Below are 72,089 nucleotides of genomic sequence, written 5' to 3' on the forward strand. Positions count from 1 at the left end.
CATCTAGATTGGTTTCATTTAAAAATTCCAACCACACTGGGAGTTATTAACTCAAATTGTAAGGTGGTTAGTAAGGTGATCCATGGGAGATCCCTAAGATTTTCTGATAGACTTACCTAATGTCCATTAATGCTAATTTCTTCAAAACCAGATGATCATAAACCATAGTTGGAATAGAAATTTAATTTTACTTTGCACACTCCATCATTTTTAAATGAGAGAAAGTGAAAGAAATAGTTTATGTCTAAAGAATATTTGTGTTCATCGCCTCATTTTCTATTTCCTTTTATCACAAGCCCAAGTTTGGGATTCAGGGTGTGACAGTGCGATATTCAACTCTAGATTCCAATAACTTAGGACACGTGGTAGAGGTTGGAACATCAAATTAGTTTGGAAGTATAATGTGTCGTATGCTATATTGCTATGTGCTAAGAATATGACTTGATGTGAGAAGGGAAGTATAGGGCCCTGAAAGATTTGGGAGAAATGTATATTTGAAACCTGAGGTTGTGGAGTTATCCTGACCTACACGAATAATTCATACATCTGTTCTATTTGTTACTATGATAAAACTTAAATTGTTTAAGAGACTAAAATTTGAATGGATTCTAACTATTGCCAGGTTGAAAGAGCCTATGACAACTTCAATATGGACAATTAGTGGGGTGATTTTAGTGTGTATTGATGCAATAACGGATGGAAGAGTGAAAGAAGAATTAGTAGGTTGTTATTTTGTGAATCTTAGTTTGAAATGTTGGTCTACTACGCCAAGTAGATTACTTGAATTGAGAACTAAAGGAGATTGGTTATATTTTAGAATTAGAGGTTGAATGGGATGTTACTCAATAATTCAGTAAATTTCGTAGACCTCAATTACTGCATTAATTGTTCTATTTAATTTGCACACTCTAAGGTATAGTTAGTTATTTAGCCATCTATTTCTTACTGGTGCCTAAGTAAGAGAGAAATTAATTACAAATGTCTTATGAGAGAAATTAATTACAAATGTCTTATGAGGACAAACTAGAATGAATGACTTAAGGCTTTTTGATAAGTTGGTGGCTGTATAGAAATATAATCAGGTGCTGCAAAGTATTACATTAATAGATAAAGTAAATGTGTTTTTGTATTCTCTTGAGGTTGAAACTTATTTTATTTGCCTAAGAATATGGAGTGAATATTCAAAGTTCTCTAAAGTAGTCTTGAGGATGGTTTATTTACCCTATGAGTTGAAGATTGTGGATCACCGTTTAGTATTTGATTCCATTATTTTAGACATGCCTGATTTAAATAAACAATTATGATTTTCCTTGTGATTACAAACATCTATAGTTAGGGTTATTTAGTGGTTTTAGATATTGATAGTCCTCTTGTGATGAATGTCTCTGGTAGTTGGAAGCTTACGTCATGACAGATGATGACAGATTATTGTGACTAAAAATTTATTTGCAATTGATGCCATATTTATTGTTATTGATATGGTTTAGCTGCCATATTTATTGTTTTTGACCTTTTGATGGATTTGCTTATGATAGTTATGTTGCTTATGATGCTGATTGGGCTTAATGAATGTCCCGGCAGCATTCATGATATGATGAACAGTACTTTCACACCTTACTTGGATTAATTTGTGGTGGTGTTTGTTAATGATATCTTGGTATACTAGTTGACTGAGGAGGAACTTGAGGATCATTGAGAATTGTGTATCAGATTTTAAGTAAGACCCGACCGTAAGCCAATTACAAGAAGTGTAAGTTCTGGTAATTGGAAGTGAAATTCCCTAGACATATAGTGTTGAGGGATGGAGTAACCATGAATCCCAGGAACATCGAAGTTGTTATGGATTGAGAACGACCAATGAAAATCTCGAGTTCTAGGGAATAAGTGTTACAAGTTAACATTATGCCATTAGTCGAACTAGTTTGGAAACACTAAGGAGTGTACGGACTACATGAGAACTTAGGCAGAAGATGCATTTAAAATGTCCAGAGTTACTGATGTCTTCTCAGTGGTCGCAAAAAACAATGCACAAAACTTTGAGTTTGGAATTTAGTGTCAAGTGGGCACCATAATTTAAATTTATAAACCGCTTAACACCTATACTATGTAGTATGAGTGAGAAGGGATCGTCCCAAGGGATTGAGTTATCGTACTAGCTTGAGGAATCAAAATTAGGGTTAGTAGGTCGAGTGATCAAAATAGTGGTTGGTTGGTTGAATTAAACTAGATGCAAATTAAGCTAAAGTAAGTAATAATGCAACAGAGAGAATAAAAGATAGAGAGAGATCTTGGGGTTTAGAGATCACCACTAAGCATAGCTTTTCTACACCTTCAATGAATGATTAATGAGGGGAAGAATATGTATTGCAATAAAGTGTGTGTGTGTGGTTGTTTCAACAAGCATAGATGACAAATTAAGCATATATTGTCTAAACAATATAGTGGATAGCACAACATATCAAATTAAGCCATTAATCCTTTCTTTAAGCTCACAATCCAAACACATCACAAGGGTAGAGATACATGTTACTTGCTTTTCATAAGTATGGAACATCAACAACAAGCATAGATTGTCCTCCCATTTAACAACTATACTACAACTAAGCTAATGGCATGAAATTAAACTAATTAAACCAAGGGAGATGCACAATCCATCAAGCAATGAGTATGAACCATCAAAGAAACCACAAGAACATGACATTAAGGACTATGTCTTGACAATCTAAACGGTAAAATAAAGTAGATAAAGGTTCTAGAATACTTAAGCTTAAGGGGTTTAAATACACATTTTTCAGCGCTCATCAGTTACCCATCGACAAAGGTACATGTTGAAGGGGACAAAATTTCTAAACGGTGGGGATGATGTGATCACCCGAATTTTATTTATTTATTTAAATTACTAGTTATGCATAGACACGTTTCACTATATTCAATAATTAAGAGTTTTTTGTTAGTTATAGTGACTCTTGCATGGGTTTATCTAGAAATGCCACGAGGGTAATTTTACATTGGGTATATTGAGAAAGGTGTGTCACTGTAATTATCTCGCGGTTTTGGGGAGACCTGGGATTTAAACTGGTATGGTATGAAAAGGTGATGTCATTTTTTTATAATTTAGTGCCAGAAAGGGGATTAGTTACATGACCTACTAATTCTTTTCTTCCATGATTTCACAGGAGCATCCCTTTCTCACTCTACATTCAACCCCTACCTTATCTCTTAATTTTGAAGGCCTTAGGGTGAATTTTGGTTCAAGACCAAGGAGTGAAAGTTGGAGTACTGGTCAAGCTCTATATTCCATACCCTTGGAGTTGTGATTTGGGGTTGTTGAACTTCTAGGGTTTATGATTTATTTATTTATTGAGGTAGGGATTCTCTAACCATATGAGTTATTGGTACTTCTCTTAACATCCAAGTGTACATTCCTTCATAAAAACGTTTGAGTATGTGATGAAGCATGAACTCTTGTTCCTCTTGTTCATGTTTGGTTGTATGTAATTTTTAAAGGAGAGATAAATGAGTTGATCTTTGAAGTTGTCTATGTAAAGTGTTTTATAAAATATTGTGGAAAGAGAAGTTTGGTAAATTGGTAGAATTTTGCATCAAATGACTTTGTTAAATCTCTCTTATTCCAGCTTGGTTTGTTAAACATGGTTTCGGAAGGATTTGGATCACATTAGCATGTGGGATGATTTAATTTTTTTTTTTTTTTTAGTTTCATGAAAAATGTTTATGGAATGGAAGGTTTTGATGATGCATATAAACTTGGTGTTTTGTAATTCAAGGATTGAGATGTAAAGAATAAGTGGACATTGTAATTTAAGCATTGAGATGACTTGTTAAGTGTGTTAAAACATTATCCTTGCTTCTATTATTCATGTTGGGTTGTGTATGTTGCTTGAATGGAGAACATGTGTTGAATCTTAAGGTTCTGCATGAAAGTTGTTTGATAAAATGTCTTGAAAGGAGAAATGCTATAAATGGGTAGGATTTTTCAGAAAATTGTCTTGTTAAGTTTTTCTTACCCTAGCTTGGTTTGTTAATCATGGTTTTGGTGGGGTTTAGGTTATATTAGCTAGTGGTTTTATTATTCTTAGCTTTATGTAAGGAGTTTCAAGGAAATGATAGATTAGGATAGTTTTTGGACATCAACACAAACTTGAAGTCTTGTATTATAGAGATTGCTGAGTAAACATTCTTTGAAATGTTGGTATGCATGTGTAGGTGTACTTGGAATAATATATGGAGATTAATGGGTAATCTTGTTTGGATAGTTAGTAAATGTTAATACAATAGGGGATTGATTCATGGATATATGTGTTGTCAAATAGAAGCTAAATGTTAATTAAGAAGTTTATGTACACTTGGTGTTTGACTAAATGTCTCAAAGAAAATTTTACAAATCAATGAGGTTTTACATTTAAAAATTTCATTGAACCTTTTCATACTTAACTTTCGTATTGAACATGATTTTGGGGGTTTGAATTATTTTCTTAAGTGGTCTAATTTGTCGTTATTTTTATACAAAAAGGTTGAGGCAAGAAAATCTTGGTGGTTCCACAAACATGACAGAAAGTTGTTGAAAAATTTAGATGATTTGAGAAAAGAATACTAGATGGTAAAATTGATTGACCTTTTAGTTGTGAAAATTCCATGACATGGAAAGGATTATTTTGGGTTGGGCATATGTTAAATGGGCATATGTTATATATTCAAATGGGCATATGTTACATATTCAAATGGGCATATGTTATATATAATTTGAAATTATTATGGTATCTGCTGAATGCAAGATAAGGTAGGGGTGTACTAACCTTCTTAACCCTTGATTTGTGATTTGCCCTTTTTCCTTGTGTTTTATGTACATGAGCATGCTTTAAATGAATTGAATATTCTATGTTTACTGTTTAGGTGCTAGAGGTGTAGTGTAATTGAGATCATCTTGTTCAAACTGTGATACTTTTTGTTCTAATGCATTAACTGATGGGAATAAATATACATGTTAATTATATCATGCTTGTAAATTTTGCACCCACATGGTGTTTGACAAAAATGTTGAGATGAGAATTCAGTCATTCATGATGGGAATAAATTGCTGTTGAGAAAGAGATGATTGGTTTATTGATGGTGCGAAAAGTTTGGTTGATGGGGTTGTGCCGGCACCGGAGCCCTAGGGTGAGAGACCTTAAACTTGGCCATGTGATGCTTGATTTCATTGGGTTAGTAGCCTGTAAAACAAGAGCTTGGAGCCCTTGTGTTATGTGGCTTGCTATGAGCAAGTGAACGGAAATAATGACCGAAATTGTTTCAACGAAATGTGATTCATGTTTGGAAATGTTTGATTGAAATGGGATTCATACTTCACAGATGATTATATGGAACATGATTCATGTCCTTTTAAAGATTGGAACTGATAATTGAATAGCATGACATTTAACACGTGTGTGCATAAATACATGTGGCATTATTACATCTACTTGTGGCATTTTGCATAAATATCATGCATCGCATGCTTATTTGATAACTGATAGTGTTGGTAAATGTATGTTTAACGTCTACCTACTGGGCTATGATGCTCCCTCCTACCATTTTGAAGACAAAAATCTGGAAGAATAGCCATCAAGGGACATGGAGATGTTGGGTGTTAATACTTGTAGTAACCCATTTGTCTGAGAAAGATGATGACCCTTTACATGAATAAGTTATTTGAAATATGTATAAGTTCAATTATTTCGGTAGTTCATGTATGAACATGTTAACCTGGGTCATAACAGTTGTTAGATTAATTATTTGTACCCACTTGAATTGTTAAGCTTGTTTTTAGCCTTTTAGAAAGACCTCCTGTAGTACAGTCCAGTTGTGAGCCTCATAACTCCCTTTATATTTTGAATAATTTTTTGAGACTTAAATGATTAGAAAGTTATTTGTCTTAGCTTTAGTTTAATATATCAGTGGTCTAGGCTGGACATAAATTGAATGAGTTATTCAGTTTTTACTCCAGGTGTGCAGAATCTGACCCATGTGTCTTAATTGTATCAAAACTTGAGTTGTACATTCAGTTTTTGGATGTTTCTAGTGGGGTTTGAAAGTAGATTCATGGTAGAACTGATCTGGAAAGTTTCATAGTAAATGCTTTGAGAGAATTTGAATTTCGAACAGGGCTCTGATCTGCAGTCTGAAAGTGCTGCTAATTTAGCAACACTGATCCAACTTTTTACTTGCTCATTTTATATTGAAATTGGGTGAAATTTGAATTCAATTGAATCCTCAATTGTAGTTAATAACTTTGAAGATAAGGTGGTCAGGAAAGGGATCCATGAGAGATCCCTAAGATTTTTTTGACAGAATTGCCTAATGCTCGTGAATGCCAATTTCTTCAATGTTAATAAACCATCGTTGGAATATAATTGAATTTTATTTTTCATGCTCCATTTTTAAATGAGAGAAAAGGAGAGAAATAGTTTATGTCTAAAGAATATTTGTGTTCATACCCTTCATTTTCTCTTTCCTTTTATCACAGAGTCCGGGGTTGGGATTCTGTGCATGACATGTACGAGTCATATCACGTTGGTATATGTTGAGTGAGGTGGTATATCTTCTCAACATTACCTTGAGAGTTGTGGATCGAATTGAGAAGTTTACCAGTGACTTTTAGAGACTAGTGTTCTTTAATTGTTTGGATTGTTGGTTGTTGTGTATGACCTTAGAGGGAGGTCCTAGTTGGTATTAAGGGTCAGAGTTAGCCCTAGTGAAGGACATTTTAGTTTTAATTATGTTTTGAGCATGCATTTAGAGTTAATTAATCTCTCTTATTTTTACATGTTATTGTTAAATTCATTGCTAGTTAATTAATGAATTACACAATTTAATAATATTACTTTAATACTTACTGATTTTCCTAGCTCCCCACTTCCTTTTCCCACATTTCAGGTGTTTGAGACTGTTGCTTGGTAGCATTGTGGAAGCCGACTATACGTGGTGCACGTGCTCATAGTTTGTTACCATTCTATCTAAAGAGACCTTCTATATAAAGAGACCTTAGATAATTTATGGTTGGATTTTATTTAGTTTCTGAATATCAGTTGGTTTGCACAAAAAAAAAAAAAAAAAAAAAAAAAATCGGTTGGTTTATGTTATGTGGACATGGGAATTATGGTTGTTGTCATCATTTTCTGTTATATAGGAAAAATTGTGACTACAGATTATTATTATTCGTCATTGTTCAGTTAATTTTATTGTGTCTTAGTGAAGAAAATTGGCCTACATTTAAATTGAGATGAAACTGGAAAGTGATGGAAATGAATTAACTTTATTTAAATTGTCCTGTGCAATTTTTATTGCTCTTTTGATTTCTTCAGATACTGGTTCGTTCAAACCCACTTTCTAATGATCTAGTTTGGCACTGTTGCTGTAATGTTTGCGTAATTTCTTGATGAAGTACATAGTTACTCATTTTTCAAAAGTCTTGTTCATATTGTTTTTGTATAAACCATATTGAATCATGAAATAAAGATAAATATAGGGAATGGTTTAAATGTTCTGTATTCTTTTTATAGGCTTCGCTGCTTGGCCATGGTTTTTTGAGGCTGCAGCGCTTCCTTATGGGAGGTAATGCTGGTTAGGTTGGTGCCTCGCAAATATTTTTATTGTCTTCAACAATCGTGTATAGTGAAGGATTCAGGTTTATAAATACTAACTTAATTGAAAACAGCTCAGGAACATTGTAGGAAGATTTGTGCCTGCAAAAATAAGTCAGGTTTCTCTTTTGGGGTGGGGATGGTTTATTGTTTTTGACGATGGAAGATTATATCTTCTAGACGAAAGATACCAGTATGCTATCGTGCTATTGCCACTTTTGTAACTACATCATGATGTTATATTATTGTCACATATAATAAGGTCAAATTTATTAGCTGTTCTGTTTATTGTCCTATTGTTTTTGACGATGCAAGATTATATCTTCTAGACAAATAGAAGGTGCCAGTATGCTATTTTAATGATCCGAACCTAGAGGTTCGAACCGTTAATTGGGTCCTTACTCAAACCCGAGGCACCTAAATCTATCCACATCACTTCTAGTGTCAAAGCGTCACCATTACACCTGAATTATACCTTTAGAAGATTTTGAACAACATCCCAAGGCTTAGAGTAACAATTGCCGAAGAATAGAACAAGAATGGAACCAGGCAGCACAGTTCGGTCGACTGAAGTGGAGCTTCGGTCGGCCAAAGCTAGTACTCCCAAACCGGTCGGCCGAAGTGACCAACCGGTCGACCGGTTGTGCTCCCCAATAGTAGCTGAGGCTATTGGAAGAAGCGGTCGGCCGAAGTGCTCATTTCGGTCGAAGTGACCAACCGGTCGACCGGCTGTGCTCCCCAACAGTAGCTGAGGCTATTGGAAGAAGCGGTCGGCCGAAGTGCTCATTTCGGTCGACCGAAATGGTTCTTTGAGCTGTGGTTCAACTGCTGAAATGCTGTGAACCTGAAAATGAATGGTAGCCTATGGGAAATTTTGCAATCTGCATCAAACTTGTTCTAAAAACACTTTAAATGATAGAATTACTTAATATGGTCATGGTCATCAACATTTTTAATATGATACAACATCAACGAAACCATTCCAATGAAGAAATTATGCATAATTTTTACATTTAGATCAATTTATATCGAAATAGAGCTAAGGCTCATAGTTGAATTACAAGGCCATGCTAGCAAGTTTAAATACATTCCAAATTGAGCTTTTACCAAAGAATGGCTTAAAGATACAAAAGATAACAAAAATGGACTTTTAGTACCCCATCATGCTTGTGGTGGATTGTCATCCGCCACCTCCTTCCCATGACCTAAAAAATGTTAAATATAAGGGGTAAGCAAATTGCTCAGTAGGTGGTACCTAAGACACATCTCTTGTGACTCCGTAAATCTAAACAATGAATAAAGTAATAGAGAATGAGATCATGCTAAACTGGGAGAAATACAACATCAATTTCAAATCCAAATGAACAATATGGTGCTATGCAATGCAATGCGATGCTATGTCGCTTCCCATTTTCAAAATCATCCATCAATTTTCAAACTGTTAATATAACCTGTCCATTGGTGACTCCGCAATAACATGAGAGAAGGATTGGTTACTGTCCCTAACCCTTGGTACCTCCGCGGTGTCATTTGGGGCCCAAATAGCTCAACCACACTAGGGTGATTTCCCTAATTCCCTCTAGGTTATATTAACTCCACGGACCTTCGGTACCTCCTCGGCGTCCGGGTTTTCTCAAAACCACTTTATCCAAAACTTTTCCCAAAATTCCTTTTTCATCTGTTTCAAATCATTTCCCTTCATTCATACCCAATGATATGCATGTATGTCTCATGCTTTAAATGCTATGACAATAAAGGTTTTCATATTTCATAAATAAGCATGCTTCTATCTAACAAGTTATAGCAAGTTAATAAACACATTAGGCATAGAAAATTAATACTTAGGCTTGCTTTTCATACAAATCAACTTATATACATAGTCATGAACTTCATATACAATAATTAAGTCATTTTAGAGGCAATCAACTCAAATCAAGCATGCTTGACAACAATTATAATAGAAAAATTCACAAAGGTGCAAGAGAGTGGGAATTAGAAACCCCTACCTTAATTTTGTAGAAAACCCTCAAATGGGTTCAAATTTTCGAAATTCCTAGAGTGGTCAAAAGTTGAAATTGCTTACATCAACTTGAAGATCTCACCGAGCTCTTCGATTTGCCGCAAACGACACCCAAAAATTCCAACAATTAAAGGAGAAATCTAAGGTTGAAATTTACTTTGAGAAAGAAAAAGAAAAATGAAGAAATGCGAGGGAGAGAGGGATATAACGGGGAGAGAGAAAAGAATGAGGCCACATGGCCTCTTGGCCACTAATTTAATTAGTGGAAAGTGAGTCCCACTAAAAAAATCACTTTTCACTTTTCTTTTGCACCATAAAAGTATATATATGCACACAACTATTTAAAATATCACATAAAACACATAAAATAAAATTTATAAGATGCAAATATACCCAACTAAAATTCCCGTGCACAACCATTTCGGTGGCGGGTCCCACACGGGACCGTCCGACTTGAAAAACGAAAAAGTGCAAAAATAACAACCCTTGCATTTCAAAGAGTCTTGAACTCAATGAAATGCCCTAGTCAACTCTCGGACACAACCGGCACACTCCACAGTGTCCGGTACGCAAAACGGAAAAAGACGAAAATGCCAACAAAAATTTTGAAAAAATGAAAAAATGGTGAAAAATGGAAATATTACAGCTATCATGCTAGTGTCAAATTTATAAGTATATGCTAGAAATTTAAATTCAAGTTCAAGCAATTTAAATTTGGCCTAGAAATCATTCTGCCTTACTTGAACCAATTCCCACTTTCTTAAACCAGTTCAAGTCTTCATCACTGGCCTCGAAATTTATTCTGCCATACTTGAACCGGTTCCCACATTCCTGAACTAGTTCAAGTGTCCTGACAGCTTATGGAAAGTTTAGTTTCCTGTTTCAGATTTCTTTCCTAGTTAGTCTAGAATTATACCAAGTCCTATGCATGAATTTTTCCATATTTTCAGAGGGATTAGGACATTCTAAACTCTATATAAACCTTGTCATACACATAGGTTTATATATGACTTTAAGGAACATCAATTCTATATTTTGAGAAAGCCTTTAAAAAGATATTTTTAGACACGGCTTTTGAATATTAAATTCAGATCTATTAGAGAGCTATCTTTGAGAGATATTTTTATTCAGAAAATCAATCTGATTTTTCTGATTTTATTTTTTAGAGCACACACATAAACACAAGAGTAATTTAGTAGTGTTGTTCTCTATCTCAGCGAGATTAAAGTATAATTGAAGATTCAGAAATTCCGAAAAGCAGAATTCATTTGTTCTTCGTCAAATTCAGATCTAGAAGAAAAGGAGTGAAGCGATCACACTTTGAAAGGGTCAGAGCATTTGTGGAGTGTTGTCTGATCTACTTGCAACTCTTCTACAGAGATCGAGGGTAAGCCTGAGGTCAAGAGCTGTTGGATAAGAGAGTCGCAAAGCCATGGATTCTCAGCAATTGATATTTGGTAGAACAATAGAGTGTGAAACTAAGTCAAAGTTCAGTATACTTTGATTCAAATATAGTGGATCATTTATCTCAGGACTGTAAAGTCTAACGAGGTTTTTCCTGTTACAATTGGTCTATTCTACCAATTAGGATTTCCTCGCTAAAATCCTGGTGTCATCTCTCAAACTCTATTTACTCTACTTACACTTTATTTTTGCTTTGTAGTTTGATTTTAGTTTTATTTTGGTAAAATTAAAATAAGTAAAAAAAGAATAAAAAAGCAAGTTAAATTTATTGACTATCCTCTCCAGGTTATCTATCCATATTATTCCTCAACTATTCTGCTGCGCACAAACTCCCAACAGAAGGTGCCAATATGCTATCATGCTGGTGTCAAATTTATAAGTATATGCTATTTTATTATCACCACATATAATAAGGTCAAATTCATTAGCTATTCTGTTAATTGTCCTAAGCTCCATCTCTCAATAAATTAGAAAGTATTCTCAAAGGTTTTGTTCCATAATCTTGAAAATTTGCTGAAAAACTTATTTCAAAATGTTGAAATTGTAAAGGTGGAATTTATTATTTTATTTTATTTTAATATATTTTTAATGATAATTTCTAAAATCACTTTTCACTTGGTGTGTTCTGATGATCTAAAATTACACCACATTTAAAAAAGTCTCAACGTGAATAATATTCCAATATCTAACACCCCTAATAAAAAATGCTAAATTTTAGTCCTTAATTTGTATATTAGATGAGTACGGCAAAAGAATATGTCATATAAAATGAGTTAACAAGATGCTGAAATTACCGTTATACTTTTCAGCTATTAAGCACAGAATAAAATGAATTCTGAACAAAGGCTATCAAGAGCAAGGAGATGGACAAGGTTGAGAGGCATTTTGTGTTGGTTCATGGAGCTTGTCATGGAGCATGGTGTAGGTACAAATTGGCAACGCTGCTAAGATCAGCAGGTCACGGGGTCTCTGCTCTGGACATGGCTGCTTCTGGAGTTCACCCTAAGCGGCTGGATGAGGTCTGCTCGTTGTTGGACTACTGTGAGCCGTTGATGGAATTCATGAATCATCTGCCGGTGGATGATAGAGTGGTTCTGGTGGGTCACAGCAGGGGCGGGTGTTGGGATTTATATGCCCTGGCATAGCAAATTCCTGTTTAAATTAAAGTGACATATGTTCCTGACGTTTCTGAAATATTTATGTTTTATACAATTAGTGAATTCAATGTATTATATTTCGATTCATTATAGAATTGATAGTGTCCATTTGATTACAAGAGATATTTATATATATGTATGTGATGACAATCAATGCATGATATATAAATAGTAATCATAAATGGTTCATAGTCACTAATTATGAATGGACTCATAATTAATTAAGATTTGAACTGGATCCGCGTTAGGTTGAGATATATTGCGAGAGCCGTCATATGCAATTGCTCCCTATCACCGTCATGGCATTTGACTCTTAAGCATGAGAAAATTATAGACTCTTTTATTAATTAATAATTACTTTGATTTGTTCGGCGGATTCTTCGGGATCCTTAGACCGACACTTTGGGTAGTTATGTAATTAATAATTAGAGGGTTATATTTTCAATATTTGCATTATTGCTACTTGTATTTATTTTGTATTGATTATGGTTGATCACAAAGTAAATTCGAAGGCCTTTGTGTGTTTTTAGACAAAATGATTTATTATATATTTATTTATTTAAATTATTATTTTTGTCAAACAAATGTTTTATTGTGATCAAGTCAGAAATAATCAATGGTACCAAAATAAATATATTAATTAAGTAGTTGGATTGATGACTTTATTTATCCGATAACTAATTAAGTATAGAGGGGTCAAAGTGCAATATTGACTTAGAGGTTATTTATTATTTAATTGGAGTTCAATTAATTTCTTTTAGTGGAGTAGAAATTAATTTATGAATTAATTGAATTGGGTCCATGGACTGGGCCAATTATTAATTCATTGTAGCCAATAAAATAATAGGCCCAATGGATTCTCACTCATAGCCCAACTTGATATTGGAATTATATTAGATTTGAGACATATGAATTAGAGCTTGAGAAGGATTTATTGTTTCCTTTTCTTTATTTTTATGTTGCCTATAAATATACATGGTCTATGTATATTTTGGTATGATTTTTATGAGAAGGAAAAAGGAATAAATTTTCTCTCTCTAGAAAATTAGGGTTTATGTTCTCATCTAATGGAGGCTCTCACAAGCCTAGTTTTCCAAGGTCATTCATGGAGGCTTATGAGTGATTCCTAAAGGCAAAACAATTACCAAGAAGATGGAGATCCAAGGAGAAGACATCTTGCTAAGGGATCTACAATAAGTGAGAACATTCACTTTAGAGGAAAGATTTAAAGGTTTACTCAGACCTTTGATGTAAGTATTCAATCCATTAATTGAATGATACATCATATTTTTATTTTTGCATAAAACTTGTCTCTATGTGATGCATCAAGATCTATGAATCAAAATCCCTCGAAAAGGTTTTAAAACTTGCACGTTTCCCAACAGTGGTATCAGAGCATGGTTTGATTCATTACTAGAGATTATGATTTTATGAAAATCATCATTCATGGATCCAAATTTATATATGCATATGTATATATTTTTATATGATCATGATGTATGTATATTTGTGATTGGATGAATGTTGATGAATGGTTGGGCCATGGATGAAGCTTATAGGTTATTGGATTGTAATTTTATTTTTGGATGAATGTAATTAAGGCTTTGATTTAGCCGTTTGAAAGTTCAATGATGTAATTTAATTTTTTCCATTGTATTTCAAATTGTAAATTTATTTAAAGCCATGTAATATTCATCAAAGGGTGCTATGAAGCTTCAAGAAGGTCTAAAAGGGTTAAATTAGGCTTTATGAATTTTCTGAAATTTTTCCGACATTTTTCGGAATTTTTCTGGAATTTTTTTGGCTTAATTTATATTTTCTGGAATTTTTTAAATATTTTCTGGAATTTTCGGCGTTTTTCCGGCGACCGAAAAATTGCCGGCGGCGAGGTATTGGCCGGAGATAGGAGGACTGATGATCACATACTTCGCGGTACACAAGAATTTGGTGCAACCGCTATCAGGACCCTTGGATCAAAGTCAGCCCTAGAGTTGATAAGGTGCAGCGCACCTACATGGAGGATGGTATGCAGCCTCACAAGAAGCGCGCGTGAAGATCACGCGCCGTCATAGCTGAAAAAAAAAACAAGGCGCGTGGAGCTCACGCGCTGACCAAGTCAGCACCTCAGGCGCGTGGAGCTCACGCACTGACTATGTCAGCCAAAGCTACACTCCTCCACGCGCGTGCAGGCGTGTGGAGGTGCGTCCCACGCGCCTCTGGCGCATGCCAGCTCGTGGGGGCGCGTCCCAGGCGCGTGCCAGCGCGTGGGAGCGCGTGCGGGCTCGTGTGTTGTCCTTCTGCTTGCTCCAGGCGCGTGTGAGCGCGTGTGGGGTCCTCGGTGTTCGTTTCAAGCAGTATTTTACTTCTCCTAACGCGTACAAGCTTCCTATGGATGTTTACAGACTATTGAAGGACGCCCGCACAGCAAGAATAGGTTTTAGATGTTAAAAGCTGATTCCATTAGCCGTTTTTTATTTGCTTGATCATTTATGTGATGTATGAAATGCATGGAATAAATAATTATTAATTATTATTGTTCATGCATTGGATCCATGATATTTAATTAAATGACTTGATTTATATTAATTAAATTATGAAAATTAAGTGGATCTGATTACTAATTAATTTGAGGGCACTTATTGGGAAACGCAAAATTATTTTTTTGTAAACTATTTTTTAAAGTGTGCTTCAAATTAAATATTAGTGAATCATTTAAAGTCCAAATATTTTCTAAATTTAATTGGATTAAAATCAAGATGTTTTGCATGCATTATATCATGTAAATGAATAAAATGAAAACCCTAATTATGAATGATTAAAAATTGAGTGGGAGCGGGGATTTTATACATTGCCCCATGGCCTTTGTTATTAACACCATTGTAATTAGGTCTTCAAAAATAAGGCCCCACGCATGATTTGAAGAGTCTAAATATTACAAGAATGGTTATCTCATGAAAATAATAATATTAAATGTTCATTGTAATTAGATTTTTAAAAATAAGGCCCTACGCATGATTTAAAGAGTCTAGATTATAATGACAAGATATTTAATATTTTATTTTTCATTAGAGCATTAATAACGTTATACACTCAATCTAAAATCAATAGTGTTAGCTCCCCAACGGAGTGGTCTATACTAGATGATTTTAGAAAGGCTAAACATAATCGGGAATCATTTCATATAGATAGACAAGGCATTGTCTTAAGAGATATGGAAATGATGGGATTTGCCCACCAATAACAATAATGAACTTCGCCAACCGAATAAGTTATTGGCGTATTGGTTATTCGATTTTTCATGCAGTGGTTAAGGGACCCACATACTATTTTAATGGAAGTGCTCGCCTAATAGTAAATGAATCTCAACAATAGTAATAATGAACTCCTCCAACAGGATAAGTTATTGACATATTGATTGGTTGATTTATTATGCTACAGAGTTGAGGGACCCGCATTAATTAAAAGGGATTATTCACCAATAATGATAATGATCTCTTATTCGATTGAGATTTATTATATTATGTGGTTAACAAACTCATTTTAATTTTAAATATGTATGACAGTATTAATAATTCACCTTGCATGTTGTATGAATGCATTTATATTCAGATGAATTATGTCTAATCCATTTTATCTGCTTGCTTACATATTCTATGATATTGGACCTTATTTATAATGACTGGAAAATGAACTTAGATATTTTATTTACAACGTAAGGGTACAAAATGTGTTTATTACTCCTATACCTATCTCTTTTACTTTGAGATACCAAATTTGACATTAATGCTTTTAATAAATTAGATAAGGCAAATGATATGACTTGGTGCAATATTCTAGAGTTTAGCTCGAATATACTCCAAAGCTAACATTTGTATTATTTTATTTTCTTCAAGCATCATATTAAATGTCAATGAGATATTTTGGTGAGATTAGATAGAGCATATGCCTAAGTACTGTGTCAAATTTAAATACCATCAAGATAGCCTCATGAACTCCAGTTTGAAATCAAATTTTGGAAAATGATTGTTTATTATTTAAAATTAGCTGGAGATCAAAAGGGCTGACTTGGGTGGTAAGTTTCAAGTTGACATGATTATTGCCTTGTTACCAAACTCGTTCGACTCTGTTAGAGTGAACTAAATAAGGAATCAGTTTGAGTTCACACTCGCTGATATTCTTATAGAATTGGTAACATATGAAGGGATAATTAAAAGTATAGGCGTTCCTATCAATCTAACCTAGTCTATACCATCTTCTTTTAGGCCCAAGTGGACGGGCAAAAGATGATAATAGGACTAGGCTAGCACAAAATATGGATATCCAAAAGGTTAAAGGGAATAAGGCAGTGTATGTTGAGGGCAAAGAAAACTGTTTCTTTTGTCGCTAACTAAGACACTAAAGGACAAACTATCTAAGCAATGACGTGGCATAGGAAAATATATATATTTAATCATTGAGCCATGTTATGTGGTTGTATCTATTAATTTCTGATGAATAGATTCTGGAGCCACTAAACATGTTTGCAATTCATTGTACGGATTTCAGGAATCCAGAAGCCTCGATGATATGGAATATATTTGTACTTGACCTGATGTCAAGGTTGTAGCTAAATCAGTGGGAGTATTACATCTGAAATTAGAGAGTATGAGGATATTAGTATTAGAGAATTATCTTTATGCACAGAGGTTAGACGCTATCTAATTTTTGTTTCACTTGTAGCTTATAAAAACTAGATCGTTATTTTGTAAAACTGGTTTTATAAAATTGAATAGATATGCGATTGCTTCTGGTGCATTGAAAGATGGTTAATATACTATAATCACAAACTCTTAAGATTTGCAGGATGTAGAAACTAATGTTGCATCTCTAGATTGAAGGTTAAGAGAAAATTTGTTATTTCTGACTCATTGTATTTTTAATGTCTATTTTTGGGTTGTTATCAATCAAAATGAGATTCAAAGATTGGTCAAAGAAGGTTTATAACCTAGTGAGGCAGAGGAGCCTAAACCAAACTTGTGAATCCTGTTTTGAAGGATAGATAACTCTAAGGGCTTAATCAGCCAAATGAAATAGACATAAAGGACAATTGGAGTCGGTACACACAAACACGTGTGGTCTTGTGAACATCCAAGCAAGATTACTCACGTTTTGGATAAATTTACCTGTTGCGACACAAGTCTTATACTTTTGGTATATTCCGAGAGGGTCAAGACTGATGTGGAGCACAGATTAGGTAAACTTATCAAGACACTTCGATCTGATCGAAGATATGAGTATTTCTTGGGATAGTGTAAAGATTATATGGAAAATGAGGGTGTTGTGTACCAGTTTTCCGCAATTGACGCTAAATGCATTTAGGTGTCAAATAGGAATAACAGAATTCCGCTTAACATGGTTAGATATATGATCAGTTATGCAACATTATCTCTTTTATTTAAGAGTTTAGCGTTAATGACATCGATGCGCATTATGAACTGCATTCCATCTTAGTCTGTCTCAAGGATACCGTTGAGCTGTGTTTTTGACTAAATCTTAGTTTGAATCACATGCACATATAGGGTAGTCTTGCATATGTGCGCTTGATATGGACAAGTACGTTGGAAACAGATTATACGCATGATAGATTTGATAGCTACTCTAAAGGTCACTAGGATGGATTATTTTATGATCTCAATGATAAAAGTTGATTGTTTACACTCACTGTTTATCTATAGGAGAATCATATTATGAATCATATACCTAGTAGCATAGTGTTAGAGAATATGGAATGAGTACCAGATGTACCACATATGAACACACTTATTATAATAGAGATTGAGAATAATAAATGAATTCCCTATTGATGCGTAAGCATCATCTAGTACACAGATTCCTGCATCGGTCCATTAATTTAGTGGGAGGATTATTATCCAATCAGACAGAATCATGGTTTTAGGTGAGACCATTATGGACATCCCTGTTAAACATGAGTTGGACCCAGTAAGTTACACGGAAGCGTGAACCGATATGGATACAGATCGTTTTGGCGAGTTACTATGAAATCAGAGTTGGAATCTATGTATTCTAATAAATTCTGGGATCTTGTAGAACTTTCTAGTAGGGTGATTCCTATGGAAGGCAAGTTAATCTACAAAAAGATACCAGAAGATTTTTTAGTGAATAAATCATGGGTGTACAAGGGAATGTCATTATTTTTTTTTTGATTCTATATTTATATATGACATCCTACTCATTTAGAATGATGTGGAAGTTTTGTCATCGATAAAGAGGTAGTTGTTCAATTACTTTTAAATAAAGGATTTTCAAGATGTAAGCTATATTCCTAGGATCAAGCTTTTGCAAGATCAGGTTAAAAGGAAAATAGGCTTATCTTAATAATCCTACATTGGAAAAGTTTTGACCAGGTTTGGTATGCATAACTCAAAGAATGAGTTCTTGCTTTATTGATATGGATTGCTCTCTCTAGTAAGTAGTTTTCCAAGACTAGCAGAGGAGATTGAGCAAATGAGGCTGGAACTATATGTTTTGGCATATGGGAGTCTCATACATGCCATGGTCTATACCGAACAGGACATCCGCTACATTGTAGGGATAGTCAGATGATATCAGTTCAATCCTGGGCTTGATAAGTGGTCTGTTGTGAAAAATATCATTAAGTACCTAAGGAGAATCAATGATATCATACTCATTTATGGATGTGATGATATGGTCCTAGTCAAGTATGCTAGCTTTGATTTTCAATCAGAAGTAGATACTATGAAGTTCATGACTTTGTGTATGTTCACTTAATGGAAAGGAAATCAGTTGGTAGATTGTTAAGCAGATTTCAACTGCTGACTCAAACCTACAGGTGGAATATATTGCAGCCTTAAAGGCGGCAAAGGAAGCCTATTGGTTTGATCTCACTGTTTTAGAGGTTGTGGAGTATACTAGCTTGCCTATTGAGCTATGTTGTGACAATAGTACAGAAGTAGTCCAAACCAATGACCCAAGTTTCTATAGAGGAACAAGATACACTGAGAAGAAGTATCATGTTCTACATGATATTGTCCGGCAAGAAAATGTACTTGTAGCTAAAACATTGCATTGGAACACAACTTTGTTGATCCATTATCAAAGGTGTCATTGATCAATAATTTTGATCATCATTTGGATAACATTGGAGTTAAGTGCAATTTGAATTGGCTATGAGGGCAAGTGGGAGCTGTTGGGATTTATATGCCCTGGCATAGCAAATTCCTGTTTAAATTAAAGTGACATATGTTCCTGACGTTTCTGAAATATTTATGTTTTATACAATTAGTGAATTCAATGTATTATATTTCGATTCATTATAGAATTGATAGTGTCCATTTGATTACAAGAGATATTTATATATATGTATGTGATGGCAATCAATGCATGATATATAAATAGTAATTATAAATGGTTCATAGTCGCTAATTATGGATGGACTCATAATTAATTAAGATTTGAACTGGATCCGCGTTAGGTTGAGATATATTGCGAGAGCCGTCATATGCAATTGCTCCCTATCACCGTCATGGCATTTGACTCTTAAGCATGAGAAAATTATAGACTCTTTTATTAATTAATAATTACTTTGATTTGTTCGGCGGATTCTTCGGGATCCTTAGACCGACACTTTGGGTAGTTATGTAATTAATAATTAGAGGGTTATATTTTCAATATTTGTATCATTGCTACTTTTATTTATTTTGTATTGATTATGGTTGATCACAAAGTAAATTAGAAGGCCTTCGTGTGTTTTTAGACAAAATGATTTATTATATATTTATTTATTTAAATTATTATTTTTGTCAAACAAATGTTTTATTGTGATCAAGTCAGAAATAATCAATGGTACCAAAATAAATATATTAATTAAGTAGTCGGATTGATGACTTTATTTATCCGATAACTAATTAAGCATAGAGGGGTCAAAGTGCAATATTGACTTAGAGGTTATTTATTATTTAATTGGAGTTCAATTAATTTCTTTTAGTGGAGTAGAAATTAATTTATGAATTAATTGAATTGGGTCCATGGACTGGGCCAATTATTAATTCATTGTAGCCAATAAAATAATAGGCCCAGTGGATTCTCACTCATAGCCCAACTTGATATTGGAATCATATTAGATTTGAGACATATGAATTAGAGATTGAGAAGGATTTGTTGTTTCCTTTTCTTTATTTTTATGTTGCTTATAAATATACATGGTCTATGTATATTTTGGTATGATTTTTATGAGAAGGAAAAAGGAATAAATTTTCTCTCTCTAGAAAATTAGGGTTTATGTTCTCATCTAATGGAGGCTCCCACAAGCCTAGTTTTCCAAGGTCATTCATGGAGGCTTATGAGTGATTCCTAAAGGCAAAACAATTACCAAGAAGATGGAGATCCAAGGAGAAGGCATCTTGCTAAGGGATCTACAATAAGTGAGAACATTCACTTTAGAGGAAAGATTTAAAGGTTTACTCAGACCTTTGATGTAAGTATTCAATCCATTAATTGAATGATACATCATATTTTTATTTTTGCATAAAACTTGTCTCTATGTGATGTATCAAGATCTATGAATCAAAATCCCTCAAAAATATTTTAAAACTTGCACGTTTCCCAACAGCGGGATCTTCTTATCTATGGCCATGGAGAGGTATCCTGAAAAAATATCTATTGTTGTTTTTATCACTGCTTTCATGCCCGGTCCCAACTTAGATTTTCCTACTATCGATCAAGAGGTACTCTCTCTCTCTCTATCTACGATCTATCTCATATTAACATAGTTATAGATTGTAGAATGATTTTACTAGAGTATCTTCTGTTACGTCCCTAATTTGAGTATAATTATATACTAAATAGGAGGAACACAAGATTTATATGCATATATTTATTTAATTTTCCATGAAAGGATGACTTCTTTTAAATCTTTAAATCATTTCAAGAAAATAATTGTGTCATTTAACTAGGTACAATCATTAAACTTCATATTAAACTGCATATTATTGTTGAAAGGAAATCAAATAATTACATTGGCTGGTTGGCTGGTTAGTTATGTTCTGAGAAGTCAAACTATAAACTTTATAATCTATGCAAAAATCTAAATTTGAATTTTGCCTTCGCTCTTCACCTAGTTATCAATTAATAAGTCGCAATAAAGAGAACATAAAAATGGGAAAAAAAATAAAATGAAAGAAATATCTAAAAGTGTATGGAGCAGATGAGCAGTCTTTCTTTGCATGTACTGTGCGAGAAAGAGTCGATACGGAGTCCTTTTTAGTGAAGTGCATTATTAAACTGCATTAGTTAATGTTTGAAATAAATATAGAGGAGAAACGGTTTCCATAGCAAGAAAAAGAGGAAAAGGGCAAATAACGATGTGTTTGTCTTTTCAACTCAATTACAAAAAAAAAGTCGAGTCATTGTTTAATACCCCTAAACTTTTTTGATCTTGTTTGCAAAAGGATTGAATTGCCCCATGGCTTGGGACAGTTGGGGTTTATTATTGGGGTTGTTTAGGTTTCATTGGGTCATGCCCAGGTCCCCAAGAGCTGTGGTGGAGGTTTGGAGGGTGCATAGTGAGGGCCCAAGCTTGTGATTATTGGAGGGTTGCGTCCTCATGCCTTTGGTGGTGCTTATGGTTATAGAGAAATAAGAGATCTTTTGAAGGAATCGAGAATTTTATTGGGACTCTTAAGTTTTCTATTATTAGAGGAAATTGTTGATATTTTGGGTTGTGAGTGTTTAGAGGCCTTATTTGGCCTCACGTAGTTTTTGATAAATGCGTTCCCCTTCTGATTACTTTTACACAATCTTACTTCGGAAAAAAAAAAAAAAAAAAAAAACTACTGTTCACTAGAGATCTTGGCATGGAAATATGCATCGGAGGTCTACAAAATTATACCTCTGCAATTCCATGGGTATAAATTTTGAGAATTGCTAAAGTTTTTTGAATGCTATTTAGGACTCTTTTGGATAATATACATGAAAGGGTTTGGTGCAATAATAAGGTTACTCCCCATTATGACACAGAAGGTTTCGATTTCTAAATGGGAAATAGCATTAGTATGGAGAAGCAAGGCTGTGTACATAATGACTCCCCTGTAGACTTCGCAATAACTGAAGCCTCGTGCCCTGAGTTAAGGCCGTTTTTAACAAGGGTTAATTTTACCTACACCCCCTGTCAGTAACCACCCACTAACGAAAATGTGTGATTTTACGATTTTACCCTTGAATTATATATTAAAATTTATAACTCAATGAAAAAAAATTAAATTTCTCTCTCCCCTCTCTCTCTCACACACACACACACACATATATATATATATTTCTTTTTTTTTTTTCCCTTTCTTCTTCATTGTTGCCGGCGAGGCCACCGGACTGAACTGGCCTTCACCGGACTTGGGATCGCCGGACTGAACTGGGTCGAGGTAGCTGTGAACTTTGCCGCCGTTGCCTTTGATTCGGCTTACCTCGTTCTTGTCCAGCGTTACGACGGTGAGTACACTGCCGTAGATTCGACGGCGTTGAAGTCCGGCGTTTGGACTTAACTAAGGATTCCTCCTTTTTCAGTCTGGCGAGCAGCAATTTGGTTATGCGAAACCCAATTCAGCGATTCAGTCGTTCTCAAAGCTAGAACGAACTAAGTTCGACCAAACCCAGTTCAGTCCGGCGAGCAGAGATTCCTCAGCCCACCACGGTGAAACCCAATTCAAAACGGCCATAGACACGCCAGAGCTCTGTAGAAGAATTCGGCCTAGCTCTGGAACTTTGTCACCATCCGAACCATCACCATCACAACCCCAAGAATCTGATTCCATTCTTGTGTAGAAAAACGAAGTCAGATGTCGGCTCCTCCGCCTCCACCACTGCCGAATGGACGTCGATGCCGAAGAATCGAAGGCGAAGTCGATTGCGGAAGACGACGCTAAAGACCAAGTTGATGTCGGCGGCAGGTGTCGGATTACAACCTCTACGGTATCGCAATCAATGTCTCTCAGCGGCGGGACGTCGGATTACAGGCTCGATGGCATCGTAATCGGCGGCGAAAATCAGCGTCTTGTGCTCCGACGGGAGACCGGACCCAGCCTTTACAGCGTCTCCAACATTGCTCTGTTGATCAACATCGTCGGCGCCGGAACCCTCGACCGTGACTTTCTGGTATATATATATATCTATATATAATGGTATATAACATCACCCACATGGTGGCATGCACATTGCACAATTATTCAGGGGACAAAAAGTATCTTAAGTGGAGGTAGCCCAGTTTATGCTTAGATTTTCTCTCTCTATTTAATCATTCTTTGGTTGGATGCATGCATATACAATGTGTGGATAATAACTGTAGCGTAATAATCTTTTATTCATAAAGTGACTAAGAAATTCAACTACAGTTATATTAAATGATCATTATTCATGGATGAAATTTTTATTCATTGATGATTAACAGGACTATTATATAAGCCTCGACCCTTGGCCAAATTGAAAATTTTAATTTAATTAAAAATTTAAAAAGAAATTAAAATAAAATAAAATTTTATTTTTTAATTAAATTAATGGCTCTATGTGTGAAAGGAAGAAGATTATATATATATATATATATTGAAGTGAAAGGTAGGGTATTCCTTGAGTTAACTAAGGGTAGTTTTGTAATTGCGTATTGGTGAACTGAGATTAAAGATATCATTTTAGACAGTAAAAGGGTAAAATTGACTTTTTAACAATTTGATGATGCTGACATCAGCATACACCTTGAGTTGCTTAACCGCAGGGGATAATTTGCTACACAAACCAAAACTTTAAAAACGGTCGGTGAAATATTGAAATATAAAAAGAGTGTAAGTGGAATATGGACAAATATAAAGCCGTATAGGTAGAATTAACCCTTTTAACAATTATTTGAATGGTTGTTAATGCATCCTATCTGTTGTTAATGGTGTTGGTCCGGCAGTGAGGACCATCTCATCTGACATACCTTTAATATACCTTCTTTGAATTTCTAGATAACTATAAAAGAAAGAGTACATTTAACAATGACACTACTTTTATATGTTTTTTGCCACATAAGTTTGACTATTTTAATTAATATGTAACAAAAGTTATTTTCATGTAGACTTATAAATTATATAAATACTAGACTCATCCAAAGAAGCTGAATTTTATGATACATTTAGTTAAGTGAATGAAGTTGCAATGAAGAAATATGAGATTTAAATGAAATATTGGTTTTTGAAGTTGGATCCAGATGTCCAAAGGATGTTAGAATAGAAATATAAGTGATTTATTTTTTCAAAATCTTTGTATAAGTAGCATCTTGTCAGTAGGATGTCAAATGCATCGTTACATATCTTATCTGATTTCCCCACGCCTATTTATTGAAGTTGGATTTGAAATTTCACTCCTTAAATGATTGAATAATTTTAAATTTCAAATCCAAATTGAACTTTGATATCTTTTGTTTGGTATTGAGTGGAATGATTCCATCCGGAACAGGACAAATTCATTGCCATATTGCTTTGTTTATGGAAATTATGGACCACAACATTCCATGGCCGTCATATTGACACACAAAGCTCTGTGCCAAACTGCTTTCTTTATGAAAATTATGGACCACATTCCACTGCTTTCATATTGACACACAAGGTTTTTTTTTTCCCTGGAAAATTACTCTGAAGTACTAGAAGGAAAACTTGAATCCTCCACCTTTTATTCTTAAATAAGACGAGATACAACTAGGTCACATGATTTTGTGATAGATTCAACGTTGCCTATTCTACAAGTTACTATCAGCAGACAAGTGTGGACAATTTGTCAATGACTTTGCTTTGTTGTATGAATTGACACAATGAAACAACTTATTCAGTTCAACACACACACACAGAGGGAGAGAATAGTAAAAAGAGATGAAACACTAATTTGCCTTTAATTTGGATATCTATTCAGTTTCAAATACCCTTTACATATTTTCTGTTTTTAATACCAGATACATATTTGGATGGTAAAAGAGTAATCATACATTTTCTTTGGTAATTTATACAGTTCAATCAAGTATTGGACTCTTATATGGACAGCCAATATAAGTTCGATCAAGGGCTGGACAAATCTCCAACCTCGATCCTCTTTGGCCCCAACTTCTTATCTTCCAAGTTGTATCAACTATCCCCACCCGAGGTAATTCTATTTGATGCTCCATGATCATCTATATACGTGTATATATACATACATACATATATACATATATATATATATAGCTATATTTGTAGTCCCTACAACATTTTGATCTCAATACAGTTCCCTTTTGACATAAGATTTTTGAAGATCAAATGGTGTGAGCTAATGTTATATCTTTTGACCATGGTTGAAATGAAACACGATTTTACTTTGGCAAGCTTGTTGGTGAGACCAGTTGCTCCATTTAACGATGCTGAAGTGTTGAAGGAAATTTCTCATACTAAGGAGAAATATGGATTGGTCCGTCGAGTTTATGTGATTAAGGAGGATTTACAGAGGTGGATGATAGAGAATAATCCAACGGACGAGGTGAAGGTGATCTCCGGTTCAGATCACATGGTGATGTTCTCCAAGCCTCAGGAGCTCTGCACCTGCCTGCAGGAGATTGCTGTGAAAATTATTGCTGATTCATTGTCACTCCTACCTAAGAATCGAACTTTGAACGTCCGAGTTTACGGCTCGCCCTCAGGAGACTCTTTGTCCCCGTAAATATTAATCATTTGACATACAAATGTGAAGATAATAGATAGTATCCGGTTTTAGTTGGATAAACATTGTGCCATAAATCCCAGATTTAGGCAGAGCTTACAGAAACTGAATATTTCTCAGCAATCTCTTGGATACAGAGGCAAAGCTCTTTGGGTTTGGATAGCATTACCATATGGCCAGCTTCAGCTATCAACTTCACTTCTTTAGCAGGACTGTTCTGAATCATCCATCTCTGGAATTCCTCTTTCAACAGTTGATCTTCTCCACACACTACAAAAACCCGATTCACCGACCCGAATTTCTCCTCGGTTAGCAGAGATTCCTTGCCCAAGTCTTCCTTGAACAACCCACTTGGCCTCACCAACATTTTGGCTAATTCCAGGTCCTGCAATAATCCGTTGTACCAGTCATATTACTAGATTTTGCATTGGACTTTCCTATTAATTCAGGTAAAATTTTGCTTGTGGCACACTCACCTCCGATTGGCAATGTTGATATAGGAAACTTGACATGTAATCTGGACCAAAAATGGCCGAGGTTGCCGGGTTCTCCTGCCCGTGATCAAACGAAAACTGGAGGCCCGATAAGGATTCCATTGGGGTCCTGCTGAAAAACTAGTTTCTCCATTGGGGTAAGAAAAATATTTTCCTTATAATTTAATTCTAGTTATTCCAAACATAAAAATGAGATTTAATTACAAATCCAATCCCATTTCTTTTTTCTTTTTCAATTCCAAATTCCCAAAAAAAAAAAAAAAAAAAAAAAAGGTGATTCCAAACAAAGTGGAAAATAGCAAATAGATGACTTCTAGTGAATCCTACTAGCAAAAGATTTGGTTCGGTTTGGTTCTGAGATGAATCAAAACCAAACCAGTCACATAATTATCAGAATCAAATCAAACTGTTAGAATCAATAAAATTGAACCGTAGATGAACATTTGGTTCTACCATATGTATATGCACAACGAGGAATATATATATATATATATATATATATAATTTGACATAAGGCTTAACCAAGATGCTTACTTCTTGAACTAAAGTTGCTGGTGGGGATGTGTAATTTGGCATGAAGGCTGTGACATAAACTGCTAACAATATGTTGCTTGGAAAACTTTCCATGGCTAGAGAAATGACAAAGCCACCAAAACTGTGACCAACCAAGACCACCTTCTCATCATGAGGCAGAGAGGCCATGAAGTCCATCAATGGTTGCAGGTAGTCGGAGATGGAAGCAATCTCATCATTCCGCTTACTGTTGACGCCGCTAGCACCGAGGTCCAAGGCGGTGACGCGGTGGCCGGCCAATTTGAGCAGAGTGACAACCTTGTACCAGGACCAAGCTCCATGGCACATGCCATGGACTAGAACAAAGTGCTTCTCGCTCTCCATTAATTATCAGTTTCAATTTCTTATCATTAGTTTTTATAGGGCGTGTTAGGCAACACCTAATCAAAATGCATCATCATTCAAGTTTATTGCTAACAGTTTTTATAAATAGGTGAACGAGACAAATTTCCTTAAATGATGCATTTTAACTAGATGAGCATACTATTTATATAGTCCTATTTAGTTCTCAAAAATTTTCTAGTTAGTCATCTTAGTGGTTGCCGAGTGGAGTAATGCTGCGTGAGAATAGACGTGTCAGTTGTGTTATATATATGTATTTTACCTTGGCAAACAGAAAGATTTTATAAAAATTTTATAAACATCAAAGCAACAAGTACATGAGAAGGAGCACAGGTAAGGCAGAGGGACGAGTACATAAATCTGTGCGTGTTACCTTCCTAATCAACTCCACCATCGGAAAACTTGGAGCTTTCACATTACGAAAACAGACGAAAGAAAATGGCATAATGTTACTAACAACCTCCAGATCCAGAAGGCACACGATATTCGCAACCGCAGTATATAGCACCAAGCAGACGTATTAGTACTTCCCAACAGCACTCCAAGATCCAAAACCATGGCAGTCCACCAATCCGTATAAACATGACTCCCGGAAAGCTGGACAACAGCATTAATCACCTCGTGCCTCTTATCTATAAACAGAGGATACCCATACCAAGGGGAGAACCCGTAGCACCATACAAATATCAAAGGGACACAAAAGAAACACAATCAATAAACACCATAATGCATCCTTGTAACGACATAGCACCACCACCAAGTGACCGGCAAGAACACCATTCAAAACAAATTCCATAGAACATATAAAAACTTTTCCATTGCCTCCAAAGTACATGGGACGTGAAGAAGAGACATTCTTAATATGCTTTTAACTCCAATAAATCGGGAGAATTCTAACCTAAATCCAATGATTGGCAATTGTAGAGAACCAAAGAACCCACAACAAAATATAGAGAACCATAAGGTCCGTTTGGAAAATAAGCCAGCAAGTAGGCACCGCCACAAAAGGTCATTATCTTTACGTTTCCCTCACCAAAGAGAGTAAAAATGGAAAATAATGTACCTGTGGGCCCAGGTGATAGACAATAGTTGAATGATAGTTTTATTTTTTATTTCCTTGGCAAACAAAGACTACCAAAATCAACACAAACAACCTTTGACTGCCAAATCCAGAATATCAAGCGGAAGATGATAATTTAAAATGACCAGAAATTTAGAAAAACTGAAGTGTTGTACAATATCACGCAACTCTAGAGACGTCGTAGAAACAAACCTCACAAACCCCAAACACTTACCAAGACTGACGACAGAATAAAGAGCCATTGAGTACACCAATGGTCCACACAATAAAGCATTGATATAATAAAAACTGTAATGTCTACCTGGCTCACAGATTGAACGCCTGTGTGTTATATATGAAAGGATATATATAATGGTTGGTTAGGTTAGCTGGAGCCTGACAATTAGGAATGACAAAGTTTGACATGACTCGTCAACACGATTCGAATACGATACGAGTTAAACGAATTTGAATTAATCTTAAACGGGTTCAGGTCATAAACAGGTCAACATAATTAACTCGTTTAGTTAATCGTATCGTATTTAGGTTGAGAAGTTCAACCCGTTTAACTACACATATCATAAGCAAATTTCTATTTAAGTTTCAAAATAACTATTTAAAATTGTATCTTATAATTTATTCTTTTGTAAATTAGAGACTATTTAGTAATTTGGTTGGATTGAAACTTATATTTTTCTAGTATTTAATGTTTGATCGAGTATTATTAACAATTTAAGTAATAAAATATTTAATTTTATTAAACAGGTCATTAAACGAGTTACACGTGTAACCCGTTTAATAATCGTGTTAGGAGTTGGGTTGAACTGTTTAGTAAAATACCCTTAAATCGACACGGCACGATTATGACCCACGAACACGAATTGTCATCCCTATTGACAATGGTTGATGGATTAATTGACAAAATTACTAGGGTTAGCACAGAATCCTCGATCTACTACAAATTCAAATTCATAATATTCAAGTCATAATGAAGCAATCTTATTGTTCCGACAAAATCCATCTTGATTAATTGACAATATAATATTTTCTTCATGTACATATTTCATGAAAAAATATATCTTATGAATTACTAATTCTTATTAATCTTTTGGGATAATTCCATAAAACTGGGATTTTGTGGGTCAAAGGACAAAAGAATGGAGTCAAAATCAAGTTTTCAAATTAATGGAATTTTATGTAAGTCTGACGTGGACATGGAAAATTACTATACATTATCTTTTTATTCCCATAATAACCTTCTCTTATTGTTATGAAATTATGCTACTAACCCTCTCAAATCTATAGAGAGAAGAGAAACACATTTATGCCAATCCTCTCAAACTCTCCTTCACCAGCAGCTCCTCTGTAAAAAGAATGAAGTCAAAATCCACTTTTTTGTTCATTTTCTTTATAAATCATTAGTTCTCAATGTAATTTCCTTTCTAACTTTGATTTTTTTCTCTATTTTACTTATTTATTTTTAATTTCCTTTCTAAGACTCAATGTAATTTCCTTTCTAACTTTGATTTCCCCCTCTATTTATTTCTATTTTACTTATTTATTTTAATGTAATTTTTTTTATTAAAATAATGAAGTTTCACAATTATTAAAATAAATTTACTAAACAAATAAAATTGCCATTTAAACCGACACTAATTAATATTACAATCTTTGATTCTCTCTCACAACCACTACCAAATTCAAGATCTTCAGAGTATATAGATATATAAAAATAAATAAGTAAAATAGAGGGGGAAATCAAAGTTAGAAAGGAAATTACATTGAGAACTGATGATTTATAAAGAAAATGAACAGAAAAGTGAATTTTGACTTTATTCTTTTTACAGTGATTTTGACAGTGTGTTTCGAGAGTTTGAGAAAAGAGGAGCAGATGGATAAGGAGAATTTGAGAGGATTGGTATAAATGTGTTTCTCTTCCCTCTCTAAATATGAGAGGGGTAGTAACATAATTAAATAACAATAATAGAAGGGTATTTTGGGAATAAAAAAGATGATGTATAATAATTTTTCATGTCAACGTTAGACTTTCATAAAATTCCATTAATTTGGAAAATTAGATTTTGACTTCATTCTTTTGTCTTTTGACCCCAAAACTCCATTTTTATGGAATTATCTCTAATCTTTTCTCCCTGACACTCCACGAATGCAGGTAACTTTCCCTATGGAAAGAAATTACAGCTTCAGTGTAAATCAAAGGAAATAATGATGCATTATATTATTAATTTCAACTTCATGACAGCATTGTGGGGTGACCACAAATGTACCTTAATTGAAATTACAAAGCAAACAGTAACAGATTAATTATTAACAGCTTCACAATTGACAACAAAAAGGTTGGTGAAGAACCCTGTTTTTCTTTCAATTGTATTCACCTGCAATCTCTAGGAAACACTTGCATACTTGGTCTGGCTTTGAAAACATTGGCATTTGGTCTGCACCTTCAATCTCCTTCACCTCTTTCACCGGGTTGTTTTCGATCATCCTGGAATTCCACCGGTGTCGTTTTATCTTTAGTGCATACAACATAAACTCGCGAAACTGATCCGAATCCTTTAATCGTGAACTTATCCAACTTATGTAAATCTTCCATGAATAATGATCCTGGCCTTACCAACAATGTTCCCGATGTATAATCTTGTTGAAAAAAAAAATACAAATAATTAAAACCGATGTCCCCAACAACTTGCCCCTAACAAGATTCAAACACTTAAACTTCCCGTTTATTGAGAGATCTCATATCATCTGAACTAATTCCGATTTGGTTCCAAATTTGTTGTAACATGTACACGTGTTTACTTTGTGTGTGTGTGTGTGTGAAGAGAGAGAGATTAGGGGCTTACCTCAATGGAGCAAGATGATAGAGGGTGGAATTCATGAATTTGGGGCCTACAGCCAATGATATTAGAGGTTCATTGGGGTCACCAAATGCTGCAAACTGTGTGTCCATCCAGGCTTCGTGGAGTCCCTCCAGCATACTTTTTAGAGGAAAATATATATATATAAAATTGGGAATCAAAATTGACAACAAAAATTTCCTAATCATAGGATATAACGTTGATATACTTTTTAACAATGGGTCCTTACTTGATTAATTTTATTCAAATAATGATAAATATTAAATCAGAATCTATTCTAAATCCCATATTGATCCATTGTATATATTTACGTGTGCTGAGGCAAATGAGTAATAAGAAAAGAAATTAATAAGACGCCGTCATATATAGACCTCACATGAATGTATAATGTGATCATCTTATTTTTTCTGTCTGTAAATCATGAATATGATACTTATCGAGAACATAGGATGGCCCATTTGTGCTATCAGACATGATGGCATTGAGGAAGACGGCTACAGAGATCTTCTCAGGGTACTTCTCCATAGCAAGAGCAGCACTCATGCCACCACCGCTATGTCCCACTAGTATCACCTTTTCACCTTGAGGAATCACCTCCAGGACCTCCAACAACGGTAATGTGTAGTCGTGGAGTGACCGGACATCGTCTAGTTGCTTCGGATTGATGCCGGAAGCCGCAAGGTTCACCGCTGTGAACCAGTGGCCGGCCACCTCGGTCTGCGGTTTAACCTTGTACCATACCCAAGCTCCTTGGCATGCACCATGTGTTAGTACAAAATGCTTTTGTTGCTTGCCCACTTCCATTTTTTCTTGTTTAATTAAGCAGGGTACGTTGTTCCTATCTTCAATATAGATGCATATATATATATGATGATGAACTAGGAAATGTTCTATTGTCTAAGCAAATGTGTCCTAAGAGCTACGTTGGCTAGTTGAAATTTAAAAATTGTGAATTATACACTAAATAATAAATTAATAAAGTTAGGTCATAATTCAATTGTCTTATATTTGGTTTGTCTAACATGCATTATTGTTTGATTGGATATTGTATTTTAATTTCCACGAGTTCTGTACAAAATTTTATATCATAATCGATTTGTTGGGACTGTTCACTAATAAAATGATAAATGATCTTTGTATCCTATAAATTGCGGGGGAAGTTTTGATAGATATATAGTATGAAATATATAAATTGCTCACAATACATTATTTATTTATTTAAGTTCTTTTAAGGGGGTAAAATTACATAACTTCCCCTGCTGTCATTTTCATGTTAAAAAACTCCGACTAAAATTAAACACCTTCCTTAATTACAAAACATTATCACATTGCCTCTATTTCCGTTAAATTGTCGTCCAAAGGTAGCGCATATCTGGCACTTGTTCTCTTTAATCATTTTATGCCAAAAATGGACCTCAGACCAACACGTGATTGGCACAAGCACTTGGTTACCCTCTTCATGCCGAAAAGACCCTTATATCTTTCTTTTCCCTGCTCTATATCCTCACTACAAATTCAAGACAGCCACCACCCAAAGCCACAATCACCCTCTACAACCCAATTGGTGTGTTGTCGAGTACCACCCAATTAAGTGTGTAGTGTAGCCAAATTTAAATTTATAGAACACCACTACCACTACTAACTATTAATGTAGCTAGAATGAGTAGGGATCGTCCCAAGACAAATGAATGCTATTTTTGTGGAAATAATGTTGGATTAGTAGGTTGATTTATCAAAAGATGATTTGTTGGTTGAAATATACTACAATTTAAACTAAAGAAATACAATGTAAAACAACTAAAATAAATAAAGTATAGAGAATATAATAGAGGAGTCTTGGGTCATAGAGTTCACCATTAAGCATTACCTTTCTAGACATTCAATATTTGATAGATTAGGGGGATTGTATGTTGTAAATGAAAGTGTGTGCCATTAATTGAAATATTAGCATGGATGGCCAAGTAAGCATACATTGTCTAGTCAATCTAGTAAGTAGCACAACACATCAAATTAAACCATTAATCCTTCCATAAGTCCACAATCAATGCACAATCAACAAATTAGAGAAATATACTACTTACATTCATAAGTATGGAATATCAAACAATAACAATGGATTGTCTACCTATCTAAGAAAGCAAAGCAATTAAACTACAACTAAACTAGTAACTTGAAAACTAAATTAATTAAACTAAGGATGTGGCACAATCCATCAAGAAATAAGTATGAACCATCAAATAAACCATAAGAGTGACCCATTTAAGCACCATGTCTTGACCATCACTAGATTTATAGTATCAACACACATAGACATGCATCAATGTCACAAAATCTAGAGATAAGTACATGAACATCTATTATAGCATACATAGACATATGGATAGAATCAAATGATCAATTGGAAGTATTAAACTACACAAATCATTGTAGAAACAAGATTTATATATATAAGATGTCAAGACAAGATATACAACACAAATCCCATTAATTACAAAACATCAAAGTCTAGGAGGCATACTTAGGGCTATCTCTAGCCCCAAGAAGATGGTTTAGCCACTCATTAATGTTGTCATCCAACCCTCAAGGGCTATCTCCATGGTAGAATTCATCCTCCTCCTCTTATGTTCTTGGTAGAAACCTAGATGAGTAGAAGAACTTTTCTAATTTGTATATTTTCTCTCCCTAATCTCTAGCTAAGTCTCTCTAACTAACCAACCTCTTTTCTTAAAATAGCCAAAATCCTTATATAGGTAGCTCAAATGTCACACCCAATGGTCAGGCCTCGTACACTAGGACCTCCAAATGATTGTACCACGAGCACACATTTAATTTGGCTGGAACTCTGTTTTTCACACAACTTGAGGTAGTTCAATCAATCATTAGGTTGCTTGGATCGATCGAATCTTGGCGGCACACTTTTTGGATAATGACAAGGCTGAGATATTTTTGGGAAAAGGACAAAAGTGGTAGGTGGGGATAAGATCAAAAAAGTTCGACCGATCGAATAAAAGGTTGGCTCGATCGAACAAGATATTTTTCTGAGAATAAGGACAAAAGGCTCGATCCATCATGGCATGGTTGAATCTATCACAATGTGATCAATCGGAGCTTGGGTTCGATCGATCATTGAAGGCTTTTTCACCACTTTGCTTCTACTTTACTCCTTTCTTCCACTAAGCTTGAGATTACTTCTTTTAATGCTCTAATTCAACTGAATTGATTTCTTTTGGGGATAAGTGCCTGAAAAGGGAAATAACAAGAAATTAGACTAAAATGGGAAAATAAGATAGAATAAGGTCTTAAAACATTCAAACTTAAGGGGTTTAAATGCGCACTTTTCAGCACTTATCACACCCCCAAACTTAAATATTGCTAGTCCCTAGCTATGAACTACAAAGGAAAACAAGAAATGAACAACTAAATAACTATGAACTCGAAAGCAATAAATGGATAACGCCACTTTCGTAGAGAACACGATTGTATTTAGCACATGCAACAAGCCTTTTAAACCCCTAGATTACCCCTAGTGGATGAGTGAAGTCTCATGAGGGTTTCCAGAAATGATACCCACAAACATTAAGGTCTTTCTCACTAAAGAGGTACTAATATTCCAAATAAGCATTGGGAGAACACTACCTCAAGTATGCAATTTTTCAACTATTTCCAAGCAATCTCCCTAAATTTCAACATCAAACAACCAAATATGGTCCTCCACACATCAAGACAATGATGATGCAAATAAAAACAACTCTAGAATCCTTTTTAAGTGAACCGGCATTAAATATGTTGTTATTTAAGCCAATTAAAAAAATAATCACATCCGGCCTCAAACTAGCACACAAATCTAATACCGATCATCAAGGCAAAGAATGAACCTTTTATTAAAGCTTTATTCACTAGATACGTTTATTTATTTATTTATTATTATATTTTTTTAAACTAACTTAGAGGATCAAAGATGGAAGCATGGTGTAATGTGTTAATCTATTAAGCTTTCTAGCAATCCATGAGGTCGAGCGTTTGGTCAATGACTCCCAAACCGGACGGCATTAGGGCATTAGGTGTTTAAACACTCCTAAGGACTTACAAGCTCAAATCAACTAGGCTACAAATCAACACTACCTCTATCTAATCATTTCTCACTTCTCACCTTTGTGGATAAGTCCTCACTTTGTTTGCTTTTGTAACAATATATATATATATATATATATATATATATATATATATTGTTAACCTAGAGTTTAGGCCTTCCACCTTTCGGCCCGAGAAATTCAGTGCTTGATGAGGCTAGAATCTCGGCTACTTAGTGAAAAGGGTTTGTTATCCACCTTTATTAAGAATAAGAACTTTCAATGCACTACTAGCTCAATTGGGATATAGCCAAATCAATAATCAACAAAGCATGTACCCTACAAATGAATGCTAGTATGCGCCTGTGCTAGTGTAGAATCCTGGAGTGAATCTCAAAATAATCACAAAATCAAAATGATGTGGACCACAAGGGCAAGCAAGATATCAATCTTTCGAAAAATTTACTCATAAATGGCATCCACAAGGCATACAAGGAGTATTGGACTCTCAAGTCAAGCAATTCTTAAATTCTAAGCAATATAGTTCTCAAAAGATCAAAATCATAGCTAGTCATTGGCCAATCATAGATAATTCCTCAAATACATAAGTCATGCTTAAAATCTTGAATTGAATGCAAATAACATACATTACCCCCAAACTTAAATGGCACAATGTCCTTAATGTGCAAAGAGCAGAATCAAGAGGAAAGAGTATACCAGTACAACTATGGTGATGAATGGTTAGGACACAAGTATCCGAAGTGGGTGGTATATCCTCCCCAAACTAAGGATTAACTGTGGTCCTGAAAAGATGGCACTAGAATAAAACCTCATCAAATAACAAATGGGATAATAATGGTGAACAGTAGGCATGCAAGTGCAAGTGGGATAGAACATGAAATAGAGAGAGGAATAAGGGTGGTCCTGAAAGAAATGGGCTGCACTCTCTCACTGAAGTCACTGTGATACACCTGATATTGGAGTCAAGCATCAACAAATATATCAATAGAAAATCAAAACCTCTATAATATCATGAATAAAATAAAAACAGTATAAGATACATTATAGTAATCGGGCCAATAGACAAGTCGTAAAAATGGAATCAGAGTATCACAGTATCAGTCTAAGAGAACAGATAAAAATATGATAAAGAGAGAGAGAGAGAGGTCAGGCAGATGAAGACGGTCTGGTAGGGCGGGAGCCCTTGATATATCTAGAAATGTCCTGCAGTGCTGTTATGACATCCGTGCAGAGAGTGGTCACATCTGCTCTGAGGGAGACAACTACATTCTCCGGTGTCTGGATATGCTCTCCTAAGCTCGGACTCTGAGGCTGAGTGTCAGGAATGACTGGATCATCCTGACGTGGCAAGGTAAAGACATCAGGAGACTGATGCTCATCTTGGCTCTGCAAGTGATGGCCCTGCTCTGGAGAGTGATGTGGTGACCCCACTGGAGGCTCTTGCTCTAGGTCAACATCCATGAAAACTCTCTCTGCCACCGGTGCCTCTGCTGCTGCCTCCGCTACTGCCTCTTCCTCCTTAAGATCCTCTGCCGCCTGGGCTGCCTTTACCTCCAGACTCTTAATAAGAGCATTATAGCTCTTATTCTAGTCCTTCATCCTGTAGTGGCAGGCACCAGGCTCGACGACTTCCTCCAGGTCAAATGGATAGTGCTGGTCCCAAAGGATCTGTGTAATCAAATGGGCATAGAGAAGGAACTTGGGCCGCTTTGGTTTACTCTTGCTGATGTAAATATCATACAGCTTCATCATGACAATCCAATAGAGTGTAGGGATTGAGAACTAATGCCCTGTATAAATGGCATATAAAGTTGCTAGGAAATCTTCCCGCCTCTGGATCTTTTGCCCAGCCATAAAAACATTTCGGTATAAAACCAAATCAAAGAACCACATGCTGTAAGGTAAGTAGGTCCGAGTGAAAAAAGTGTCGGCAGTAGTAATGGTGCCATGAAGAACTATAGCCATAGCTGCAAATGATGGCCGCTGCAAAGTAGGATAATCAATGCTAGGAGGGCAGGCATGTGGGCACTAAGAGGCTGTCGCTAATGTCTTGACAGTAACACAGATGAGATGCTTATCGATGGTAGTCCGCAGCTCGACTAAGTTGCTCGGAGCTGGTCGGAGGTTCTGGTAAAATAACTGAACAAGCCTTGGGTAAACTAGATTAGCCACTGGGGCCAAGATGGGAGACAGATGGTTGCGGTAGATCTCATCATAGGACCACTTGGTCATGATCGACCGTGCAAAGAAGTCCTCATCAAAAATGGACTTATGCACCGTTAAAATGAGCGAAAACTTTTGATCCACCCTATCTCGGACTATGCCAGGCTGTGCTGGTGATGGTATTAGAGCAGGTGAAGGAAGTGGTGTGGGCTCAGCCTCTTGCGATGAAGTAGAAGCCGAAGAGGAAGGAGAGGAGGAATGCTCGGACTGTGCAGGAGCTGGCTCCTTAGGCTTCTCTCTCCTCTGCCTCACTCGGCAGTCATATGTCCGGTTAGCCGTGGTCTTGTACCTAGTCATGGCCTTCAAAAAGAAAGAACACTTGTAATTGTAGTCAGTAATATGAAATAGTATACGAGATATAAAAATGAAAGTACACAAATAAAAACGTGTTTGTCAAATTAAGATAGACAACTCAGAATAGAATACATGAATCTATGCAAGTGGTAATGCAGCCAAGTATAGACAATGAATTATCAAATAAAGTGATACATGCTAGATATGATAAGAACATAATGCAACCAATGTGGAAAATACATGCATTGGGCAATAAGATGACAGGATGAAACACGGAAGAGGATATAGGGGCATCAATATGCAAAACTGTGCAGTTCGATCGATCATGAAAAAGAATGTGATCGATATCGATCGTGCCCTGATCGATCAGGGCACTGGTGTGATTGATCAAACTTGCTAAAAAATGAAAAATCACCCGTTCGTGGCGTGGAAAACACGGGGCGCATCCTAATGGTCACTTCAAGGCTCGTCACCTCATATACACCTCAACAATGCACAAATGCTCACTTAAAACGGCACGTGACTCCGAATCTAAATTCGAAAATAAAAACTATATACATATATATACACATGCTTGAAAACCCAAAAATGGAAACAAATTAAAATGGGAAGCCTGAATCTAAGCATGACAACATATTCAATCATGAAAAGAAAACAAAACTGGAAAAGAAAGTTTAAAACTTACCAAAAACGAAGGAGAGAAGTGGACCGAAAGAGAGAAAAGAGAAGATGAAGTCGAAAATGGAGTTTAGGACTCGCTGGAGTCTTGCCGGAGGTGGGGAAGATGGAGCACAGCGTCTGGAGAGAGAGCAAGGCCGTTGGATTGATGCAATGAACGATCCAAATGACCCTTGGGTCATTTTTTTAAAACTGGTCCTGACATATGTGATCGATCACATGGTCCATCAGATCAATCGAACTTGGACCGATCATAAAAGTGCTCAAATCGATCGAACCTACAAAACGACAAAATATTTTTGAAAATTTTTTAATTTTTGAAAATTTAAAATCTTTTTGAATTTTTGAGAAATATATATATATATTTTTATTTTTATTTTTTAAATTTTTTTTAAATGAATTTTGAATTTTTGAAAAGTCAAAGTCAAAAAGGAGAGCACAGATCAATCGAAGAATGATCGATCAGCTTTTGATTGATCCAAGGATTGGAAAACATGCAGACATATTTGAATGATGGGACAAAGAGATGAAATTTTCAGAGATTCAAAAATTTTCTAAGTATAGAGTTGAGATCGATCGAAAGAATAACTAGATCAATTGAGGGAACTTTGGAATGATCGAAGAATAAATTCGAACGATAGATAGAGACCTGAAATATGAAGAGAATCTTGCACGATGGGACAAAGAGATGAAAATTGTAACGACCCAAACCTAGGGATCCGGATCGCTAAGCGGGTCTTAATTCAGACCCTAGGTGACATAGGGGTACTATGGTCATTCCACATTAATCATAATGATTTAATGTCCACTAAGGTTAAAATCGTCATTTACTAGAGTCATTCAATGAATTAAAAGAGGTCCGAAGGCCTTATAGTCAAACCATGTCATTCTAATACTCTTAGAGTTCATAGGGGTATAATGGTCTTTTTGCATGGTCATATAAAAATATAAACCCACAAGGGGTAAAATAGACCTTTACAGTATTGAAATAGTAATATAAAAGCCTTTAGGGGCAAAATAGTTACTTTCTGGTCAAATTACAACATTCATACCCTTCGGGGGCAATTATGTCATTCTCTAGGGTCATCCTATACTTTGGTTAGGGTTTGGGGGTCATTGGGTAATTATATTGAATTATCAAGTCACTGTGCAAACATCAATTCATCTAACCGTTTAGGAGATTTCTCCTAACCGAGTAGATGAATGGTCCAGTAGGCTTACAAATTTTCAAATCACATCTAACCGGTTAGGAGATTTCTTCTAACTGGTTACATGAATGGCTAGTGGAAAAGAAATCCTAAAAAAAAAAAAAAAAACACAAAACAAAATATAACCGGTTAGGAAACCTTATCCAACCGGTTACTTTAGGAAAATTATCCAACCCCTTCTCTGCCCCTTACATCTAACCGGTTACGAAGAATCTCCTACCCGGGTAGCAAAACACCCAAAAACTATCTAACCGGTTATGAAAACCCCTCCTAACTAGTTAGATGGGAAAAGCCCATCAAACTAACACACTGTCCCCTTTCATCTAACCGGTTAGGTGAACCTTTCTAACCGGTTAGATGATACTCACAGATGAATCTATGAAACTTCCTGCCTCCCAATCCAATCAAATGCAATTCCCAAACATCTAAACATGAAATTTTAGGTTCCATGGACATCATCAACCCTTAGACGATTCATAAAATCTACAAATATCATCATTCATACATCTTTGAAACGTTTGTACAAGTGCAAAAGAATAAGTTTACAAGATGATGAGGCCTCCATGTCCATAGTTACAAAAGCTTCACTTGGAGCTCACAAAAGAATATAATTACATTGCAAAATCATTATTCATGCTAGTCTATTACAAAAGATATCAAAAGTCCATTCTACACTTCTAAGCTTGCAGGGGTGCATCGTCTAAAATATCCTTGCCATGTCTTGAAAATGATAATTATGGGGTGAGCATGATGACTCAGTAGGAGATGCCTAAAATATTAGCTTTGGGCTCCCTTGAGTTAACATACAAAGAATAGCTAAAAGAAATCGGGATCATGCGAGGGAATACTAATAAACCACAATCAACACAAATATACCATCATGCTATGAAATGTCATGCTTTCCCGACCACCATTCTCGGCCCAACTCAACGCACACCGAAAACCGCTAACCGATTTTAGGCGAGATTGATTAGCCATCTGTAGTTCCAAATCCGGCACGAATTTGGCACGTGCTCCCTCTAGGTCGAATTAGCCCCGGGCTCACAAAACCCAGTTCCTTTCACAAAAATCACTTTTTCCAACCATTCCCAAATCATTTAAAAAAAAAAAAAAAAACATTTCAACCTCAATTCCCAACAATACTCATGCCATGAATGAAGTCATGCATCATAGAGATCAATACTTTCATGCTTTCAAAGTCATAGCAACCAATTTACGCATATAATCAACAACACAATTAAGCATGCTTATTCTATTCAACCTTCAACACATTTTAACTTAAAATTTAACATTTAGAACAAGTAGAACATGGAATCAAATAAAGAAACTCAAATAAGAGATAAAGCATGGTACTTTAAACATCCCTAGTTCAAGAATGCAACCCAAAGCCCTTAACTCCCAAGCTTGAAATTCACTAAATACTTGCAAGACCAGTTGAGAAATGTAGATCTTGAAGAGTAAAACAACTTTCCTTTTTGCTCCCCACCTAGTTCTTCCTTAGCTAGCTCAAATTTTAGAGAGAAGCTTGAGATTTTAGAGAGAGAAAGTGAAATGGAGGAGAGAGAAAGTGTGTGTGTAGCCGGAAGAGAGGAAGAGGAAATGAAAATGTGGTCTAAGCTTTGGCCAATTTTCTCCTCAAATGTGTGGTCTAAAATGGGTCAAAAGTCCACCCAAGCTCAAATGCCAAAAATGCCCTTCAAAACTTACTAAAACCACACCATGCCACATAATACATATATCTATATACATATACATCTAGTACACCAACTGACAAATAGATAAATGCATGGTAAAGGAAAATAATATCGGGACCACAAGGCACGCAAAACGATGCATGAAGAAAAAAATAAATAAAAAATGAAAATAATGCCGAAAAATCCGGGATGCTACAATCTCCCTAACTTAAAAGGATTTCGTCCCCGAAATTAAGCCATACCTGGGGAAGAAAACAATGCTGGATACATGGAGCGAACCTCTTGTTCGAGGTCCCAAGTAGCCTCCTCAACTCCATGATGCCTCCAAAGAACCTTCACCAATGGTATCGTCTTGTCTCTTAACATTTTCTGCCATGTGTCAAGGATCTGAATTGGTCTCTCCTCGCAAGAAACATCCTCATCAATGTCCACATCAACCCAACTCAAAATGTGAGAAAAATCTGGCTCATAGTTCCGTAACATCGATACATAGAAAACATTATGGACTCTATCCATCTGTGGTGGTAATGCAAGTTTGTAGGCAACCACTCATTCGCGGTTCAAGATCTCAAACGGTTCAATGAATCGCGGCGATAACTTGCCACTCTTCCTGAACCTCATGAACCCCTTCCGTAGAGAAACCTATAGAAAAACGTAGTCTCCCACCTCAAAAGATAGCGGTCGTCTTCCTTTATCCACATAACTCTTCTGTCGGCTCTTAGCTGTAAGCAATCTCTGTCTGATCAACTTAATCTTCTTGGTGGTCTCAAGTATAATGTCGGGTCCTAAGGTGGCTGTCTCGCCCACCTCAGTCCAACAAACTGGAGACCTACAAGGTCTGTAATTCAATGCCTCAAATGGAGCCATCTCAATGTTCACCTGATAACTGTTGTTGTAGGCAAACTCAATAAGCGGTAAATGATCTTCCCAACTACCTCCCAAATCAAGTACACAGGCTCAAAGCATATCCTCCAAGATCTGGATGGTATGCTTCGACTGGCCATCCGTCTATGGATGGAATGTCGTACTGAGGTGCAACGATGAACCAAATGTTGCCTAAAGTCCTTCCCAGAACCTCGAAGTGAACTTGGCATCCCTATCCGAAACAATAGTCATCGGAACTCCATGCAACCTCACAATTTCTTTCACATAAAGAACACCAAGTGCTTCTGTGTCATCTGTTGCCTTAATAGGCAAAAAGTGAGCCGTCTTAGTCAATCTATCAATGATGACCCATACGGCTTCATTTCCACTCCGTGATCTTGGAAGACCTATTACAAAATCCATAGCAATCTGCTCCTATTTCCACTGTGCTATGGGCAATGGTTGCAACAAACTAGCTGGTCTCTGATGTTCAGCCTTCACCTGCTGACAAGTGAGGCATCTAGCCACAAACTGTGCAACGTCCTTCTTTATCCCATTCCACCAATACTGGCGTCTCAAATTGTGATACATTTTGGTACCACCTGGATAAACTGCAAAGCGAAAAGTGTGTGTGATACCCATCGGATCCGAGACACTAGTTGATCAGGCCCAAGCCCAAACCCGAGGGAATATCAAACAATTAATATTTTAAAATGAACACAGATTACAAAATGAATTCAGAAATAAATAATTAATAGCTGGAAGAAATCTAAAAGAGAATCCTTTTTCATTAAATACTTAAAATTCCAAAACCTCCAATAGATAACAACTCGGGAATCTATTCATTGGACCCCTAAAACCAAAATTCCAAACTGAAACATAAATAGCTAAAAGATATCCAAAGTTAAACCATGGAGAAAAGCCCCACCTCGTCGGAAAAGTGAGTAGTAGTCTCTGCTCAGCACGATCAGGTCTAAGTCTGAAACTGACGAGTACCTGAAAAATAGAAGTGGGTCAGGCGCACGAACAAGTTCTATCCTACTACAATCCAAGCAGAGACTCGATACGCATATACATTCTAACCAACTCAACAATAGCTATATAATCCGTATATACATACATATATATATATACATATATATACATATATATCCACATTATGGGACTCTCACTGGACTATGATGAGGGTCTCAACCTGAGTAGAAGGCAATATACAAAATGCACCTGAGTGGGCATGACTACCTAAGCCTAACAGGGTATACCTCAACCAACATAGCCAGCTACGCATCCTACTGCATATACGCTCTTTAACCGTCGACTCTGAGACTCAAGCTCATATCGCGGTACCATAAAAATATATTTAAAGTCCTATCTTATCCATCCACAAGAAATCCAGTTAGTCATTCAGCTTGTACAACTTCTTTGACTTAACATAGATAATAAGCAATCCAGTTAGTCATTCAGCTTGTGCAGCTTCTTTGACTTAAGTATAAGCAGGATTTATTTTAGAATCCATTCCCTTGTTCCGTGTAGGAAATATTTAGTATTTTGAAACTAATCCAAACCTAGGCATGCCACCTTCCCATACCGGTGCATGTAATCCAACATCCAGCAGTTGACAATACAAATATATAAGTAAATACCAACTATTCCATAAGTTCACAATTGATAATATTATGTTAAATATAGGCATCAATTGTACCATATTAAGCATGATAAAATCTTATAATTTAACAGGCTTAAACATACTACTTTCCAAGATCCAATAATTGACTATACAGGACATACATGTAAACCAATTTATTCCAAGTAAGCATAACAGAGTATATAACTTCACAGGCTTAGTTTTCAAGACACTGGAACCTAAATAATTACAAAACCATCAATGAGAATTGCTATACTAAGATTAAGCAATTTCAAATCATTTCCTCCCAGAAACAGTAAACTAATTTATTAGAATTACCTATTGTTCAAACATAGTCATCACGACAAATAGAAACCTGTACATTTTCATACTTATATGAGATTACTGTAACATATTAACTGTAATCCATCACTAAGAATTGTTGTACTAAAATTTAGCAATTTAAACTCCTTTACATCCATGAACCATAGTCTAGCTTATTTTAATTTTGTCTACGGTTTAAGCAAAAACACCCATTTGGTTTAATTTTTCATTAGCCTATTCACTGAAGTTTTAATAGAGCTTAGAACCTCTTTGACTACTCCCAACATAGCTTGTACTGAACCTGTTACCTTCAAGAATTAAGCTCCCAAGCAACAGAATCGCTGGAACACAAAAGAAAACTAAACAGAAAACGACAAAAAAAAAAAAAAAAGGATGGAGCAGGCCTTAAAACAAGCGGAGCCGCCTCCATCCTCTTGGAGCCGCCTCCACAAGTGTGTGGAGCCACCTCCAAGTGCCTTAGAGCCGGCTCCACCCTTGTGGGGAGCCACCTCTTTCCCTCTCTCTTCCTATCTGCTTGTTTCCTTCAGCCGTGTCCTCTTTGGCGACGTCCAATTCATCCGTCCTAAATTGCTAAGGCTGCTACTAGTTTATGTTATGTCCCAGTGTGATCCAGAAATAGTTTAATGCCTTAGTCATTCACCAACAACAATCGAAACAAGAATTATGCAACAAGAAGTTAGAACGAGCAGTTTACCATTCAAGAACACGCACTGTTCTAAGTAAAACAATCATGCGAGCCAGAGTAATATTAAGGCTTCCCAGAGTGTTATAAAATAATTCAACTCTTTATACATCAGTTTACATGACTTAGATTATGAGTTTCATAGGAAAGAATGTAAAACGAACAGTATACAACACACGACCAGTTTCAGTTTAAAAACATCAAATATATGAAAACTAGTTTAATTTTAATCCTTGTATATTCCTGTAGTTGCATTAGACATGCAAAGAACACGAGTCAACGGAATAGAGTTAGGATTAGAACTTGCCTGTAAGACTTTGGTTCAAAATATTAATGTCGTCGTCCTAAGGTTTCCGGCAATCCTTACTAAAATCCTCCTCTGTTCTTTCTTTGCCTCCACAATCGTAATTAGAGTTCTAAAACCCTAGGCAGAACTTAATAAATATATTTATAGGCCTAAACAGACCAGAAACCCTAATCCTAATTGTAACTTAAAATCGGGAAAAGAAAATACTCATTAAATCTCTAAGTCGGTTAAAATTAAATTACCTAAACAAAAAAACAAAACCCTAATGCAATCCTACTAACACCGTACATAAAAGAAGCAAATACTTAAACAATTCATTTAAATAAGCAATTAAAATAAACAATTCCATTAAATAACATAATTCACAGTTTATTTAAATAATTCAGATAACTAAGCAAATAATCAATTAACTCATTAAAAATTCAGATAATCAAGAAAAATAACAATTAAATAAATAAAAATGCAACTTAAACAATTAATAAAATACCAGGACTATCCTTTTGAAATTAAGGATATTACAGTGTGAAACTCCCATAGCACATCCTTATAACAACCTGTGGAAACAACCACCAATCCCCTAAACCGTAGACCTCCATCAGTATGCAAGGTTCAATCTTTCACTATCTCCCCACTAGAGATCAAGGTGTAAATGACATCCAAATCCGAATCCTGTCTCTGTGACTCAATCACTCGTCTGACAAGAGTAGGCTGAGCTACGAGGCTAACAAGAATGTCGACTCAATGCCATAGTTATCATCGAAACATTGTAATCCCATCTCTGCCAGATCCTCAAGCATCTTCCACTTCTGAATAGCTAAACTGGCTAGAGTCCCACAAGATTTCTAGCTTAAGGCAATGGCTACCACATTTGCCTTGCCTGGATGATACTACAAGTTAAAATTGTAGTCCTCCAAGAACTCAACCCATCGCCTTTGCCTATTGTTCAAGTCTTTTTAGGAGAAAAAGTACTTGAGACTTTTGTAATACGAGAACACCTCGAATCTCTCACCATACAAATAGTGCCACCAGTATTTCAAAGCAAATATTACTGCCGCCAATTCCAGATCATGAGTAGGGTAGTTAAGCTTGTGAGTCTTCAACTGCCGAGACCCATAAACCACTACTCCACCATTCTGCATCAGCACACAACCTAGCCCATCACATGAAACATCACAATAGATCACATAACCCAAGCTACGCTCGGTTATTGTGATACCCCCTAACTTCGGAACACGGGTTGATCAAATCCGCGCACAAAATCAGGGGATATCAAAACAATTAAAGTATATAAATAAGCACACATTACAAAATGAAATAAAAGAATAAATAATACACTAAACAAAAACTAATAAATAATAATTTTCATTGATTAATAATTCTCCAACAATTACAACTCGGGAATCCCATAACTCAAGGACCCCTTAAAATATTATCTAATAATCAAATATTACTTAAAAGTACACAAGATGAATAGATGAATGACAGTCTCCCAGCTGTAGATCCTCAACCTCAAGACTGAAACTTCTAATAACCTAAGAAAAATAAATCGTGGGTGAAACCCTACGAGCAAGTTTTCTCTACCAAACCTCTGAAAACCAATAAATAGATCATCTCTGATCAAAACTAAACCTAATAAAGTTTTAACCTTAACATACCATAATATATATATATATATATATATATATACATATAACAATAACCAGGTGCATTAACTCCAAAACCATTATCAATGATTAATTAATAATTCTACCTAGTCCAATCTACAATTTCTTTTTAAAGAAACTCCTCTAACCTTAATACCATCCTGGACAGCAATTTAATAATTTAAACAATATAATATAATTAAAAGAATATTATATTTAATTTCCAAAACCAATAATAATTTTAAGTATTTAAATCACACAGCCAAATATCTAGGCTTTGACAAATCATCCATGTCACCACCGGTATTATTTTATTAATATGTATAAAATAATAAACTAACCTGTAAATACTAAACTATTCTAATTTTAAAATATCTAATCCCAATCCACCTTATACATATAATAACCATAGATGATATATTTTAATCATCTAACACATAGCAATATAATTACACTTTGGCAAATCAACCATGCCATTATAAATATATTTATTTATATATTGACAATTCAACCATGCCTCCCTTAAGTATATTTATTTATACATTGGCAATTCAATCATGCCTCCTTTAAGTATATTTATTTATACATTGGCAATTCAACCATGCCTATACAAGTATATATAATTATACTAACAAACTAGCAACTCATCTATGTTTCCTATGTATGTATTTTATTCATACAAACATTTAGGTAATATATTTAATCCTTTGGCAATTCATCCATGCCTACACTTTAACCATGAATCAACTTTAAAGTTAACAATACACTAAATCATACATAGCCATCACATGCATATTATATCATATCATTAATTTAATAATCAACCTATCAAAATATTCCAAATAAGAATGATAATATTAATCATCTTAAATGATATAAACCTATACACATAGATCCTTTATTATACATATATATGTATGTATAACATAGTTCTTAATAATCTTTGATTAGTTAAAATTATATATACATATATATAACTAAATAAATATATGTATATACCTCCTTCTAATACGAATCATAAATTAAATCCACCATATATATACACATAGATAACTATATATCTATATATATATATATATACACACCCCCTTCCAAGCCAAAACATTTAATTAATTATTTTGCACAATTAAATGTTACAAAAAATCTTAATAACACTTTACGGTACTCAAAGCCCTAAGAATATCCCTTTTAGTGGTTGCTTTCAACCCTAACAAGCTTAAAATCAGTTCTGGGACATCACCAGACTGCACAGGAGCTTTCCAGGGCCCAACATGCTTTCCCACGCACCTTCACGCGCCTCCACATGCACCCAATTCATCTGCACGCGCTTCCACACGCTTCCTTATACTGGCAAGTGGCTTCACGCTTTGCACACGCGTTGCCACGCGCCTACTTCTTCCTCTTGCTGATGTGGCACACTCTAGTTGGCTACTTTCCTCTCTGCTACATGAGCGCACCTGCACCGAATCAACCGCTCCCCATCAACACATCTCAGCCCTTCAACTCTTGCGCGCACCATATCCTTGTGATCCGCGCCACACCAAATGCCTTTTATTGATCAAACCTCATCCAATGGTCTCTGACCTATAGTGCACTGAAGCTCCATGCGCCGCACCACATTGAATTAATCTATGTATTATTTTTAATTCAAAGAGGCTCTGATTCACACGCACACAAAGTTATTGTGTGCTGCACCACACCAAACTAGAATCCCCTTTTTGATGCCCTAACTAACCTAACCGCCAGTGTATATAAACAGTATATATATTTATATACTTTCCAAACAAATATTATCCATAAATCAAATATAATTCCAAAAAAATATATAAAATTACCAGAAAATTCCAAAAAAAATATAGAAAATTCTCAAAAAATCTATAAACCCTAAATAACCCTCCTGGTCATAGATCAAACATAACAGTTGAATTTAAAAATAAATATAACACATACATCAATAATTTAATATCCAAAGTTAAAAGAAAATAAAATATAATAATTCATTTTTTTAATTAATCCGATCCAACCATGATTTTTAAACCAATAAATTTAATCTTAATTTTGATACTCAAGGTGAAATCCTTATGGGTTTTAAGAGGAAAGATAAAGAAAAAATCGCCTGAAGGTTTCGAAACGAAACCGACGCTTCAAACTTTGATTGTCTCTTCCAATCCAAATGTCTTCCTTTTCAGATCCGGTCTCCTCCTTGTCAGCCCTTCTTTTTTCTCTCTCTCTGCCTCCCTTATTTTTCTAACGTGTAAACTTTTAATCCTAAAGCCTTTTGTGTATATTTATACACATTAAAATCAAAATCCTATTCCAACAAGGATTATGAATTAAAATAATAATCTTTAAATAATTTATATCTATAAATATACAATTCAATCAATAATTAAGCACACACACAACAATCATCATATCAATAATTCACGAAATATAAATAAAATAAAACAATTAATCTAAGCACTCAATAAAACAAATCAATTAAAAATTAAAATGAACGCAATTAATTCTAATTAAATCAAATAAATCATTTAAAAATAAAATAAAAGTAATTAATTTCAATTAATAAATCATTTAAAATATTGAGGTATTACATTCTTCCCCCCTAACAAAAGGAATTCCGTCCTCGGAATTCACGAATCCATGAAATGAAAACTTTGATTATTTAATTTCAAATTTCATTATTCCTTTTATCCGTGTGGAAATTAACCCATCCACACATATTCATAATTAGCAAACACATCTTGTAATTAGCTAATTCCATATATATAATTGATAAATATAAGTACACAATAGAGACTCTCACTGGACTAAAGCAGTCTCAACCGGATAGTGGGTATCTCATGTAAAACGCACATAAAGGTGGTCACGAGTCCTCCGTTTACCAGGGCCCACACATCCTTAAATCCAGCTACCCATCTCAATCGGCAATATACGCCTCCATCCTAACCACTGATCCTGAGACTCAAGGTCATAGTGTGGCACATATCTATACATGTATAAAATTCGTTCTATCCAACCATATTATTTTAATGGCATGCCATCCAACTATTCCGTTGACCTGACACGAATAAGTAGGATTAACTCTATGGTTAATCCATTCCCTTATAAATATATAGGTAGGACTTAACTTCTTTGGTTAATCCGTCCCTGGAATGCCACCGTCCCATACCGGTGCATTAACCATACAATTCATAAATAAATAGGTAGGACTAAACTATTCCGTTAATCCGTCCCTAAAATACCTCCATATTATTTTAATGGTGTATAAATCCATAAAACCCATACTTCATGCAATATATATAATTATACATCAAATAATCTAGAAGTAATTATAATAAAAATCCGATAAATACATGATTATATTATATGACAATACATGATTAAAATCACATAAATATAAATTGAAATTGCTAGAATAATATTAAGCAACTAAATCATTCATTCACGACATGTAAGTTAATTAAAATTTCATATTATTCAAATCCTTAGTATATTAATGTATATTATGCATTCTGAGATTTTAACCAGTCTATTTTAACCATTTAAATCACCTAATTTGATTTAAATAACCTTGGAACACCTCAATCCTCAAAACATAACTTAAAAACCAACTATGCAACTACATTCATCCTCCCTGAACAACACTGAGTGTAGAAGTAATAATTTCCTACAATTCAGTTATCTATCTTAATCTCGCACCTATGTTTACTATGTGAACGTAAACTATCGACCTTCATAGTCTATGTCATTTAATCAGTTTCCACAATAAATATTGTCTCCCTACGTATTGATTTAGAATACGATTCTGGCGCCTATGCTCCTTCCTCCTCAAATACCTTCCAAATCGGTGTCTTACCCTTTTCTAATAAGACTCAACGATTTATCATTAGGATGCACTAACGGACCGAATATAGAATACAATGAATTCTAAACTTAAGCTCTAAGAAAAGAATACACAACGCGGAAGTCACACAACGAAAAACACTCTAGGGACACTTGAACCTGTAGTGCTCTGATACCAACTGTGATACCCCCTAACTTCGGAACACGGGTTGATTAAATCCGTCCACAAAATTAGGGGATATCAAAACAATTAAAGTATTTAAACAAGCATAGATTACAAAATGTAATAAAAGAATAAATAATACGCTGAAGAAAAACTAATAAATAATAATTTTCATTAATTAATAATTCTCCAACAATTACAACTCGGGAATCCCATAACTCAAGGACCCCTTAAAATATTATTTAATAATCCAATACTACTTAAAAGTACACAAGATGAATAGATGAATGACAGTCTCCCAGCTGCGGATCCTCAACCTCAAGATTGGAACTTCTAATAACCTGAAAAAGTAAATCGTGGGTTAAACCCTACGAGCAAGTTCTCTCTACCAGACCTCTGAAAACCAATAAATAGATCATCTCTGATCAAAACCAAACCTAATAAAGTTTTAACTTAATATACAATAATATAATAATAATAATAATAATAATAATAATAATAATAATAACAACAACAACTATAACTAGGTGTATTAACTCCAAAACCATTATCAATGATTAACTAATAATTATACCTAGTCCAATCCACAATTTCTTTTTAAAGAAACTCCTCTAACCTTAATACCATCCTGGACAGCAATTTAATAATTTGAACAATAGAATATAATTAAAAGAATATTATATTTAATTTCCAAAACCAATAATGATTTTAAATATTTAAATCACACAGCCAAATATCTAGGCTTTGACAAATCATCCATGTCACCACTGGTATTATTTTATTAATATGTATAAAATAATACACTAACCTGTAAATACTAGACTATTCTAATTTAAGAATATCTAATCCCAATCCACCTTATACATACAATAACCATAGATAATATATTTTAATCATCTAACACATAGTAATATAATTACACTTTGGCAAATCAACCATGCCATTATAAATATATTTATTTATATACTGACAATTCAACCATGTCTCCTTTAAGTATATTTATTTATACATTGGCAATTCAACCATGCATATACAAGTATATATAATTATACTAATAAACTAGCAACTCATCTATGTTTCCTATGTATGTATTTTATTCATACAAACATTTAGGTAATATATTTAATCCTTTGGCAATTCATCCATGCTTATATTTTAACCATGAATCAACTTTAAACTTAATAATATACTAAATCATACATAGCCATCACATCCATATTATACCATATCATTAATTTAATAATCAACCTATCAAAATATTCCAAATAAGAATGATAATATTAATCATCTTAAATGATATATACCTATACACATAGATCCTTTATTATACATATATATGTATGTATAACACAGTCCTTAATAATCTTTGATTAGTTAAAATTATATATACATATATATAACTAAATAAATATAAGTATATATCTCCTTCTAATACGAATCATAAGTTAAATCCACCATATATATACACATAGATAACTATATATCTATATATATATACACACCTCCTTCCAAGCCAAAAAATTTAATTAATTATTTTGCACAATTAAATGTTACTAAAAATCTTAATAACACTCTATGGTACTCAAAGCCCTAAGAATATGCCTTCTAGTGGTTGCTTTCAACCCTAACAAGCTTAAAATCAGTTCTGGAACATCATCGAACTGCACAGGAGCTTTCCAGGGCACAACATGCTTTCCCATGCACCTTCACGCGCCTCCACATGCACCCAATTCATCTGCACGCGCTTTCACGCGCTTCTTTATACTTGCAGGTGGCTTCACGCGCTCACACGCGCTGCCACGCGCCTACTTCTTCCTCTTGCTGATGTGGCGCACTCTGGTTGGCTACTCTCCTCTCTGCTGCATGAGTGCATTTACACCGAATTTGCCACTCCCCATCAACACATCTTAGCCCTTCAACTCTTACACGCCCCATATCCCTATGATCCGCGCCACACCAGATCCCTTTTATTGATCAAACCTCATCCAATGGTCTCTGACCTATAGCGCACTGAAGCTCCATGCGCCGCACCATATTGAATTAATCTATGTATTATTTTTAATTCACAGAGGCTCTGATTTACACGCACACAAAGTTATTGTGTGCTGCACCACACCAAACTAGAATCCCCTTTTTGATGCCCTAACTAACCCAGCCGCCAGTGTATATAAACAATATATATATTTTTATATTTTCCAAACAAATATTATCCATAAATCAAATATAATTCCAAATATATATATAAAATTACCAGAAAATTCCAAAAAAAATATAGAAAATTCTTAGAAAATCTATAAACCCTAAATAACCCTCCTGGTCATAAATCAAACATAACAGTTGAATTTAAAATTAAATATAACACATACATCAATAATTTAAAATCCAAAGTTAAAAGAAAATAAAATATAATAATTCATTCTTTTAATTAATCCGATCCAACCATGATTTTTAAACCAATAAATTTAATCTTAATTTTGATACTCAAGGTGAAATCCTTATCGGTTCTAAGAGGAAAGATGGAGAAGAACTCGCTTGAAGGTTTCGAAACGAAACCGGCGCTTCAAGCTTTGATTGTCTCTTCCAATCCAAACGTCTTCCTTCTCAGATCCGGTCTCCTCCTTGTCAGCCATTCTTCTTCCCCTCTCTCTGCCTCCCTTATTTTTCTAACTTGTAAAACTTTTAATCCTAAAGCCTTATGTGTATATTTATACACAATAAAATCCAAATCCTATTCCAACTAAGACTATGAATTAAAATAATAATCTTTAAATAATTTATATCTATAAACATATATTATATGACATATATATATATATATATACCTTCCATAATTAACCCATTGGTTAATTAAATCATATATTCCATAATTAACCCATTGGTTAATTAAATCATATATACCTATATATATCAATATATATATATATATATATATATATATATATATATCTTTTCATAACAATTATTAATTAATTATATTTATATATAATTATATATATATATATATATTTATAATTAATACAAAAATGATCATCTAAATAATTAAGTAACCATGGGCCTTTATTAATTAACCCAATAAGGCTTCATACAAGCCCAAGACCACATTTTATGGGCCAACTTCCCTTAAACTCAAATCCAATTAATTTAAATAAACTAAATAATTAAATAAATACTTAAATAAAAAAAACTAAAAACTAATTACACTAAGCACATAAACAAAACAATAAATTACAACCAAGCCACACCATACCAATAAAATTAACACACCAACAATTCAATCAATAATTAAGCACACACACAACAATCATCATATCAATAATTCATGAAATATAAATAAAATAAAATAATTAATCTAAGCACTCAATAAAACAAATCAATTAAAAATTAAAATAAACGCATTTAATTCAAATTAAATCAAATAAATCATTTAAAAATAAAATAAAAGTAATTAATTCTAATTAATAAATCCTTTAAAATATCGGGGTATTACAGATATCACCAACACTGGTGCTGTTGTCAACCTTGTCTTTAACTCCTGAAAGGATGACTCACAGGGTTCATTCCATGTAAACTTGATCCCTTTCCGGGTCAAGCGAGTCATAGGTGCTGCCAAATGGGAAAAGTCCTTCACAAATCAACGGTAATAACCAGCTAGGCCAAGGAAACTCTAGATCTCAAAAACATTTTTGGGCTGCTCTCAATTCAGAATTGCTTCGATCTTCGATGGATTAACTGATACTTTACCTTCCGAGACAACATGTCCTAAAAACTTCACCTCTTGCAGCCAAAATTCACATTTCTCATATTTGGCGTATAAGTGGTACTCCCGCAAAAACTGCAACACCATACTCAAATAGACCTCGTGCTCCTCCCGAATCCGTGAATACAAAAGTATGTCATCCATGAAAACTACCACAAACTAGTCCAGGTAATCGTGAAAGACACGGTTCATTAGATCCATGAATGTCACTGGCGCATTAGTCAGACCAAAGGGCATAATAAAGAACTCATAATGTCCATACCAAGTACGGAACGCCGTCTTTCGGATATCTTCATCCCTAACATGCAATTGATAGTAGCCTGATCTCAAGTCAATCTTTGAAAAATAGCTGGCTCCCTTCAACTGGTCAAACAAATCATCTATCCTTAGTAAAGGATACTTGTTCTTGATGGTGGCATGATTCAACTTCTGGTAATCAATGTACAACCTCACTATGACACACTCGGTCGGATGAAACCTTTCACCCTCAAATTATCAAGTTGCTTCTTCAATTTTTTCAATTCAATCGGTGCCATACGATACGGTGCCATAGAAATTGGTGTGGTACCAGGCATCAAATCAATAGCAAACTCCACCTTTTGATATGAAGGCAACTCCGTCAAATCCTCCGGAAACACATCCAGAAAATCACATACAACCACTGGATAATTGACCCCACAAAACTCAATATCATCATCAGCAAAAAGGCTAGCCAAAAAGAACCCCTGTCGATCCCGACCTTTAACACCGTAAACTGAAGGAGTGAGAGAATCACACCGATCTCCCACAAAACAAAAACAATCCACATTCGGGGTAAAAACTGACACCCTGCCCCTCAAATAATCAATGATGACTCTGAAAAATGACAACCAGGCCATCCCAAGAATGACGTCAAACCCTGTTATCTCGAGAAGAATAAGATCAAACTCTAGTACTCGCCCGACAATGGTAATGGAACAACTCCTACAAACTCTACCAAGAGTGACTAAACCCCCAATAGGCGTGTCAACATACAACGGTCTGTCTAACTGACTGACCTCCAAACCCAATACCCTTGCAAATGATGAAGCAATGAAGGAATAAGAGGCACCAGAATCAAACAATACACAAGCCCAAGAATGGAACACAAGAAACATATCCCTGACAACTGAAGGACTGAATGGTGGCTAGGTCGGAGTAAGCGCAAACACACAACCCTGGGTCCTCTGCCCCTGAGAACCGTCTGCCTGATAACCAGACTACTGAGTGGGTGCACTCGAATAAGTCCCTCTGCCCGGTTGAGAATCTCTCACCCGGTGGCCCTGCTGACCATACCCAAAACATCCTCCCGTAGCCATCTGAATCTGAGGGCACTGCAACTTATAATTCCTGGGCTGCCTACACTTGAAACACGTGACATCTGGCCTAGAAGACCCTATAGACACTGATGCTGTGGGTGCAGATTTGATTGATCGTTGTCCCCTGGACCCTAGAGGTTCATTCTTCTGCCTTTTCTATGACTGGCCCTCGAAAGCAGCACCCATACTCCTATTGAGCTTATAGGACTCCTTAATGGCCTTCTTGTCCTTGTTCTCAGCCTTTACAACTAAGGCCTTCCTTACTACCTTTGCGTATTCTGTTGGCTCTGTAGCAGTTACAAATGGCCTAATGTTGAAATCAAGGCCATCAACAAATTTCTCTATCTTTCCTTCCTCATCCTCAACAAGTCTTGGTGCAAACCTCAAAAATGATGTGAACTTGTTCTCGTATTCAATAACTGTCATGTTTCCTTGTTTCAACCTATCGAACTCTTTCTTCAGTTCTCTCCGCTTAGGTGCCAGAAAGTATTTCTCATAATACAACTTCTTAAATGCAGCATAAGTCATCGTATCCAAATTATTAGTGTGAGAAATGGTCTTCCACCAAATCTCAGCATCACCAACAAAGTTATAAGTTGCCAAAGTGATCTTCAACTTGTCTGTCGCCAAATTCATAGCATTAATATGCTTCTCCACCCTATCCATGAAACTGTCTGCAACGAGCGGATCTGGACCGCCTTCAAACAGCATTGGCATCAATTCCACAAACTTAGTAATGTGATAAAGAGTATCATCTAACTCATTTATCTTTGGAAGTGGTGGCGGTGGTGGTATAACCTGTGACGATGACGCACCTGCTGATCAAAATGCATTAAAAAGAACTGCCTATACATCCAACCTTAACTGCTCCTCATTTATCTGAAAAGGTGGACCAACGGTCCCCCTCGCTTGTCCCCCTCTTGGTAGAACCAAATCACGCAACAAGATATCTTCTTCAACTTGCTCCTGATCCCTTTCTACGGGATTAGAACTAGAACTTTCTCAAAGATCCCTTCGTGGTGGCACGACGTTATATAACGAGAGAACGGATAAAAAACGATGACGCTAAAATACACACGAGAACGGAGTCCTCACATGAAAAACTCTACAAGAAATGACGAGACTTAAACACTTTTCATACTCCCAGAATACCCAACTAATGATAAACATGATCATGCTAATAATATACAACAACATTAAGCACTTAACACATAATCATATAAACAGTTAAATAATTAAGCATGTCTTTCAAATAATTAAACACCTTAACACATAAGCATATAAGCATGTAATCACGTAAACAATTAAGCAAGTAAGCAAATAACTCAACTCCCCATGCAATCCTTGGTAGGTCTCTACCCGTCGTCTTAATGGTATTCGAACTATCGCTCTGATAACAAATTTATAACGACCTAAACCCGGGGGTCAGGATCGCTAACCGGGTCCTTATCCAGACGCTAGGTGACATAGGGGTACTATGGTCATTCCACATTAATCATAATGATTTAATGTCCACTAAAGTTAAAATTGTCATTTACTAGAGTCATTAAATGAATTAAAAGAGGTCCAAAGGCCTTATAGTCAAACCATGTCATTCTAATACTCTTAAAGTTTATAGGGGTATAATAGTCTTTTTGAATGGTCATATAATAATAACAAACCCACAAGGGGTAAAATAGACCTTTACCATATTGAAATAGTGATATAAAAGCCTTCAGGGGCAAAATAGTCACTTTCTGGTCAAATTACAACATTCATACCCTTCGGGGGCAATTCTGTCATTCTCTAGGGTCATCCTATACTTTGGTTAGGGTTTGGGGGTCATTGGGTAATTATATTGACTTATCAAGTCACTGCGCAAATATCAGTTCATTTAACTGGTTACATAAATGGCCAGTGGAAAAGAAATCGTCAAAAAAAAAAAAAAAACTGGTTAGGAAACCTTATCTAACCGGTTACTTTAGGAAAATTATCCAACCCTTTCTTTGCCCCTTACATCTAACTGGTTACGAAGAATCTCCTTACCGGATAGTAAAACACCCAAAAACTATCTAATCGGTTAGGAAAACCCCTCCTAACCGGTTAAATGGGAAAAACCCATCAAACCAACACACTGTCCCCTTTCATCTAACCGGTTAGGTGAACTTTTCTAACCGGTTAGATGATACTTACAGATGAATCTATGAAACTTCCTACCTCCTAATCCAATCAAATGCAATTCCCAAACATCTAAACATGAAATTTTCTGTTCCATGGACATTATCAACCCTTAGATGATTCATAAAATCTACAGATATCATCATTCATACATCTTTGAAACGTTTATATAAGTGCAAAAGAATAAGTTTACAAGATGATGAGGCCTCCATGTCCATAATTACAAAAGCTTTACTTGGAGCTCACAAAAGAATATAATTACATTGCAATATCATTATCCATGCTAGTTTATTACAAAAGATATCAAAAGTCTATTCTACACTTCTAAGTTTGCGGGGGTGCGTCGTCTACAATATCCTTGCCATGTCCCGAAAATGATAATTATGGGGTAAGCACGATGGCTCAGTAGGAGATACCCAAAGCATTAGCTTTGGGCTCCCTTGAGTCAACATACAACGAATAGCTAAAATCACTTTTTCCAACCATTCTAAAATCATTTTCCTTTAATAAAAAAAAACATTTCAACCTCAATTCCCTAACTATACTTATACCATGAATGAAGTCATGCATCATAGAGATTAATACTTTCATGCTTTCAAAGTCATAACAACCGAATTACGCATATAATCAACAACACAATTAAGCATACTTTTTCTATTCAACATTCAACACATTTCAACTTAAGATTTAGCATTTAGAACAAGTAGAACATGGAATCAAATAAAGAAACTCAAATAAGAGATAAAGCATGGTACTTTAAACATCCCTACCTAAAAAATGCAACCCAAAGCCCTTAACTCCCAAGCTCGAAATTCCCTAAATACTTAGGAGACCGGTTGAGAAATATAGATCTTGAAGAATAGAACAACTTTCCTTTTTGCTCCCCACCTAGATCTTCCTTAGCTAGCTCAAATTTTAGAGAGAAGCTTGAGATTCTAGAGAGAGAAAGTGAAATGGAGGAGAGAGAGAATGTGTGTGGCCGGAAGAAAGGAAGAGGAAATGAAAACGTGGTCTAAGCTTTGGCCAATTTCTCCTCAAATGTGTGGTCTAAAATGGGTCAAAAGTCCACCCAAGCTCAAATGCCAAAAATACTCTTCAAAACTCACTAAAACCGTACCATGCCACATAATACATATATCTATATACATACACATCCAATACACCAACTCACAAATAGATAAATGCATGGTAAAGGAAAATAATACCAGGACCACATGGCACGCAAAATGATGCACAAAGAAAAAATAAATAAAAAATAAAAATAATGCCGAAAATATGCGGAGATGATGTTCGATCGATCGAATCTCTCTTGTGATCGATCGAACAGGGCACTAAATGCATGATTATGAGCTGAAAGTGCATGCATTTCCCATCAGAGTCTCAAATAACTTATATAATCCCAGATTGTATCTAGACGATGCAAGGAAATAAAATAAAATAAAATAAAATATAAATGAGGGAGGAATAGGGTTGGATACCCTACGAAGCACTAGTGTTTAACTGCTCTAGCAAGACTTTGGGTTTTTTTACCCTGGATTAAAAATTTTAGTGTGCATCCCTTCCTTAATGGGGTGAGAAGAACTGTAAACCCCACCCAACAAACTATTCCCTAAGGAATTTGTTGGATTTGATTCAAGTGACATTGATGGTCCTCGATCAACAAAATCTTTGGGCTTCCATGCCCTTTTAACACTTGGTTTAAAAACAACATCTTTTGAAACCTTTTTGGAAAACAAGACATTTGACTATTCAATACCAAGTAAAAACTCATTTTTTTCAAATTCATTTCCAAGGCACTTTTTAACAACACATACTTCTTCATGCTTGTCCATAGAATTGGGGCTTAGATTGAAAATATTCAACTTCACCTTCACGTGACCAAATGAAAATTTTAATTATCCTCATCCTACAATTAATGTTGGAATTAATGGTTGCCAAGAAAGGATGACCAAGGATAACGGGAATTTGGCTCTTGGGATTTGAGACAGGTTCCGTGTCAATGACAACAAAATTAACCAGGAAGAAGAACTTATCAATTTTGATCAATACATCCTCAATGATACCCTAGGGCTTTTTAATTGATCAGCCGGCTAGTTGCAAAACTGCCGACGTCGGTTTCAAATCACCTAAGCCCAATTTAACATAAACTGAATAAGGGAGAAGATTCACACTTGCTTTTAAATCAAGGAGAGCCCGGTTAATGACATGATCACCAATAATGCAAGAAGTAGTAGGTGAACTGGGGTCTTTAAATTTGGAGGGTGTTGTGTTGCAAAATTGAGCTTACTTGCTTGGTCAAAACAACTATTTTTGGTGCTTGGCTTTTGTTCTTCCTCTGAAGGGTGTAAAGATCTTTAAAAAAATTGGCATAAGCTAGAATTTGTCTAATTGCATCGAAGAGTGGAAGATTGATTTTCACTTGCCTAGACACATTAATTATCTCATTTGCTTTGCTTTGTTGTTTTTCAAGAGAATTAGATCCTTTTAAGGCATCCGAAAATAGAGCATTTGGCTTAAAAACTTTCTCAAAATCATTTTTCAAATCTTTCTCAACAAATGGTTCTTTCACATGCAATGAAGGAGGAATAGGATGTGAAATGGGACGGGTGTCAACTTTTGGTTGTACCGGTTCACTCTCTTCATTAGGAACTCCAACTTGGTTATCAACAACTCTTCCACTTCTCAATGTGGTCACCACATTCACATGTTCAAATATGTGACCTTCCGAAGAGGAATTGGTCTCCACAACAAATTGTTACTTGGGTGGTGGATTCAAAAGTATTTTCCCTTTCTCCCTAGCATTCAATGTACTAGTTATTTGCCCGACTTGGGTTTCTAGCTTTGCAATTGATTGGGAATGAGAATGAAGTAATTGGGTATTTGCCTCCAAAATACCCAAAGCGGTCAAGACTTTCTCTTCAAATGTGGGACTCCTTGAATTCCCTTGAGAATATGAAGATTGGTTTGGAAAATGAGAGTTTGAAAATTGGTTTCCATTTTGTGCTTGGTAGGATGAACGATAACCTTGGAAACCTTGGCCTTGCATTGGGGGCGGAACATACTTGCCTTGAAAACCACTTTGGGGAGGGTTTGAGCCTTCCCTTTGGCTTTTTCAAGAGAAGTGTAGATGGTTCTTCCACTCGGCATTATAGTGAATGCCATAGAGATTATTCCCTTGGTTAACAATAGCGGCATTTACTTGTGTTAGGTTTTTTACAATAAAATTTTTAAAACTTCTTTAATCGTAATGTTTGAATGGGTATGAAAAGTTAATGGTGAAGAGTCTTTTGAGAAAAGACATGTCTTTTCATGAATAGGCATGTAGTAGCCTATAAATAGTAAGAGTATTCTAACAAATAAAGTGTTCTTACTTCTTTTGTTTCTTTTCCTAAAAACTCATTTCTTCATTCGTCAACCGAATACTATATTATATATATATTCAATTATATATCTGGTTTTATGGGCAACGTGACACTATAAGACTTGGTAATTGTCACTCTGTGAACGTGCGCATGGAGGACATTAGAGTTGTATCTTGAAGCCTTTCATAGTCGTCACAACTAGGGAGGCTATAAAGGCTTTAGGACAGTGCATACTGCGTGCCTCTCCATTAAATAGGCCAGAAGTTTCTTTACTCCTCTTATTGATTTTATATATTTTACTGGCGTATTATTTCAGTATATTGTTTTATTTATACTATATATATATATATTGTGTTATGATTATATTGTGATATGAATATATAAATGTAACATTTTAATATGATTATATGAATGAACTTAAAAATAAGATTGTATAAGAATATGTAAAATCCCCAACATTCTAAAGCCTTTATCTTCGTCTCTTTATATATCGTACTATGTTTCCAAAGTTTTAAGTTGGTTGTCAATTTGATCTTCATATCATCTTTCATATTTTATGTCGGTAATAAAATGATAGATTATGTTTTGCATTCATCCAATGATAATGATAGTGATAATATAGAATGTTTCATGTGTATTGAATCTCTTTTGAGTCATTGCCTATTCTGCCACATATAGAGTTGAATTAATACATCAATATATGTCACTGTTCCTTGTATATAGAATTGAATTAATACATCAATATTTGTCACTGTTCCTTGTTTGTTACTATTAATTGTTCCTTGTTTGAGTATTTGTTTGATATATTGTATTGAGTAAGCTACGAGTAAAAAAAAAAAAAAAAAAAACTTCACATCCATTAGATTGTCGACACTGTAATGTCACAGTTTTTATTTATTTTTTTATTTCATAAAAGCATTGGAGAAACTAAAAACTTCTTTTCATTTGAATTCTAAAATAAATTGTGTCCTTTAAAATAAAATTACTGAAGAATCACGTCTTTTAGAAAAGTTATATACTGGTATAATCTGGAGACAGTTTACTTTTGAATTTTTAATATCCTTATATGAAAGAGTGAAAAGTCACGTCTCTTTGCATAAACTTATAACCTGCTATTTTTTTTTTTTTTTTTGTTTGAAAATTTAGAAGAATATTAGAGTAAGTTTGGTTTTTTTTTTTTTTTTTTTTTTTTTTTAAATTGTATTGGATATCTATATGTTCATACAGTTGTTTAATTGGTTAACATTAAAATTATTTTATTATGAGTTGTGCATTGTTGTAATTTATAACGTTATTTTGGAAACTCTGAGTAGGTGTTGGGAGACACTGATTAAATTATTTTAAATTATTATTGCAGTGTGGTCTCTTACTATCAGATAATTTCTTACTAAAAATAAGAGACATAATTTATAAACGTTAGTTGAATTAACGGAAACTCATCAGGAATGTTTATTACCTTTGTATAACAATGAAAACTCACACCGTTTAATATATGTATTGGATATCTATATATTCATATAATTATTTAATTGGTTAACATTAAAATTATTTTATTATGAGTTGTGCATTGTTTAAAATTATTTTATTATGAGTTGTGCATTGTTGTAATTTACAACGTTAATTTGGAAACTCTGAGTAGGTTTTGGGAGACACTGATTAAATTATTTTAAATTATTATTGCAATGTGGTCTCTTAGTATCAGATAATTTCTTACTAAAAATAAGAGACATAATTTATAAACGTTAGTTGAATTAACCGAAACTGATCAAGAATGTTTATTACCTTTGTATAACAACGAAAACTCACACCGTTTAACTAATGCGATTATCTCAAATTAAAATTCTATAAGGTTGTTGTTTCTATCTACAATCGTTATTAAAAGTCGCGTCTTTTACAAAAGTGTACAAACTGTAACTTCTTTTTTCTTTTTGAATTCTAAAAGAAGTTATCGTCTGGAAGTTAATTACCGTTGAATAAAAATGTGATGAAAAAAAATAAATCGTGTCTTTTAGAAAAGTAATCTAGTGAAACTAAATCATACAATGTGTCCATATACTGTTACACCTAATTACTGAGTTATTTACTTTGATTGGGAGTGAGATTCAATTAATGTTATTGGAATATCCATCTCTGAAATTATTTCTAAAAATTTAAAAGAAAAAAGAAAAATTGTAATATATATATATATATCTACAGAGTCGTTAGATTAATTCACGCTACGTGTTTATATATGTATACATGTATGGATACGTATACATGTATATATATAATTATTATTTCATAGCTACTAATTCTATTTGAAATTTATTGTTAATGGTATGAAAATCTAAATTACAGAGGACTTTGACTGAAATAAGTTTTCTAATTAAGTTCAAAGGATACCCAAATAAGAAGGGTGACTATGTTTTTTGTCATTCGTACAATTAGAAAAGTGACACATCTTTAGAGAGAGAGGTGTATTTGAAAATTTAAATCTTCTTATTTTATATTCTATCCTAATTCAATAAAACTTTGGTTGTGTTACTGAAAATTTCATAAAGTAGTCGTTAATTTTTTCGGCTTTTATATCTGGTCTATGCAAGCGATTGTCGTATCACACTCATATGTAATGCAACTTTAGTATTGTCATGACTCATGATATTCATTATACAACGTACATCGATTTTTCTGGGAATCAAGTATATTGGGATTCAACTTAATAAATGCTCTATGTAACTACTTTATGATACCTTACAAATTTATATTAGTGTACCAATGTGTGTGTGTGTGTGTGTATATATATGAAGATGCAGATTGAGAAAACATTAGAAAAAATAATTCACAATGTTATTTATAATATTTTCATGCATTAATGTATACTAATCGAAATTGCATCACCCATATAATATATATAAAGAAATACACGCATATCACAAATCTTTTTTAGATATTATATTAATATGAAAGTTAAATAATATAGACTATGTACTATTAGGATAAGATGGTGAAAACTATTTGACATTGAATTTAGTAATAAAATTTTGTTTAATGTAATTATTTAATACCTTGAAATGTGGGGGTATATATATATAGAGCAAAATTATATGTATCATTATTGTAAGAATTTTTGTGATGATGAGAATGCTCTTCTTTGGCATGAGTTAGATATTTTCAGGATGCTACTCTATGCAGAGGGAATGATTATAATTTTGTTTCTAAAGAAAACATTTATGAATTAGTCGTTGTGTTGTTCTAGCCTTTGAGACAGGTTAACAGTTGATTCAAGTCAATGGCTAGCGATACAAGTTGGAAGATGCATGCATTACAAAGATGAATTAAAATAAAAAGACCAAGTGTCTTTTCTTTCAAGGAGTGTAGTCCTAGAACTCTTTAGAGAAAGAAAATAATAATGAGACTGATGATATGTGTCTTATTTTTCTAGGAGCGTAGTCCTAGAAGTGTCGAGGGGGATGGGCTTAAGCCCCAAGGAAGTCACATTCGGAAGTAATACGTCCTTTTGTGATTGGAGATCCTATGAATTAGGTTCAAAGGGTAGAAACAATCCGTACTGTGTGACTTATTTATAGCAATATCTTTTTAAGAGGTTTCTCATGAAGATACGCTCCTACCCATCCCTATGGCACCAATGCTGGATGTTAGGAAGGGCATTGCCCTGAATGAGCCCGAGGCAAGCAAACTCTTGCAAGGTATAGGTCACATGTACCTTTGGAGGACTCACCTAAGTGAGAGTTGTCGTGAGGCCGCGACTATGAGAATTGGGTTGTTCTTTAGTAACTCTCATGAGAATCAAGATACTAATGCATGGCCATTAATAGCGCTACACCGCTAACCAAGTCTTAAGTCAATATTGTGTGTATTACATGTTGAAGTCTGATTAAAGGAGCCGAGTTCAAGACCTAGTCTCTTGGGTTCCTCAGATGGAGACAGTAACACTAAGTGCAAGTTCAAGTCCGGAAGACTCTTGCACCTATGGCATAGTATTCAATTGCCCTAATTATTTTATTTCTTATATACTTATATTTAAATCTCCATATGAATTTTTTTAAAAGTTTTTAAAACTTGTGGGGGATTGTTAGGTTTTTTACAATAAAATTTTTAAAACTTCTTTAATCGCAATGTTTGAATGGGTATGAAAAGTTAATGGTGAAAAGTCTTTTGAGAAAAGACATGTCGTTTCATGAATAGGCATGAAGTAGCCTATAAACAGTAGAGTATTCTAATAAATAAAGTGTTCTTACTTCTTTTGTTTCTTTTCCTAAAAACTCATTTCTTCATTCGTCAACCGAATACTATATTATATATATTCAATTATATATCTGGTTTTATGGGCAACGTGACACTACTAGACTTGGTGATTGTCATAGAGGACATTGGAGTTATATCTTGAAGCCTTTCATAGTCGTCACAACCTGCACATAGGGAGACTATAAAGGCTTTAGGGCAGCGCATACTGCATGCCTCTCCATTAAACAGACCAGAAGTTTCTTTACTCCTCTTATTGATTTATATATTTTACTGGCCTATTATTTCAATATATTATTTTATTTATACTATATATATATTGTGTTATGATTATATTGTAATATGAATATATAAGTGTAATATTTTAATATGATTATGTGAATGAACTTAAAAATAAGATTGTATAAGAATATCTAAAATCCTCAACAACTTGTTCATGATGTTCACTTTGCACATGTCCATTGGGACAATTGGAAGTATAATGTAAAATACTAGAACAAGTCATGCAAGATTCATTAGTAGTATGATGAGTATGACTAGGGGAGGAAGACACTTGATTTGCTAATTTTGGTTGATAAAAAATTGATCAAACCTTCAGGATAAAGACTTCACTTTGGCGACTATATCATTGGAATGGTCAACTTGATATAAGCCGACATTCTTCCGCCCACCTAGATTTCTACCATTTTTGGAAAAAAAAGATCGATGCATTGAATTTTCACTCATGCTCTCATACAAATGTCATACATCATCTTTATGTTTATCAAGATAAGAATCACCCATAAAAGTATCAACCATTCCTTTAAAATTATCCGACAAACTTTCAAAGAAAAATTGAACTAATTGCCATTTAGGAATGTCATGGTGTGGACACTTCCTAAGCAAGTCGTTCAATCTCTCTCATGTCTCATGAAACAATTCCCTATCCCCTTGTGAGAATTCACGAATGGAAGTTCTCATCGAATTGGTCTTTGATACCGGGTAAAACTTTTTCAAGAATTCTTGTTACATCTCTGCCCAAGAAGTTATCGAAAAAGGTCTTAAATTGTTGAACCAATATTTTGCTTTATCTTTAAAGGTGAAAGGGAAGAGTTTAAGTCTCAAAACCTCTTCCGGCATGTCAGTGTATTTCACGGTGGAACACACTTCAAGAAACTCATCCAAATGCTTATAAGGTTCTTCACTTGGTAGCCCATGGTAATTAGGAAGCATGTGAATTGTTTGTGGTTTAATTTCATAATGGTGTGCTTTAAATGGAAGTAATTGAATGTATGTTAGTGCACTATACTCATTTGGCACATAATGATCCCTTAAAGCAAGAGAGAGATTCAAAACTGGTGGCTCGACACGAGCACCGTGATTTACTTGAACAACGGGAGGTGGGAGTGGAACAAAAATTGGCCGAGGCATTCCCAATGGAAATTGACCTTGTTGTTGTGGAATGAAAGGTCTTGGCATGCCTAATGATACTTGAATGTTGTCATGATGCATATTAGGGTGAAGAATACCTTGTTGGTCGATGTGACCAAGGTCCTCCATATAGTCCTCATTTTGTTCCTCCATTAATGAAATGGAGTAACTAGAATTACCCCCTCCCCTATGATTTCGAACAACCGATTTAAGATTCAAATTAAGTGGGACAAGAGTAGGATTCAATGATCTTGACCATGCATGCACAATCAAAACAAACAACAAGCATGTAACAAATAGCAATCATTTCGCCTCCGTAACAAATCAATCAACAAACTTCCACATACATTGTTCCCATACTCCCATGCTTTCGACAATATGCAAGAAAAATAAATTTTTGCCTCCACGCAGGCTCACGATTTATCTAAGAAATTAAAATTTTGCCATCACGTGGGCCGACGATTTAACTAGAGAGAGTTAGAAAAGCTCACAAAAGGTCCTTAAGCAACTTCAAGTTATTTTCAATGTTTGCCTTGCTTTGCTTTGCAATTTTTTTTTTTTTTTTTTTTTTAAATTTTTAGCTTTTTATGCTTTTGCTTTGCTTAGCTTGCTCATTGCTTTAGAATTTCCCTTTCTTCACTTCTCTTGGCTCAATGCACCTAACCAATCAAGAACAAACACAATAAGTAACCAAAATAAAATAAAGTAAAGAGACGATCAAAAGAGTACTAATTCCTTATTGTGTCTAAAATACGGTGTTGCCAAATCCTCGGTAACGGCTCCAAAACTTAGTGTGTTGTCGAGTACCATTCAATTAAGTGTGTAGTATGGCCAAGTTTGAATTTATAGAATGCTACTATTACTACTAACTATTAATGTAGCTAGAGTAAGTAGGGATTGTTCCAAGGGAAATGAACTGTATTTTTGTGAAAATAATGTTGGATTAGTAGGTCGAGTGATCAAAAGATGGTTTGTTAGTTGAATTATACTATAATTTAGACTAAAGAAATGCAATGTAAAACAACTAAAACAAATAAGATGTAAAGAATATGATAGAGGAGTCTTGAGCCATAGAGTTCACCACTAAACATTACCTTTCTAGACATTCAATATTTGATAGATTAGGGGGATTGTGTGTTGTAAATGAAAATGTGTGTCATAAATTAAAATATTAGCATGGATGGCCAAGTAAACATACATTGTCTAGTTAATCTAATGAGTAACACAACACATCAAATTAAGCCTTTAATCCTTCCATAAGCTCACAATCAATGCACACTTAACAAATTAGAGAAATATACTACTTGCATTTATAAGTATGGAACATCAAATAACAAGAATAGATTGTTCACCTATCTAAGAAAGTAAAACAATTAAATTACAACTAAAATAGTAACATGAAAACTAAATTATTTAAACTAAGGATGTGGCACAATTCATCAAGAAATAAGTATGAACCATCAAATAAATCACAAGAGTGACCCATTTAATTAAGCACCATGTCTTGACCATCACTAGATTCATAGTATCAACACACATAGACATGCATTAATGTTACAAAATCTAGAGATAAGCATATGAACATCTATTCTAGCATACATAGACATATGGATAGAATCAAATGATCAATTGTAAGTATTAAGCTACACAAATCATTATAGAAACAAGATTTATATATATAAGATGTCAAGACAAGATATATAACACAAATCTCCATTAATTATAAAATATCAAAGTCTAGGAGGCATGCTTAGGGCTATCTCTAGCCCCAAGAAGATGGTTTAACCACTCATTGATGTTGTCATCCAACCCTCAAGGGCTATCTCCATGGAAGAATTCATCCCCCTCCTCTTCTGTTCTTGGTAGAAACCCTAGATGAGTGAAAGAGCTTTCCTAATTTGTATATTTTCTCTCTTTAATCTCTAGCCAAGTCTTTCTAACTAACCAACCTCCTTTCTCAAAATAGTTAAAATCCTTATATAGGTAGCTCAAATGTCACACCCAATAGTTAGACCTTGTGCACTAGGACCTCCAAATGATTGCACCACGAGCACACATTTAATTTGGCTAGAACTCTGTTTTTCATATAACTTGAGACAGTTCGATCGATCACAAGGTTGCTTGTATCGATCGAACCTTGGTGGCGCACTTTTTGGATAATGACAAGGCTGAGATATTTTTTAAAAAAGGACAAAAGTTATAGGTGGGGATAAGATCAAAAGAGTTCGATCGATCGAATAAAAAGTTAGATCGATCGAACAAGATATTTTTTTGAGAATAAGGACAAAAGGCTCAATCTATCATGGCGTGGTTGGATCGATCACAATGTGATCAATTGGAGCTTGGGTTTAATCGATCATAGAAGGCTTCTTCACCACTTTGCTTCCACTTTGCTCCTTTCTTCCACTAAGCTTGAGATTGCTTCTTTTAATGCTCTAATTCAGCAGAATTGACTTATTTTGGGGATAAGTGCCTGAAAAGGGAAATAACACGAAATTAAACTAAAATGGGAAAATAAGATAGAATAAGGTCCTAGAACATTCAAGCTTAAGGGGTTTAAATGTGCACTTTTCAGCGTTTATCACCAATCACTAAACTAACCCTAATTTGAGAGAGAGAGGGGGAAAAAAAAAAAAAAGGTCCACAAACCCACCACTGGACACAGTTCATCCCCTCATTCTCTCTAAAACTTTCACCTCTCCCTTTATCTAAATAGACCCAACAAAAAATCACCAAAAGCTCAAAAACTTCATAGCAACAATGGTGTTGATGTGAAAGCAAACACTGGTAATTTCAAAGACGAAGAAATTGAAGGTGACCCTCCGGCAGGCACCATAACGATTGCTCTGACACAATTCTTATCACCTTTTGTGAACCTTACTTTTTGCCATGGCTAAGCTACCGATAATGTCAAGTTCGGGTTCAAGTGCCCGAAGATGTATAAGGCCAACCTCGCCAACACCATTGATGCCTCGTACGACCGCCATGTGTGTAACGGCCCAAATCCGGGGGATCTGGATTGCTAACCGGGTCCTTACCTGAACTCGAGAACACATAAGGGTATTATGGTTATTTCACATTAATTTAATACTTTAAGGCTTAACAAGGACAAAATGGTCATTTAGTGCAATTACAAAGGTTCTAGGGTTCATGAGGGCATTTCGGTCATTCAGCATGGTTAATCATGTTTGGAGACCCAAAAAGGGTAAAATTGTCATTTACTAAGGTAGTTCAATGATCAGGATGAAGTCTAGGGGTAATTAGGTAATTATACTAAAATCTGAAGTCAAAGTGCAAATACTAGTTTAACTAACCGGTTACATTGATTGAGGGATTGGTGCCTCCGCATCTATGGTGGCACTGGTTCATCGGAGAGAATGCATGATGAGAGAGACGATGGTCGGTAGAGAGAAGATAGGGGATTATGATTATGAGATTACTTAAAAGTCGTTATTATAAAGGGTGAAGTGCAAAAAACTTTCCTTTAGTTTGAAAAGTGTGCAAATAATATCTCTGATGTTCAAATCCCGCCCATGTAGTATGTAAAATAAGCAAATAAGACCTTTTTGTCAGGTAAATAAATTTGGATAAGCAAAAATACAAAATTGCCCCCCAAAATTCCTTTTACAATAGTAATAAAAAATAAGTAGAAGTTAAAATTACTTAAAATACCCTTCACTAAACTACACCGTATGGAGGGACAAAAAAATTTCAATCCATGGTGTTGTAAGATTTTCAAGTTTTCTTTTCTTTTTCTCCAATTTTTCGGCTATACCAATTAGACAAGTATTTGCTTTCAATCATTTTGTTCCGTATCAAAAAATTTAAGCTTTCAAAGTAAGTAGAATTTAGTTAGAGCCTTCTTTTGACTGTCAGTTTTAATGATTTTGCTGTTAATTTCCTTGATTGATGAGTGAAGATGGCATGGTTTTTAAACAGAACTAAACATCAACATAAAAGAAAATCCATGGTGGGTTTTCAAGAACAGATAAACTAATGTTGATGTGTAACTATTAAAGTTAATTTTTGTCCAAATTTTCGCAACCACACTACTAATTTATAATTTTATCAATTAATGAAGCACCCTTTGGTTGTAAAATTGAAAGAACTGTTCTTTGACTTCTTTCCCTAGTCCAAATAGTATAAGAAAAAAAAATATTGAAGAAAAAAAATATACTAAATATAGATAGAGTATTTATAGAGAGAGAAATAAAGAAATAGGGGTATTATATATATATATATAAGAATTGACTATTTATTGGGTAGTGTTCTCTTTAGTACCAAAACTAGTACTACTCTCTGAGACGCCATTAGATAAATCAGCTAAAAGTACTCTTGCTTTATGATAAAATTGTCTCCAATATGCAAAATTATAAAAGTATGCCCTCAAACAACTCTATTTCCTCTTCCAATTTGGATGAACACCATTCAATTTAGCACAAACAGAGCTATTGTTGATGTTAACTATTGGTACTGGTGTTGAACTCAGTGAAACCGCCAAAACAATGTTTCTTTAGATTTAGCAGAGGAAAAAGGATTGTGGGTTTGATCCAGTTTGTTCATAACGAACACAATTTTGAGCCCTACAACAGTGATAAGTATGATGGGATCGTGGATTTCCGATGTGTTTATTGCCAGAAAATGGTTATGGAGTATTATACAAATATCAAATGGTGGTGGTAGAGAGAGGGGACCCGTTGGAAGAGCCGTGTCGATGGTGTAATATATATAAATATAACATATATATATATATATATATATATATATATATATATATATATATATAAGAAAAAAGAAAAAAGAAGTACAGTAAT

At 34.8% G+C, this 72,089-nt stretch overlaps 3 protein-coding genes and 1 pseudogene across 3 annotated transcripts; 2 read left to right on the forward strand and 2 right to left on the reverse strand.

The window, feature by feature from the left end:
* The first annotated feature begins 11,984 nt into the window (after positions 1-11,984).
* On the forward strand, positions 11,985-23,111 carry LOC132316430 (putative inactive methylesterase 20). Its single transcript, XM_059814904.1, has 2 exons — positions 11,985-12,218; positions 22,854-23,111. Exons 1-2 carry the CDS (start codon positions 11,985-11,987, stop codon positions 23,109-23,111), a joined length of 492 nt encoding a protein of 163 aa, XP_059670887.1.
* Positions 21,066-25,884, forward strand: LOC132266805 (uncharacterized). Its single transcript, XM_059767785.1, has 2 exons — positions 21,066-23,441; positions 25,323-25,884. Exons 1-2 carry the CDS (start codon positions 23,157-23,159, stop codon positions 25,476-25,478), a joined length of 441 nt encoding a protein of 146 aa, XP_059623768.1. The 5' UTR covers positions 21,066-23,156; the 3' UTR covers positions 25,479-25,884.
* A 144-nt stretch (positions 25,885-26,028) lies between these two features.
* Positions 26,029-27,541, reverse strand: LOC132266801 (methylesterase 10-like). Its single transcript, XM_059767781.1, has 3 exons — positions 27,032-27,541; positions 26,480-26,617; positions 26,029-26,388 (listed from the first exon to the last, which is right to left on the reverse strand). The coding sequence occupies exons 1-3, from the start codon at positions 27,392-27,394 to the stop codon at positions 26,089-26,091; spliced, it is 801 nt and encodes a 266-aa protein (XP_059623764.1). The 5' UTR covers positions 27,395-27,541; the 3' UTR covers positions 26,029-26,088.
* A 3,310-nt stretch (positions 27,542-30,851) lies between these two features.
* On the reverse strand, positions 30,852-32,152 carry LOC132316431 (salicylic acid-binding protein 2-like; annotated as a pseudogene).
* Between the last annotated feature and the right edge of the window lie 39,937 nt (positions 32,153-72,089).

Source organism: Cornus florida, unplaced genomic scaffold (genome assembly GCF_030987335.1).
Source record: "Cornus florida cultivar Cherokee Brave unplaced genomic scaffold, ASM3098733v1 CherokeeBrave_3.0.0_Hap2_Chr07, whole genome shotgun sequence".
NCBI lineage: Eukaryota > Viridiplantae > Streptophyta > Magnoliopsida > Cornales > Cornaceae > Cornus > Cornus florida.

Coding starts and splice junctions, on each gene's coding strand:
- LOC132266805 (XM_059767785.1), top strand. CDS start 23,157: ATGGACGTCGATGCCGAAGAATCGAAGGCGAAGTCGATTGCGGAAGAC. Junction 23,442..25,322: donor CCCTCGACCGTGACTTTCTG/GTATATATATAT, acceptor TAATTTATACAG/TTCAATCAAGTATTGGACTC.
- LOC132266801 (XM_059767781.1), bottom strand. CDS start 27,394: ATGGAGAGCGAGAAGCACTTTGTTCTAGTCCATGGCATGTGCCATGGA. Junction 26,618..27,031: donor CAGCAACTTTAGTTCAAGAA/GTAAGCATCTTG, acceptor TGGAGAAACTAG/TTTTTCAGCAGGACCCCAAT. Junction 26,389..26,479: donor ATCAACATTGCCAATCGGAG/GTGAGTGTGCCA, acceptor GGATTATTGCAG/GACCTGGAATTAGCCAAAAT.
- LOC132316430 (XM_059814904.1), top strand. CDS start 11,985: ATGGACAAGGTTGAGAGGCATTTTGTGTTGGTTCATGGAGCTTGTCAT. Junction 12,219..22,853: donor TGGATGATAGAGTGGTTCTG/GTGGGTCACAGC, acceptor CTCCTTTTTCAG/TCTGGCGAGCAGCAATTTGG.